The following is a 57,380-nucleotide window of genomic DNA, read 5'->3' on the forward strand; positions in this document are numbered from 1 at the left end:
TTCTTTTCTTTAATACTAGTTTTGGTTCGAGATTCCCTTCTGCCTGTTCTGTGGCGCCCCCTGGGTCACAGGTCAACACAGTAAGAAGCCTCACAACACCAGGTCAAAGTCCAATAGGTTTATTTGGTAGCACAAGCCACTAGCTTTCGGAGCGCTGCTCCTTCATCAGTTGAGAGTGACTCGCCTGATGAAGGAGCAGCGCTCCGAAAGCTCGTGCTACCAAACAAACCCGTCGGACTTTAACCTGGTGTTGAGAGAGTTCTTACTGCGCTTACCCCAGTCCAACGCTGGCATCTCCACATCACAGGTCAAAGAACAATGAACAAAGAACAAAGAAAATTACAGCACAGGAACAGGCCCTTCGGCCCTCCAAGCCTGCACCGACCGTGCTGCCCGACTGAACTAAAACCTCCTACCCTTCCGGTGACTATATCCCTCCATTCCCATCCTATTCATGTATTTGTCAAGACGCCCCTTACAGGTCAATGGGGAAGAAACAGTTGATGTACGAGTGCTGGCTGGAATGCCAGCAAAAGAAGGCAAATTTTTGTAAATAAATGCATGAAACAAGTGATTCCTTACTCCAGCCATGTTGTCTGGTCTTGAGGGTGTTGGCTATGAGGAGAGGTTGGATAAACTCGCATTGTTTTCGCCGGAAAGACAGAGGCTGAAGGGAGACCCCATAGAGGTCTACAAAATTATGAGAGGCATAGACAGGGTGGATAGTCAGAGGCTTTTACCCAGGGTGGAAGGACTACAGGAGGGCACAGGTTTAAGGTGAGAGGGGGAAAATTTAGGGGAGATGTGCGGAGAAAGTTTTTCACACAGAGGGTGCCTGGAACGCGCTGCCTCTGGAGGTGGTGGAAGCAGGCATGTTAGCAAGACGTATCTTGATGGACACATGAATGGGAGGTGAACAAAGGGATAGGAACCGTCTATTGGCAATAAGTAGTGGATCTAAATAAGGATTAGGGATTGGCACAGGCTTGGTGGGCTGAAGGGCCTGTTCCTGTGCTATATCGTTCCTTGTCCCTTGACCTATCTCCTTCCTCCCAAGTGTGACAGCAGCGCAAGAAGGCCTTTACAAAGAGACAGGGCTCTTAAGCAGCCAGGAGATTGGAGTTTGCCCCCACTATCTCTTTCATGGAGGGACACCATCTAGATGATTCCGAAGAGGATTCACTCTCTGAACATTTGCCACCATTGGCACAGCAGCAAGTTTTAAAGTTTAAAGTTTAAGTATTAGTGTCACAAGTCGGCTTACATTAACACTGCAATGAAGTTACTGTGAAAATCCCCTAGTCGCCACACTCCGCCGCCTGTTCGGGTACACTGAGGGAGAATTTAGCACGGCCAATGCACCTAACCACAGTAAGAAGTCTCACAACACCAGGTTAAAGTCCAACAGGTTTTTTTGGTAGCACGAGTTTTCGGAGCGCTGCCCCTTCATCAGGTGAGTGGAGGTTTGGGTTCACAAACAGGGCATATATATATATAGGATGTCCCGAGGCATGGTACATTGGGGGGACCGTGCAGACGCTACGACAACGGATGAATGGACACCGATCGACAATCACCAGGCAAGAGTGTTCTCTTCCTGTTGGGGAGCACTCCAGCGGTCACGGGCATTCAGCCTCTGATCTTCGGGTAAGCGTTCTCCAAGGCGGCGTTCAAGACACACAACGCAGAATCGCTGAGCAAAAACTGATAGCCAAGTTCCGCACACACGAGGACAGCCTAAACTGGGATCTTGGGTTCATGTCACACTATCTGTAACCCCCACGACTTGCCTGGGCTTGCAAAATCCCACTAACTGTCCTGGCTGGAGACAATACACATCTCTTTAACCTGTGCTTAACCCTCTCTCCACTCACATTGTCTGTACCTGTAAAGACTTGATTACCTGTAAAGACTCGCATTCCAATCATTATCTTGTAAATTGAGTCAGTGTCTATATATGCCCTGTTTGTAAATCCAATTCTCCAATCACCCGATGAAGGGGCAGCGCTCCGAAAGCTCGTGCTACCAAATAAAGCTGTTGGATTTTAACCTGGTGTTGTGAGACTACTTACTGTGTTTACCCCAGTCCAACGCCGGCATCTCCACATCATGGCACCTAACCAGCAAGTCTTTCGGACTGTGGGAGGAAACCGGAGCACCCGGAGGAAACCCACGCAGACACGGGGGAGAATGTGCAAACTCCACGCAGACAGTGACCCAAGCCGGGAATCGAACCCGAGTCCCTGGCGCTGTGAAGCAGCAGTGCTAACCGTTGTGCCACCGTGCCGCCCAAAAGTCCAAGTTAGCACAATGGACCTGCTCCGCCATTAAAGTTTCCTGTCCATTCTGATGGGATTGGACTGATCTTAAAGGAACACATGCCAGGCGCACCACAGCAGTAGTAAATGAATGGTGCAATGTATGTTTAAAATAGTGGATCCCTTGACCTGGTACGAGAAGGGCTAAGGGAGGTTGTCCGCTCAGATTAAAGTGGATCAGTTCTTCTGGGGACCGGGGATCAAATCCCGTTATAGCAGATGGTGGAATTTGAGTTCAATAAAAACAATCTGGAATTAAAAGTCTAATGGTGACCATAAAACCACTTTCAATTGTTGTAAAAACCCATCTGATTCACTAATGTTCTTTAGGGAAGGAAATCTGCCATCCTTACCCGGTCTGGCCTACATGTGACTCCAGAGCCACAGCAATGTGGTTGACTCTCAACTGCCCTCTGAAATGGCCTTGCAAACCACTCAGTTCAAGGGCAAATAGGGATGGCCAATAAATGCTGGCCCAGCCAGCGACGCCCATGTCCCATAAATGAATAATCACAGAATCCCTACAGTGCAGAAGGAGGCCATTCGGCCCATCGAGTCTGCACCGACAATGATCCCACCCAGGCCCTATCCCTGTAACCTCATATATTTACCCTGCTAATCCCTCTGACACGAATGGGCAATTTAGCATGGCCAATCCACCCTAACTCGCACATCTTTGGACTGTGGGAGGAAACCCACGCAGACACGGGGAGAATGCGTGCAGACTCCGCACAGACAGTGACCCGAGGCCGGGGATCGAACCCGGGTCCCTGGCGCTGTGAGGCAACAGTGCTAACCCACCGTGCCACCCGGCATGATGCTGACTGATCACCATTTATCTGCTTCGATTTTGCTTTTCTGCAGAAGGCAAGTTCCAGCTTGGGCTGGAAGCCAAGAACCAGGCGTGAGCTGTGCACACAATATTATCCGCTTGTCAGCCTTGATGGGTAAATTGTGCCTTGGTTTGGAATTCCCCCAGTTGGGTGTCGCAACATGCTGCAGCCAGTCCTTCGTTGCGGTTGCCAAGGTCAGCTGCGTTCAGCACTTCCCTTTACAGCTTGGAGTCTGGTGTTATTTTCCCCCCTTTCATTTTAACCATCTGCAATGGGTTTCAGTGTCTGAAACCAGAGACTCAGAACAGGCTGGGTGCCTTTCAACACTCTGTTTATAGCAATTACACCCTGAAACAAACCTGCCAAGAAAGGTACGCTCAGCAACACACCAACTTCAATGGCGGGATTGTCATGGCAAATAGCTGGGCAGAACAGCAGCAATCTATGTCCCCGTGCACTTAAGACAAGCTGTTATAATCAGCAAGGCAATGGGGAAGTTAGGGATTTCAATAAAATATCATAGAATCCTGCAGAAGGAGGCCATTCGGCCCATCGAGTCTGCATCGACCACAATCCCACCTATCCCCATAACCCCATGCATTTACACTAGTCCCCCCGACACTAGGGTCAATTTTAGCACGGCCAATCCACCTAACCCACACACCTTTCGGACTGTGGGAGGAAACGGGAGCACCCGGAGGAAACCCACGCGGACACGGGGAGAGCGTGCAGACTCCGCACAGACAGTGACCCGGGAATCGAACCCGGGTCCCTGGCGCTGTGAGGCAGCAGTGCTAACCACTGTGCCACCCATAAATATTGCAATGATAAAGCCGTTGAGGTTATTTTTTTAAAAACATTTATTCGTGGGACTTGGGCATCGCTGGCTGGGCCAGCATTTATTGCCCATCCCTTGAGAAGGTGGTGGTGAGCTGCCTTCTTGAATCTCTGCAGTCCCTGTGCTGTGGGTTGACCCACAATGCCGTTAGGGAGGGAATTCCAGGATTTTGACCCAGCGACTGCAAAGGAACGGCGATATATTTCCAAGTCAGGATGGTGAGTGGCTTGGAGGGGAACTTGCAGGTGGTGGTGTTCCAATGTATCTGCTGCCCCTGTCCTTCTAGATGGAAGTGGTGGTGGGTTTGGAAGGTGCTGTCTCAGGATCTTTGGTGAATTGCTGCAGTGCATCTTGTAGATGGTACACACTGCTGCTACTGAGCGTCGGTGGTGGAGGGAGTGAATGTTTGTGGATGTGGTGCCAATCAAGCAGGGTTAATTTGTCCTGGATGATTTTAAGCTTCTTGAGTGTTGTTGGAGCTGCACCCATCCAGGCAAGTGGGGAGTGTTCCATCACACTCCTGACTTGTGCCTTGCAGATGATGGACAGGCTTTGGGGACTCAGGAGGTGAGTTACTCACCGCAGTATTCCTAACCTCTGACCTGCTCTTGTCGCCACTGTGTTTATGTGGTGAGTGATGCGCGATAAATCACACGGGAGGCAGGATGTACCCGGGAAATAAAGGCTTTTATTGCCAACAATAACGGAGCTACTATATACAATATACAATCCCAGACTAAAGGGTCACCAGGCAGAGCAGTGACCTTTATACCTCTCCCAGGAGGCGGAGCCAACTGGGGTGTACCATAGGACTATATTAACAGGTAGAACAGCCCAACCCTAACCCCAACAGTAACATATCTACAGACTCATAGTACTGGCCAGACCATGGCTCAGCACTACCTGGTGGGAACCAACAATGGTTCACCACAGTGAGTCCAATTGATTTTCTGGTCAATGGTAACCCCAAGGATGTTGATCAATATAGCTGATCGAGAAAGCTACAACCCTTGTCATGATCTCCAGGAGTCAGCTGTGCTTCAGAATTGGACGTTAGGTATGCCATCTCCTAACTATGTTTGAAGTTGTGGGTTTTAAACAGGAAGGAAAGATGTAGTTTGCACATGTCGATTCAAACTAACACAACACGTTTATTCTGGGATCTCTTGCCTGTCCAGAGTACTAATTGAAGGTAAAACAACAGCCTGTGCAACACCTTAATGACATCACCATCAAATCATGTGATTAGCTCTTAAAGCAATCATGCAACCATTTTAAATAAGATCGGATCTCATACAATGACGAGACAGAGCACAGGAAAGAGATAGAGAATCTGGTGAACTGGTGCGATGACAATAATCTCTCCCTCAATGTCAGTAAAACGAAAGAGATAGTCATTGACTTCAGGAAGCATAGTGGAGAACATGGTCCTGTCTAGATCAATGGTGCTGAAGTGAAAATGGTCGAGAGCTTCAAGTTTCTAGGTGTCCAGATCACCAACAACCTGTCCTGGTCCCCCCATGCCAACACTATAGTTAAGAAAGCCCCACCAACGCCTCTACTTTCTCAGGAGGCTAAGGAAATTTGGCATGTCCGCTACGACTCTCACCAATTTTTACAGATGCACCATGGAAAGTATCCTTTCCGGATGTATCACAGCTTGGTATGGCTCCTGCTCTGCCCAAGACCACAAGTATTTACAAAGGGTCATGAACGAAGCCCAGTCCATCACGCAAACCAGCATCCCATCCTTTGACTCCGTCTACACTTCCCGCTGCCTTGGAAAAGGCAGCCAGCATAATCAAGGACCCCACGCACCTCAGACATACTCTCTTCCACCTTCATCCGTCGGGAAAAAGATACAAAAGTTTGAGAACACATAACAACCGATTCAAGAACATTCTCTTCCCTGCTGCCATCAGACATTTAAATGGACCTACCTTATATTAAGCTAATCTACACCCTTGCTATGACTGTAACACTACAATCTGCACCCTCTCCTTTCCTTCTCCCCAATATACTCTATGAATGGTATGCTTTGTCTGTATAGCGTGCAAGAAACAATACTTTTCACTGTACACTAATACATGTGACAATAGGGGAATTTGCTAATGCAAACCTTGCTTGTGACGAATAAATAAACTTTAAAAAACTTTGATGTGGCAATAATAAATCAAACAAATAAAAAGGAGATCGATTGAGGTTGAACAGAGATGAATAAGAATGCAAGAACAACAACTTATGTTCATATAGCACTTCTAACATTATGAAATTTCCCTAAGTGCTTCATCCGAGCATTATGAAATAAAGGATGACAGAAAGATAGAAAATTCCGGAAACACCCAGCCGATCTGGCAGCATCTGTGGAGAGAGAAACAGAGTTAACGTTCCAAGTTTATTGATCCTTCGACAGAACCGAGATGACCAAAAACTTGGTGAGAGAGGCAGGGTTTTCAGGGATGTCTTAACACAGGAATGTGAGGTGGAGAGACGTACGGAGGGATTTCCAGAACTTGCAACCTGGGCAACGCAAGGCACAGCCACCCATGGTGGAGCGACTCTCATTGGGGATGTACAAGAGGTTAGGGTTCACGGGTCACGCATCACCCTGAGGGCTGTGGTACTGGGGGCGATTGTCGGAATGGAGATGAGGGGAAAGGCCAGAGAGGGGTTCAAAAACTGGGACATAATCGTAGAATCATAGAATCCCTCCAGTTCAGAAGAGGCCATTCGGTCCATCAAGTCTGCACCGACTTTCTGACAGAGTATCTTACCCAGGCCCTTTCCACCACCCTATCCCCGTAACCCTAGATATTTACCATGGTTATCCCATCTATCCTGGACACTAAGGGGCAATTTAGCACGGCCAATCCACCTAACCTGCACATCTTTGAACACTAAGGGGCAATTTAGCATGACCAATCCACCTAACGTACACATCTTTGGACACTAAGGGACAATTTGGCATGGCCAATCCACCTAATCTGTACATCTTTGAACATCAAGGGGCAATTTAGCATGGCCAATCCACCTAACCCACATATCTTTGGACACTAAGGGGTAATTTAGCATGGCCAATCCACCTAACCAACACATCTTTGGACACTAAGGGGCAATTTAGCATGGCCAATCCATCTAACTGACACATCTTTGGATTGTGGGAGGAAACCAGAGCATCCGGAGGAAACCCCTCGCAGACACGGGGAGAACGTGCAAACTCCACACAGACAGTGACCCAAGCCGGGAATTGAACCTGGGTCCCTGGCGCCGTGAGGCCTCTGAGTGTCAAGGGGATTAGCAGGGTAAAAATGTGAGGTTACGGGGGTAGGGCCTGGGTGGGATTGTTGTTGGTGAAGGCTCGATGGGCCGAATGGCCTCCTTCTGCACTGTAGTGATTCTAGGATTCTCCTTCATATTGTGTGTGGGGGAGGAGGGAAGTCCTGAATCGATTAAAAATAATTTCATAACTTGAAGTATTGCTCAAGCTAGTTCAGCCAAAGTGTGAGGCCAGCTGGGAGAGTGAGCGATATGAGTCGCATTCAAAAATAGGATAATGGAGATCGCTTGCGTTCACTTCATGTTGGAAAGGCAGGGATCCAAGCAGAAACCAAGAGCATTTGAAGCCTCTTTGGAACAGGAAGGGGCTGGTGCCAGTGTAGACCATGAGAGCAGGAGGGAAAATCAACCTCAGTTAAATCTTTCATCCTCAGAGAATCAGCATTACTGTTCCTTTGTCGAACATTTACACCCGCTTCTTTCCTCATTTATGGGTACACATGCTGCCCCTCGCAGACAGCTTGTCAGAACTGCAGCTAAACTGGAGTGTCAATAAATATTAATCAAAATGCATCAAATTTGGAGCACATTGGTACACCTTCTGGGAGACATTCCAAAGCAATCTTTTGTCCCCCTCTGTCCTACGAGGGACTAACCTACCTATCTGATAAATCTTCAACCCCTCCAGCTGAGATTGGTTTGTGAGCAAATCCCTATATACATTTCTAGATGTACGGATAAATATGCGTTCATCTAGAACCTGTCATTCCGTTACATGTCCCTTTAGAGTCAATGAAATGCAAAGAAACAAAAAAAACAGTACAGCCTCCATTGTATCCATTTTATTGATGCAGGCTCTTGATTATATAATCCAGGAGAAACACAGTGGCATAAAGCTACAAGAAGCTCAAGGCTCCAATATCAGAGGAAACTCAGTGCTGTAATATAGGAGGAAGATTGGTGCTGTAATATAGGAGGAAGCTTGATGCAGTAACGTAAGATGAAGATTCGTGCTGTAATATAAGGTTAAGCTTGGTCCTGTAATATAGGAGGAAATTCGATGCTTGTTCATATCAGAGTAAGTTTGGTGCTGTAATATAAGATTGAGCTTGGTGCTGTCATATAGGAGGAAGCTTGGCTCTGTAATATAGGAGGAAGCTTGGTGTTGTAATAGTATGAGGAAGCCTGGTGCTGTAATATATGAGGAAGCACAATACAGTAATATGAGAGGAGTCTTGGTGCTGTAATATAAGAATCTTGGTGCTGTAATATTGGAGAGAGCTCAGTGTTGTAACACAAGATGAAGCTCAGTGCTGTAATATAAGATAAAGTTTGATGCTGTAATGTAGAAGAAAACTTGGTGCTGTAATATAGAAGAAAGTTCAGTGCTGAAATATAGAAGGAAGTTCAGTGTCGTAATATAGAAGGAAGCTTGGCGCTGTAAGAATACGAGGAAGCCTGGTGCTGAAATATATGAGGAAGCATTGTACTGTAATACAAGAGCACTCTTGGTACTGCAATATAAAACTCTTGGTGCTGTAATGTAAGCTGAAGCTTCATGCTTCTCATATGAGATTCTTCATCTCATATGAGATGAAGCTTGGTACTAATATAGAAGGAAGTTTGGTGCTGTAATATAGAAGGAAGCTCAGTGCTGTAATATAAGATGAAGCTTGGTGCTGTAGTATAAGATGAAGCTTGGTGCTGTAATATAAGATGAAGCTTGGTGCTGTAATATAAGATGCAGTTTGGTGCTGTAATACAGAAGGAAGCCTGGTGCTGTAATATTGGAGTTATCTGAGTACTGTAATACAAGGTGAAGCTTGATGCTGCAATATAAGATGCAGTTAGGTGCTGTAATGCAGAAGGGGAGCTTGGTGCTTTAATATAGAAGGAAGCTGGGTGCTGTAATATTGGAGTAAGTTCAGTACTGTAATACAAGAAGAAGCTTGGTGCTGTAATATAGAATTCTGTAACAGTATCGCAATCACCTTTGATTTCAATCAATTCCCCACAATTGAACATCCAAAACCCTCGCAGCCTCCCGGAGTCTGCAGATGGAGAGGATCAATTTCCGCACAGTAGGCATTTGGATTTGATTTTATCGACGCCAATCTTCTTCAGTTCGTCCTTAAAGATTGAAATCAAGGCTCTCTCTTGCGTGTGATTGTACATTGCATCCAGGCAGGTCTGGGGAAAGTAGGTCGAATTTTGCCCACTTATCTTCGTGGTACTCTCTGAGAAAGAACATTGAGAGGATAAGGTTCATTGACGCAGCTCCCTGCGGTGGCCTGCTCGTCCCATTGGCTGGATCTCCGAAGGTGGTAAGTCAAAGGTTGCGCGGGGTTAGACGCCAGCTCATCTGAGACCTGTCCTACTTCCAAAGGCAATCAGATATGTGACTGGCTGCAATAGTTTGTCAAATAGGTTTCTTCAGTTTTGATCCATTTCCTAACAGACAAGGTCCTAAAATTCGCAAACTGTCCCATTTTGGCATTAAATGGTCAATCTGACTCACATTGGCCCAGACGCCAGGGGCTGGGGCATTTTCTATGGATCAGAATTGGAGCTTTACTCTACAGCTAATTTTTAACTACAGCTTATCAACCTCAGTCTAAGGTACAAATTACGACTACAAATACCTTTAACATGGGCTGGGGGCTCTTTAGTTCCCTAACCTGAGTGGTTCAATACTCCCTCCCCTGAGGGTCTCCATACACCCTCCCCCCAGGATCTTGACACTCCTCATCTGAGGGTCTCCAAGCTCCCAGCCCAGAGGGCCTCAATACCCGGTCCCCCGAAAGCCTCAATACTCTCTCTCTTCCACTGGCCTCGAACACCACCCCCCCCCCCCCGCCCCGCCCCCCCCAAGGGCCTTGGGGTCTCAATACTTCTCAACTGAGGGCTGCAATACCTGAGGGAATAGCCCTAAGCAACACTCTGGCTGAGACTGCCAGCCTCAGAACACTGGACCAGAGGGACATAGAATCCATAGAATCCACATAGTGCAGAAAGAGGCCATTCGGCCCTTCGAGTCTGCACCAACAGAACACCACACCCAGGCTCTCCCCTCTGCCCTATCCCTGTAACCTCACACATTGATCATGGCCAATCCTCCTAACCTGTCCCTCCTAAAGGGGCAATTTAGCATGGCCAATCCAGCTAACCCGCACATCTTTGGACACTGAGGGGCAATTTAGCACGGCCAATCCACCTAACCCGCACATCTTTGGACACTGAGGGGCAATTTAGCATGGCCAATCCACCTCACCTACATATCCTTAGGACACTAAGGGGCAATTTAGCATGGCCGATCCACCTAACCAGCACATCTTTGGACACTAAGGGGCAATTTAGCATGGCTAATCCACCTAACCTGCACATCTTTGGACTGTGGGAGGAAACCGGAGCACCCGGAGGAAACCCATGCAGACACGGGGAGAACGTGCAGACTCCACGCAGACAGTGACTCAAGTCGGGAATCGAACCCAGGTCTCTGGTGCTGTGAGGCAGCAGTGCTAACCACTGTGCCATCGTGCTGCCTACCAGCGGAGGGGGGATTCTGTTTCCAACCTGGGTCAATTCTCCTCTCTTTATCATGCCTGGAGTGCCGTAAAGATGCCGAACCTAATGCGCTTGCCTGGTCAGCATGGTCCACTGGCAGCCCAGAAACCCCTGACCTCAATCAATCCGACAGCCACCGAGGAGCTGGGTAACTGGCGCCTGCCACCGCGCCCGACATACCTGAACAGACCGCCAACCGCTTGCCTCCAAGGTACTGGGAACTCCATTTATAGCCACTCCCCTCTCCACACGACTCGAATAATCGACTTAATCTCAAGAAAACAAAGTCATAGCCCTGTGCAAGCACAGTAATCAAAGTCAGTGCGGCTTCTACCTCCACGTCGGGAAGAAATACCTTTTGCTGTGTCCACAGAATCCAAAGAATCCCTATCGTACAGAAGGAGGCCATTTGGCCCATTGAGTCTGTACAATCACAATCCCACCCAGGCCCTATCCCCGTAATATTCAGCCTTTGCCAATCCCCTGACACTAAGGGGCACTTTAGCACGGCCAATCAACCTAACCTGCACATCTTTGGACCGTGGGAGGAAACCGGAGCACCTGGAGGAAACCCATACAGACATGGGGAGAACGTACAAACTCCACACAGACAGTAACCCGAGGCTGGAGTCCCTGGCACTGTGAGGCAGCAGTGCTAACCCACTGAGCCACCGTGCCGCCCACTGTCAATCTGAGAAATGGCACAGAATGAATCAACAGTAACAGTGCGCAGTTCTGGTCGCCACACTACTAGAAGGACATGGAAGCTTTGGAGAGGGCGCAAAGAAAGTTCCCCAGGATGTTGCCTGGTCTCGAGGGTGTTGGGTATGAGGGGAGGTTGAATAAACTAGAATTGTTTTCGCTGGAAAGATGGAGGCTGAGGGGAGACCTGATAGAGGTCTACAGAATGATGAGAGGCACAGACAGGGTGGATAGTCAGAGGCTTTTTCCCAGGGTGGAAGTGTCAATTACAAGGGGGCACAGGTTGAAGGTGAGAGGGGGAAAGTTTAAGGGAGATGTGCGCGGGAAGTTTTTCGTGCAGAGAGTGGTGGGTGCCTGGAACGCGCTGCCAGAGGAGGTGGTGGAAGCAGGCACATTAGCAACATTTAAGAGGCATCTGGATGGGTACCTGAATAGGGAGGGAATAGAGGGATATGGACCGAGTAAGGGCAGAAGGTTTTTCTTAGTTTAGTTAGGGCATCATGATCGGCACAGGCTTGGAGGGCCGAAGGGCCTGTTCCTTTTCTTTGCTGTACTTTTCTTTGTTCTTTGTAACTTCATTGCAGTGTCAATGTAACCTCACTTGGGACAATAATACATAGACATTAAATTTGTGACAATAATAAATAGACTTTAAACTTTAACTAAGATTTAACAAGGTCACTCTCCCCGACAATGTTGCCAGCGAAGGGAATTCTCAAAGCTTTCCAATTCCTGGCTGGGAGTCATTCCGTACTTCAGAGCTGGGATCAGTTTATTGGAGATTTTACCAGGAGTTTATTTTAATTAACCCACTGGATGTGAGTATGTCGTGTATGTTCATGAATTTTTTAAAAATTCATTTGTGGGACATGGGCGTCGCTGGCTGGCCAGTATTTATTGCCCATCCCTAGTTGCCCTTGAGAAGGTGGTGGTGAGCTGCCATCTTGAATCGCTGCAGTCCATTGGGTTGACCCACAATGCCGTTAGGGAGGGAATTCCAGGATTTTGACCCAGCGACTGCGAAGGAACGGCGATATATTTCCAAGTCAGGATGGTGAGTGGCTTGGAGGGGAACTTGCAGGTGGTGGTGTTCTTGCAGGTCTGCTGCCCTTGTCCTTCTCGATGGAAGTGGTCGTGGGTTTGGAAGGTGCTGTCTAAGGATCTTTGGTGAATTGCTGCAGTGCATCTTGTAGATGGTACACACTGCTGCTACTGAGCGTCGGTGGTGGAGGGAGTGGATGTTTGTGGATGGGGTGCCAGTCGAGCGGGGCTGCTTTGTCCTGGATGGTGTTGAGCTTCTTGAGTGTTGTTGGAGCTGCACCCATCCAGGCAAGTGGGGAGTATTCCATCACACTCCTGACTTGTGCCTTGTAGATGGTGGACAGGCTTTGGGGAGTCAGGAGGTGAGTTACTCGCCGCAGTATTCCTAACCTCTGACCCGCTCTTGTAGCCACTGTGTTTATGTGGTGAGTCCAGTTGAGTTTCTGGTCAATGGTAACTCCAAGGATGTCGACAGTGGGGATTCAGTGATGGTAACACCATTGAATATTAAGGGGCGGTGGTTAGACTCTCTCTTATTGGTGATGGTCATTGCCTGGCATTTGTGTGGCGTGAATGTTACTTGCCACTGGTCAGCCCAAGCCTGGATATTGTCCAGATCTTGTTGCATTTGAACATGGACTGCTTCAGTATCTGAGGAGTCACGAATGATGCTGAACATTGTGCAATCATTGACGAACATTCCCACTTCTGACCTTATGCCAGAGGGAAGGTCATTGATGAAGCAGCTGAAGATTGTTGGGCCTAGGACACTACCCTGAGGGACTCCTGCAGAGATGTTCTGGAGCTGAGATGACTGACCCTCCACAACCACCACCATCTTCCTATGTACCAGGTATGACTCCAACCAGCGGAGAGTTTGCCCCCTGATACCCATTGATTCCAGTTTTGCTGAGGCTCCTTGATGCGACACTCAGTCAAATTTGGCCTTGATGTCAAGGGCCGTCACTCTCACCTCACCTCTGGAATTCAGCTCTTTTGTTTGAACCAAGGCTGTAATGAGGTCAGGAGCTGAGTGACCCTGGCGAACCCCGAACTGGGCGTCACTGAGCAGGTTATTGCTGAACAGGTGCTGCTTGATAGCACTGTTGCTATGTGTCTGTGTATTGATACGTACGGTGGTATAAAGCACTGGTATACTTTAGTTCTGTGCATTTATGCCTCTATATAATTAAAAAATATATTTTATTTCCCTCGATGTGGGCGTCGCTGTCTGGCCAGCATTTATTGCCCATCCCTAATTGCCCTTGAGAAGGTGGTGGTGAGCTGCCTTGAACCGCAGCAGGCCATGAGGTGTAGGCACCCCCACCGTGCTGTTAGGGAGGGAAAGCCAGGATTTTGACCCAGCGACAGTGAAGGAATGGTGATATATTTCCAAGTCAGGTACATGGATGGGAAAGGTTTAGAGGGATATGGGCCAAATGAAGGCAAATGGGACTGGTTCAGTTTAGGAAACCTGGACGGCATGGACGAGTTGGGCCGAAGGGCCTGTTTCCGTGCTGTATTTTTCTCTCAATGACTGGGATTTTATGGCCTCACTCATCCTGCAACTGTAAAATCTCACCCGACGTCAACGGACCTTCCCAATTTTCCCACCCCTTACCTGCTCCGATTCCCGTGGCGGGAAAATTCCAGCCAATGACGCGAAGTGTGGAGGAGATTTACCAGGAAGCTGCCTGGTTTGGAGGGTAGGTCTTGTGAGGAAAGGTTGAGGGAGCTAGGGCTTTTCTCTTTAGAGCGGAGGAGGTTGAGAGGCGACTTAATAGAGGTTTATAAGATGATGAGGGGGATAGATAGAGTGGACGTTCAGAGACTATTTCCTCGGGTGGATGTAGCTGCTACTAGGGGGCATAACTATAAGGTTCACAGTGGGAGATATAGGAGGGATGTCCGAGGTAGGTTCTTTACTCAGAGAGTGGTTGGGGTGTGGAATGGACTGCCTGCTGTGATAGTGGAGTCGGACACTTTAGGAACTTTCAAGCGGTTATTGGATAGGTGCATGGAGCACACCAGAATGATAGGGAGTGGGATAGCTTGATCTTGGTTTCGGACAAAGCTCGGCACAACATCGAGGGCCGAAGGGCCTGTACTGTGCTGTACTGTTCTATGTTCTATGAAGTCAGACTGGTGAGTGGCTTGGAGGGGAATTCTCTACCACAGAAAGCTTCGTTAGATATGTCCAAGAGGGATGTGGCTCTTGTGGATAAAGGGATCAAAGGGTATGGAATGAAAGCGGGAGTGGGATACTGAGAGTGCAGGATCAACCATGATTATATTGAATGGCAGAGCAGGCTCGAAGGGCCGAATGGCCTCCTCCTGCACCTATTTTCTATGATTCCAGGTTTGAATCTCCAGGTGGTGGTGTTCCCATGTATCTGCTGCCCTTGTCCTTCTAGATGGAAGTGGTCATGGTTTTGGAAGGTGCTGTCGAAGGAGCCTTGCTGAGTTCTTGCGGTGCATCTTTGAGGTATTAAGCTCTGTAACTCACCACCTTCCCTGTATCTCTACTCTTCAATAGTCAACATTGCACCTACTCATCCTCTTGCTGAGAATTCCTCTCATGTTCATGTTTTCTGTACTTGCAGCTTCCAATACATGGAATCCCTACAATACAGAAAGAGGCCTTTCAGCCCATCGAGCCTGCACCGACAACAATCCCACCCAGGCCCTATCCCCATAACCCCACATATTTACTCCACTAATCCCCCTGATATCCCCCTAACACTAAGGAGCAATTTAGCACAGCCAATCAACCTAACCCGTACATCTTTGGACTGTGGGAGGAAACTGGAGCACCCGAAGGAAACCCACGTAGACACGGGGAGAATGTGCAAACTCCGCACAGACAGTGACCCGAGCCGGGAATTGAACCTGGGACCCTGGCGCTGTGAGGCAGCAGTGCTAACCACTGTGCTACCGTGCCGCCCTTTTGTCACTGTTACTCGATCTCAGGCTGCTCAGGGCAAAAATGGAAATCTTATTTCTCACGATTTGATTTGGAACTGAATGTATTATCTCCAAATTTGCAGATGATACAAAGTTGGGTGGGAGGGTGAGCTGTGAGGAGGATGCAGAGATGCTTCAGCGTGATTTGGACAGGCTGAGTGTGTGGGCATCTGCATGGCAGATGCAGTATAATGTGGAAAATGTGAGGTATCCATTTTGGTAGCAATAATCGGAAGGCAGATTATTATTTAGAAACATAGAAACATAGAAAAACTACAGCACAAACAGGCCCTTCGGCCCACAAGTTGTGCCGAACACATCCCTACCTTCGAGACCTACCTATAACCCTCCATCCTATTAAGTCCCATGTACTCATCCAGGAGTCTCTTAAAAGTCCCTATTGAGTTCGCCTCCACCACCACTGACGGCAGGCGATTCCACTCGCCCACCACCCTCTGTGTGAAAGACTTACCCCTAACATCTCCCCTGTACCTACCCCCCAGCACCCTAAACCTGTGTCCTCTCATAGCAGACATTTCCACCCTGGGAAAAAGCCTCTGAGAGTCCACCCGATCTATGCCTCTCAACATCTTATACACCTCTATTAGGTCTCCTCTCATCCTTCGTCTCTCCAAGGAGAAAAGACTGAGCTCCCTCAGCCTATCCTCAGAAGGCATGCCACTCAATCCAGGCAACATCCTTGTAAATCTCCTCTGCACCCTTTCAATCTTTTCCACATCCTTCCTGTAATGAGGCGACCAGAACTGAGCACAGTACTCCAAGTGGGGTCAGACGAGGGTCTTATATAGCTGCATCATTATCCCCGGACTCCGAAACTCAATCCCTCGATTGATAAAGGCCAGCACACCATACGCCTTCTTAACCACCTCCTCCACCTGCGGGGCCGATTTCAGAGTCCGATGGACCCGGACCCCAAGGTCCTTCTGATCCTCTACAGTACTAAGAGTCTTTCCCTTTATATTGTACTCCTTCATCCCATTTGACCTACCAAAATGGACCACGACGCATTTATCTGGGTTGAAGTCCATCTGCCACTTGTCTGCCCAGTCTTGCATCCTATCTGTGTCCCTCTGTAACTTCTGACATCCCTCCAGACTATCCACAACCCCACCAACCTTCGTGTCATCGGCAAACTTACCAACCCATCCCTCTGCTTCCTCATCCAGGTCGTTTATGAAAATGACAAACTGCAAGGGTCCCAGAACAGATCCCTGGGGCACACCACTGGTGACCGACCTCCATTTAGAAAAAGACCCATCTATATCCACTCTCTGCCTCCTTTGGGCAAGCCAGTTCTGGATCCACCGGGCAGCAGCCCCTTGGATCCCATGCCCTCTCACTTTTTTCAGAAGCCTTGCATGGGGGACCTTATCGAACGCGTTGCTAAAATCCATATAAACCACATCTACCGCCTTCCCTTCGTCAATGTGTTTAGTCACATTTTTGAAGAACTCCACCAGGCTCATAAGGCACAATCTGCCTTTGACATAGCCATGCTGAGTATTCTTGAACATACTAAACCTCTCTAAATGCTCATAAATCCTGTCCCTCAGGATCTTCTCCATCAGTTTACCAACCACTGAGGTTAGACTCACCGGTCGGCAATTACCTGGGCTATCCCTATTCCCCTTCTTGAAAATAGGAACCACATCCGCAATCCTCCAATCCTCCGGCACCTCTCCCGTCTCCATCGACGACGCAAAGATCATCGCCAGAGGCTCTGCAATCTCTTCCCTCACCTCCCACAGTAACCTGGGGTACATCCCATCCGGACCCGGCGACTTATCTGTCTTGATGCCATTCAAAGATTCCAGCACAACCTCTTTCTTAAAGTCCACATACTCAATCCTTTCAGTCCACCGCAAGCCCGCAGTACATCCACCCAGGTCTTTCTCCTCTGTGAAAACCGAGGCAAAATACTCATTGAGCACCTCTGCCATTTCTACTGGTTCCGTACAGACTTTCCTGCCTTCACCTTTTATAGGCCCTATTCCTTCACGTCTCATCCTTTTACTCTTCACATATTTATAGAACGCCTTAGGGTTCTCCTTAATCCTACCTGCCAAGGCCTTCTCGTGACCCCTTCTGGCTCTCCTAATTTCCTTCTTTAGTCCCTTCCTACAAGCCGTATATTCTTCTAAATCCCTATCTTCGCCAAGCTCCCTGAGCCTTTTGTACGCTTTCCTTTTCTTCTCGACTAGGTCCTGCACAGCTTTTGTGCACCACGGTTCCTTTAACCGACCAACACCTCCCTGTCTGCTCGGAATGTTGTCCTGTAGAACTCTAGACAGACATTCCTTGAAAAACTGCCACCTCTCTTCAGTACATTTCCCCGAGAATACCTCCTTCCAATTTCCCCTTACTCCATATAAACACTTTCCTAGCTTGCCTGATCCTCTCTTTTTCCAATGCAAGCCTAAAGGAGATGGAGTTATGATCGTTATCCCCAAGATGCTCTCCCACTGAGAGATCTGACACCTGTCCAGGTTCATTGGTCAGTATCAGATCAAGTACAGCCTCTCCTCTTGTAGGCTTGTCCACATGCTGTGTCAGGAAACCCTCCTGAACATACCTAACGAACTCTTCCCCATCCAATCCCCTTACCCGAGAGATATTCCAATCTATGTTTGGGAAATTAAAGTCTCCCATCACAACAACTCTGCTATTACTGCATCTCTCCAGGATCTGTTTCCCTATCTGCTCCTCCACCTCCCTGTTACTATTGGGCGGCCTATAGAAAACCCCCAGCAAAGTGACCGGCCCCTTCGCACTCTGAACTTCCACCCACAGAGACTTGGTGCACAATCCCTCCACAGCATACACCTTCTCTACAGCTGTGACACTATCCCTGATCAGCAGTGCCACTCCACCCCCTCTCTTGCCTCCCTCCCTGTCCTTCCTGGCTGTCCTTGAATGGGTGTAAATTGAGAGAGATGGATACTCAACGAGACCTTGGAGCCCTCGTGCATCAGTCGCTGAAAGTAAGCGCGCAGGTACAGCAGGCAGTAAAGAAGGCAAATGATATGTTGGCCTTGATTGCGAGAGGATTTGAGTATAGGGGTAGAGATGTTTTGCTGCAATTGTATAGGCCGTTGGTGAGGCCACACCTGCAGTATTGTGTGCAGTTTTGGTGTCCTTATCTGAGGAAGGATGTCCTTGCTATAGAGGGAGTACAGCGAAGGTTTGCCAGGCTGATTCCTGGCATGGCAGGTCTGTCATATGAGGAGAGATTAAGTTGGTGGGTATTATATTCACTGGAGTTTAGAAGAATCAGAGTGGACCTCATAGAAACTTATAAAATTCTAACAGGGTTAGACAGGGTAGATTCAGAAAGAATGTTCCCGATGGTCGGGGAGTCCAGAACTAGGAGTCATAGTTTGAGGATAAGGAGTAAACCTTTTAGGACTGAGGTGAGGAGAAATTTCTTCACCCAGAGGGTGGTGAATGTGTGGAATTCACTACCACACTAGAAAGCTCAGAGGAACAGAGAGATCTGTGGGTGCTTGTCCACAGATCCCTAAAGGCAGCAGGGCAGGTTAATAGTGTAGTTAAGAAGACATATGGGACACTTGCCTTCATCAATTGTAGCATAGGTTATAACAGCAGGGAGGTTACGTTGGAGTCGTACAAAACTTTGGTTAGGCCACAGCTGCATTAGTACTGTGTGCAGCTCTGGTCACCTCACTATAGGAAGGATGATGTGGAGATGCCGGTGTTGGACTAGGGTAAGCAGAGTAAGAAGTCTCACAACACCAGGTTAAAGTCCAACAGGTTTATTTGGTTGTTTGAATGCAAGTAGTAGGCGTGTGGGGATGGCCTTGGAGAGATGTTCGTCTTCATCGATGACATGTTGAAGGCTCCGGAGAAGATGTCGACAGCTACGATGAAGACGAACATCTCGCCAAGGCCATCCCCACACGCCTACGACTTGCCTTCAAGCAACCGCACAACCTCAAACAGACCATTGTCTGCAGCGAACTACCCAGCCTTCAGGAGAACAGTGACCACGACACCACACAGCCCTGCCACAGCAACCTCTGCAAGACGTGCCGGATCATCGACACGGATGCCATCATCTCTCGTGAGAACACCATTCACCAGGTACACGGTACATACTCTTGCGACTCGGTCAATGTTGTCTACCTGATACGCTGCAGGAAAGGATGTCCCGAGGCATGGTACATTGGGGAGACCATGCAGACGCTGCGACAACGGATGAATGAACACCACTCGACAATCACCAGGCAAGTGTGTTCCCTTCCTGTCGGGGAACACTTCAGCAGTCACGGGCATTCAGCCTCTGATCTTCGGGTAAGCGTTCTCCGAGGTGGCCTTCACGACACACGACAAAGCAGAGTCGCTGAGCAGAGACTGATAGCCAGGTTCTGCACACATGAGGACGGCCTCAACCAGGATCTTGGGTTCATGTCACACTATCTGTAACCCCCACGACTTGCCTGGGCTTGCAAAATCTCACTAACTGTCCTGGCTTGTGACAATTCACATCTCTTTAACCTGTGATTATCCCTCTCTCCACTCACATTGTCTGTACCTGTAAAGACTTGATTACCTGTTGAGACTCGCATTCCAACCATTATCTTGTAATTGAGTTTGTGTCTATATGTGCCCTGTTTGTGAACCCAACTCCCACTTACCTGATGAAGGAGCAGTGCTCCGAAAACTCGTGTTACCAAATAAGCCTGTTGGAGTTTAACCTGGTGTTGTGAGACTTCTTACTGTAGGAAAGATGTGAGTGCACTAGAGGGGGTGCAGAGGAGGTTCACCAGCATGTGGCCTGGGATGGAGCGTTTGAGCTATAAGGAGAGACTGCTTAGGCTGGGGTTGTTTTCTCGAGAGCGGAGAAGGCTGAGGGGGGACATGACTGAGGTGTGGAAGATTATGAGGGGTTTGGACAGAGTGATTAGGAAGCAGCTGTTCCCCTTGGTTGAGGTGTCAGTAACAAGGGGGGCATCATTTCCAGTGAGGGGCAGGGGATTTAGAAGGGATTTTAGGAAATATCTTTTCACCCAGAGGGTGGTGAGAGTCTGGAATGCGCAGCCTGGGAGGGTGGGAGAGGCGGGAAACCTCACAACCTTAAAAAAGTACCTGCATGAGCGTTTGAAATGTCAAATCATTCAAGGCGAAGGGCCAAGTGCTGGATTAGTGCAAATTTAGTGTAGTTTTGTCAGTGCACACTCGATGGGCTGAAGGACCTCTTCCGTACTGTATGACTATGACTCCCATAAATACTACAGAGCAGGTCAGAGGCCAGGAATCCTGCAGCAAGTGACTCCCAACCTGACTCCCCAGAGCCTGTCCACCATCTACAAGGCACAAGTCAGGAGTGTGATGGAATACTCCCCACTTGCCTGGATGGTGCAGCTCCAACAACACTCAAGAAGCTCGACACCATCCAGGACAAAGCAGCCCCACTTGATTGGCACCCCATCCACAAACATCCACTCCCTCCACCACCGACGCACAGTAGCAGCAGTGTGTACCATCTACAGGAACTCACCAAGGCCCCTGAGACAGCACCTTCCAAACCCACAACCACTACCATCTGGAAGGACAAGGGCAGCGGACACATGGGAACACCAACATCTGCAAGTTCCCTTCCAAGCCACTCACCATCCTGACTTGGAAATATAAGAACATAAGAACATAAGAAATAGGAGCAGGAGTAGGCCATCTAGCCCCTCGAGCCTGCCCCGCCATTCAATAAGATCATGGCTGATCTGAAGTGGATCAGTTCCACTTACCCGCCTGATCCCCATAACCCCTAATTCCCTTACCGATCAGGAATCCATCTATCCGTGACTTAAACATCTTCAACGAGGTAGCCTCCACCACTTCAGTGGGCAGAGAATTCCAGAGATTCACCACCCTCTGAGAGAAGAAGTTCCTCCTCAACTCTGTCCTAAACTGACCCCCCTTTATTTTGAGGCTGTGCCCTCTAGTTCTAGTTTCCTTTCTAAGTGGAAAGAATCTCTTCATCTCTACCCTATCCAGCCCCTTCATTATCTTATAGGCCTCTATAAGATCCCCCCTCAGCCTTCTAAATTCCAACGAGTATAAACCCAATCTGCTCAGTCTCTCCTCATAATCAACACCCCTCATCTCCGGCATCAACCTGGTGAACATTCTCTGCACTCCCTCCAAGGCCAATATATCCTTCCGCAAATAAGGATATATATATATATCGGCCATTCCTTTACTGTCATTGGATCAAAATCCTGGAATTCCCTCCCTAACAGCACGGTGGGTGTACCTACACCTCAGGGACTGCGGCGGTTCAAGGAGGTGGCTCACCACCACCTTCTCAAGGGGCGATTGGGGATGGGGAATAAATGTTGGTCTTGTGACACCAACATCCTAGAAATGGATTTTAAATTGTGGACAATGTGGAGGACTAAACATGAAGGATGGCCTCCTTCTCAAAGAATAGAATCATAGATTCTACAGTGCAGGAGGAGGCCATTTGGCCCGTTGAGCCTGCACCAACAAGAATCCACCCATGTCCTGTCCTATCGCCATAATCCCACATAGTTACCCTCCTAATCCCCTGACGTTAAGTGGTAATTTAGCATGGCCAATCAACCTAACCCACACATCTTTGGAGCGTGGGAGGAAACCGGAACACCCGGAGGAAACCCACGCAGACACGGGGAGAACATGCAAACTCCACACAGACAGTGACCCGGGTCCCTAGCGCTGTGAGGCAGCAGTGCTAACCACTGTGCCACCGTTCTGCCCACGGTGAGTGGCTATTGGGGTTGTGATATCTGTGAAACTGTCACTGGGTCAGCAGAGTAGGGATGGGGGGGTGGTGAGGAAGTTGGAAAGCCTTTGTTGAGAATGGTTAGCGGCGTGGCGCTGTGCGTCCGCGCGGTGAGGCCTCACCTGGTCGCACATCGGCTTGCAATAACGAGTCTTTTCATGGGTCACACATATCAAGCCTCCATTCTTCGGGATCATGGGGAAGCTGCAGTTCCTGGGTTGGATGTTCTGACAGCCTTTGAAAGGGGGAAAAAAAACACGCCTGCGTTAAGGTGAAAATCGTCCGGTCGCTGAAAGAAAGCAACTTGCATTTCCAGCGACTCTTCCGAGAGACCAGCACGCCCCCAGAGCATTTTAGGAAATAATTGTGAAGTGCAGTCACCGTTGTGCTGTAGGAAACACAGCATCCAATTCTTGCACAGCAAGATCCCACAACAGCATTGTCATTATGAACAGATGATCTCTTCGTTTACGGAGGGATATCGATTGGTCCAGAGCTGTGGGAAGAACTCCCCTACTTTCATTCATTTGTGGGACATGGGCATTGCTGGATGGCCAGCATTTATTGCCCATCCCTAGATAGCCAGGGGCAGCCAAGAGTGAACCACATTGCTGTGGCTCTGGAGTCACATGTAGGCCAAACCAGATAAGGATGGCAGATTTCCTTCCCTGAAGGACACTAGTGAACCAGATGGGTTTTTATGACAATCGACATTGGTTTCATGGTCATTAGTAGATTCTTAATTCCAGATATTTTTATTGAATTCAAATTCCACCATCTGCCGTGGTGGGATTCGAACCCAGCTCCCCATTAGCTGGGTTTCTGGATTATAGTCCAGCGATAATACCACTCGGCCATTGCCTCCCTAAGGTGATCGTGCTGATGGGTTGGTTTGGTGTCAGGAACTCCTAAGGATTGCTGGCTGCAGACACTCAAACTTCAACTTGGCATATTTACGGTTGTCAAAAGACTTCCTTCTTCCCATGATGCTTTGCCCTGGACTCTCAGATCACATGATTATATGTCACTTCCTATTATGACACCACAGACTATTACAGTTAACCTTTCTGTGTCCAGCGTATTCCATTATACTACACCTCCCCCACCCCAGCACTTCAGTGTTCTCTGATCTTCCAGGGATCCAAAGGGTGGGATTTGATGGCCTCACTTGTCCCAAAACCATAAAATCCCACCAGAGTTCAAAGGACCTTCCCATGCTCTGCCCCTCGCAGGCTCCGATTCCCGTGGCAGGGCCAGTAAAAGTCCGGCCAAAGGTTCGGTCTCCTCGCCATTCCGAACATTTTAGAGTCTTGTGGGAGCCTCTCCTCGGTAAATACAATTCTTCTTTCTCACTCCCTTTTCTCTCTTTGCTAACGTCCCTCCATTTTGTTTTAGTCATAGAGCATGACAAAAGGCCCTTCAGCCCATTCTGTCTTTGCCAGCCATCAAGCATCTGACTATTAGGGTGGCACGGTGGTTAGCACTGCTGCCTCACAGCACCAAGGACCCGGTTCAATTCCCGGCTTGGGTCACTGTCTGTGCGGAGTCTGCACGTTCTCCCTGTATCTGCGTGGGTTTCCTCCGGGTGCTCCGGTTTCATCTCACAGTCCAAAGATGTGCGGGTTAGGTGGATTGGCCATGATAAATTGCCCCTTAGTGTCAGGGTGGCTAGCTAGGGTAAATGAATGGGGTTATGTGGATAGGACCTGGGTAGGATTGTGGTAGGTGCAGACTCGATGGGCCAAATGGCCTCCTTCTGCACTGTAGGGATTCTATGATTCTATTCTAATCCCATTTTCCAGCATTTGGTCCGTAGCCCTGTATGCTCTGGCCTTTCAAGTGCTCATCTAAATGCTTCTTAAATGTTGTGAGGGTTTCCGCCTTTACCACCCTTTCAGGCAGCGAGTTCCAGATTCCCACCGCCCTCTGGGTGCAAAAGCTTTTCCTCAAATCCCCTCTCAATCTCCTGCCCCTTCCCTTAAATCTGGGCCCGCTGGGTTACTAGTAAAAGGTAAAGTCTCCATAGTCCCAGATGACCAAAGGCTGCCCTCCCCTTTGAGGGGAATCGCTGACTGGTGGTGATTTAACCTGAGGGTCACCACACCTCAGGCAAGGTTGAGAAGATGAGGCCTTCGTGGATAACCTCAGCCGGTACGGGAATTGAACCCGCGCTGTTCACGTCACTCCACATCTCTAACCAGCCAACTGAGCTAAACTGACCTGCTGGTTCTTGCTGGCAGCAATGGTGTGGCAGACAAGACGGGAGAATTCCGGCCAAAGTCATTGTTCTCCCAGTAATGTTTGTGCCCTTACAGCGAGGCGTTGTTAAGTTTTAGATCTGTACACAAGTCTTTGCCTTTTAAAATGCGATGGAGTACAGGAAAGAGATAGAGAATCTGGTGAACTGGTGCAACGACAATAATCTCCCCCTCAATGTCAACAAAACGAAGGAGATAGTCATCGACTTCAGGAAGCATAGTGGAGAACATGCCCCTGTCTACATCAATGGGGACAAAGTGGAAAGGGTCGAGAGCTTCAAGTTTCTAGGTGTCCAGATCACGAACAACCTGTCCTGGTCCCCCCCACGCCGACACTATAGTTAAGAAAGCCCCACCAACACCTCTACTTTCTCAGAAGATGAAGGAAATTTGGCATGTCTGCTACAACTCTCACCAACTTTTACAGATGCACCATAGAAAGCATTCTTTCTGGTTGTATCACAGCTTGGTATGGCTCCTGCTCTGCCCAAGACCGCAAGAAACTACAAAGGGTTGTGAATGTAGCCCAATCCATCGCTCAAACCAGCCTCCCATCCATCAACTCTGTCTACACTTCCCACTGCCTCGGAAAAGCAGCCAGGATAATCAAGGATCCCATACATCCCGGACATTCTCTCTTCCACCTTCTTCATTCGGGAAAAGATGTGCAAGTCTGAGGTCACGTACCAACCAACTGAAGAACAGCTTCTTCCCTGCTGCCATCAGACTTTTGAATGGACCTACCTCTCATTAAGTTGATCTTTCTCTACACCCTAGCTATGACTCTAACACTACATTCTGCACTCTCTCCTTTCCTTCTCTATGAGTGGTATGTTTTGTCTGTATAGTGCGCAAGAAACAATACTTTTCACTGTATCCCAGTATATGTGACAATTATAAATCTAATCAAGTCAACTCAAAAAACTCAGGCCCTCTTCCCAGTAGAGTTGCAGGTCTGAAAAGATGCCGGATGTACTGACCCAGCGAGACAAAGCAGAAAGGTCGACCTTCCTGAACCTCCAGACGGCCCACATTCAGCAGGACAGAGGTGTGAGTGCAAGTGGCAGTGGGTGTGGGAAGGCCTGGTTCCCAGGGATCAGACACTGAGATGAGAGATTGAATCATACCTTTCAGGTGGATGGATCTCAACCGGCCAGCCGCAGCGTTCAACATTCCCAGAATTTCACTTTGTTTCTCCGCCTCTAAGCTCCTCACATCATCCTCGGAACAATTGGCTAGTACCTGAAAACAGAATGGTGAATTACAGATCTGCAGGTATTTGGATGCATCTCCGGTATCTCTCTCTCTTTCCCTATTATTCTCTCTCCCCTTCTCTGTCTCTCTGTCTCACTCTCTCTCCCCTATCTGGTTAAATATCAGAAACGTCATATGGATAGTTGTACAACAGACACTTGGATGAATTCCCCACTTGCTTTATGGGTGCAGCTCCAACAACAATCAACAACCTTGACACCATCCAGGACAAAGCAGCCCCGCTTGATTGGCACCCCATCCACAAACATCCACTCCCTCCACCACCGACGCTGAGTAGCAGCAGTGTGTACCATCTACAAGATGCATTGCAGCAATTCACCAAAGATCCTCAGACAGCACCTTCCAAACCCACCACCACTTCCATCTAGGAGGACAAAGGCAGGAGATACATGGGAACACCACCCACCTGGAGCTTCCCCTCCAAGCCACTCACCATCCTGACTTGGAAATATATCGGCCGTTCCTTCGCAGTCGCTGGGTCAAAATCCTGGAATTCCCTCCCGAACGGCATTGTGGGTCAACCCACAGCACCTGGACTGGAGCAATTCAAGATGGCGGCTCACCACCACCTTCTCAAGGGCAACTAGGGATGGGCAATAAATGCTGGCCAGCCAGCGACGCCCATGTCCCACGAATGAATTAAAAAAGGAAGTGGGCCTCACATCTGGGTGGTGAGTGACTTGGAGGGGAATTTGCAGGTGGAGGTATTCCCAGGTATCAGCTGCCCTTGTCCTTCTAGATGGAAGTGGTGGTGGGTTTGGAAGGTGCTGTCTAAGGATCTTTGGTGAATTGCTGCAGTGCATCTTGTAGATGGTACACATGGCTGCTACTGTTTGTTGGTGGTGAGGGATTGGATGTTTGTAGATGTGGTGCCAATCAAGGGGCTTCTTCATCCTGGATGGTGTCGAGCTTCTTGAGTGCTGTTGGAGCTGCACCCATCCAGGCAAGTGGGGAGTATTCCATCACACTCCTGACGTCAGTCTTGGATGGGCTTTGGAGAGTCAGGAGTTACTCACTGCAGAATTCCTATCTTCTGACCTGCTCCTGCACAGTATTTACATGGCTGGGTCCAGTTCAGTTTCTGGTCAATGGTAACCCCCAGGATGTTGATAGTGGGGGATTCAATCAGGGTAATGACACTGGATGTTGCAGTGAATCCTGCAGGAGGAGATCTCTGAGCATGCAAGCACAGCAGCACACTGGTTAGCACTGCTGCCTCTCAGCGCCAGGGATCCGGGTTCAATTCCCTCCTTGGGTGACTGTGTGGAGCTTAGATGTTCTCCCCGTGTCTGCATGGGTTTCCTCTGGGTGCTATGGTTTCCTTCCACAGTCCAAAGATGTGTAGGTTAGGTGGATTGGCCATGCTAAATTGCCCCTTAGTGTCCAAAGATGTGCAGGTTAGGTGGATTGGCCATGCTAAATTGCCCCTTAGTGTCCAAAAATGTGCAGGTTAGGTGGATTGGCCATGCTAAATTGCCCCTTAGTGTCCAAAGATGTGCAGGTTAGGTGGATTGGCCATGCTAAATTGCCCCTTAGTGTCCAAAGATGTGCAGGTTAGGTGGATTGGCCATGCTAAATTGCCCCTTAGTGTCCAAAGATGTGCAGGTTAGGTGGATTGGCCATGCTAAATTGCCCCTTAGTGTCCAAAGATGTGCAGGTTAGGTGGATTGGCCATGCTAAATTGCCCCTTAGTGACCAAAGATGTACAGGTTAGGTGAATTGGCCATGCTAAATTGCCCCTTAGTGTTTACAGATGTGCAGGTTAGGTGGATTGGCCATGCTAAATTGCCCCTTAGTGTCCAAAGATGTGTAGGTTAGGTGGATTGGCCATGCTAAATTGCCCCTTAGTGTCCAAAGATGTGTAGGTTAGGTGGATTGGCCATGCTAAATTGCCCCTTAGTGTCCAAAGATGTGTAGGTTAGGTGGATTGGCCATGCTAAATTGCCCCTTAGTGTCCAAAGATGTGTAGGTTAGGTGGATTGGCCATGCCAAATTGCCCCTTAGTGTTCAAAGATGTGCAGGTTAGGTGGATTGGCCATGCTAAATTGCCCCTTAGTGTCCAAAGATGTGTAGGTTAGGGGGATTGGCCATGGTAAATTGCCCCTTAGTGTCCATAGATGTGTAGGTTAGAGGGATTGGCCACATTAAATTTCCCCTTAGTGTCAGGGAGTGAATAGCAGGGTAAGTACATGGGGTTATGGGGATAGGGCCTAGGTGGGATTGTGGTTGGTGCAGGCTCGATGGGCCGAATGGCCTCCTTCTGCGCTGTAGGGATTCTATGATCCCAGATGTATTAGAAAGCGGACAGGTTACTGAACAAGTTGTTTTGTCTTAGATCATGCCTTCCCATGTGGGGATGTCGGGGGCTGGATTAAACACGCTCGGCCAATCACCAGTGTCTGTTTAATGATCTGGAGCTGCCAATCCGACCCCCTCACACCCCTAGAACGCAGCTCCCCCTCTGAACAGCATTAGCTGTGGGACTCAGCCAGACAACCTTAACACTTGTGGGGTGGGATGTTCCCATTCCGTCTGCCACGGGAATCTTAACGGGGGGGGGAAACAGGACCATACGAAGGCCCGTTCCCTTGGGCAGGGATTTTCCAGCCTTGGGTCCAGCACACAGGGAAAATCCTTCCCATAGTCTGATCTGGAAAGTATTACCTTTAATTGGCTGGTAATGCTTTGGTAGTTGTCAGCATTAAATAAATCCTGGCAGGTCTCAGGCTCTCCCGTTAACTCTGCAACTGAAGCAAAAAGACAATTGCATTAAAATCTCACACACACGCCATCAATTCCCAAAGGTGTGCAGGTTCGGTGGATTGGCCGTGGTAAATGCGCAGGGTTACGGGGATAGGGTTGGGTGAGGGGTGGGGGGTGGGCCTTTGGTAAGGTGCTCCTTAGGAGGGTCGGAGCAGACCCAATGGGCCGAATGGCCTCCTTCTGCACTGTAGCGAATCTATGATTCTATGGTTCCAATTGGATTACCCTGATTGACAAGATTACGTCGCCAAAGTATTCTAGGCTTTTCTCCTCCTGGGACAGAGCTGACTGGTGGTGGATTTAACCTGAGGGTCGCCACACCTCAGGCGAGGGGCAAGGTTGAGAAGGTGGGGCCTTTGTGAATAACCTCAGCCGGTGCGGGAATTGAACCCACGCTGTTGGCGTCGCTCAGCATCACTAACCAGCCAACTGAGCCAAACCGACCTCCCTTCATCAATCGCAGGCACGTTCTCCCTCTCTAAGTCACACCCCATTCCGACTTGGAACTACGTGTCCCTTTATCATCACTGGATCGGAATCCTGGAACTCCCTCATCGTCCCTCCTCACTTCTCCAACTCGGTGAAATTAGTCCGGCACAAATTGGCCAGAGTTCTCTGCCCGTTCACGTCAGTGGGATTCTCCAGTCCCGCCGGCAGTGCATCCCCGGCAGCGGGGAACACGCGGTTAGGAGGCTGGAGAATCCCGCCCACTGTCTTTCATCAGGCCAGCCCTCTCCAAAGGCCAATTAATTTAGTCCCGGAACCTTGCCTCCAGAGTTTCCTGCCACTCTGACATTTGGTTGGCCGGCCTGTACTCACTGCGTTTGGCTCCCTCTACAAACAGTGATGCAGCATTCGCAATCCTCCAATTCTCCACCGCTCTCTTCGAAGCGGGGATTGAATGATTGTTGCGGGGGGAGCATGGGCTCCGACCTGACTTGCCTCAGTAACCCGGGATCAAGGCCTACTTCGAGGACTTGTGACCTTTGAAGTCTTTATCCATTTCTATCCTGCCCAATATATTTCCAACACCACCTCCTTCAACGATAAAATGGCTGCCTCCTTGTCTCTACTGAAGACAGACACAAAATACTAATTTCGTTCCTCAACAACGCCCGCTAATTCCATGAGGCGGGCACTTTCTTAATCAGATCTACCCTTTACTGACCACCCTATTGCTCTGTATATTTATATGTTCCCTTTTTTGTTAACCTCTAATTTAACCTCATAATCTCTCTACCCCACTGAGTAACATTGGCGCCACACTGATGCCAGGTAATGACCATCACCAATAAGAGACACTCTAACCACTGCCCCTTGACATTCAATGGTGTTCCCATCACTGAATCCCCCACTGTCAACATCCTTGGGGTTACCATTGAGCAGAAACTCAACTGGACTCACCACATAAACACAGTGGCTACAAGAGCAGGTCAGAGGCTAGGAATACTGCGGCGAGTAACTCACCTCCTGACTCCCCAAAGACTGTCCACCATCTACAAGGCACAAGTCAGGAGTGTGATGGAATACTCCCCACTTGCCTGGATGGGTGCAGCTCCAACAACACTCAAGAAGCTTGATACCATCCAGGACAAAGCAGCCGCTTGATTGGCACCCCATCCACAAACATCCACTCCCTCCACCACTGACGCTCAGTAGCAGCAGTGTGTACCATCTACAAGATGCACTGCAGCAATTCACCAAAGATCCCTAGACAGCACCTTCCAAACCCACAACCACTTCCATCTAGAAGGACAAGGGCAGCAGATACATGGGAACACCACCACCTGCAAGTTCCCCTCCAAGCCACTCACCATCCTGACTTGGAAATATATCGGCCGTTCCTTCGCAGTCGCTGGGTCAAAATCCTGGAATTCCCTCCCTAATGGCATTGTGGGTCAACCCACAGCACGTGGACTGCAGCGATTCAAGAAGGCAGCTCACCACCACCTTCTCAAGGGCACCTAGGGATGGGCAATAAATGCTGGCCCAGCCAGCGATGCCCATGTCCCACGAATGAAGAAAGAAAATTCTCTGCTTTCGATCATTCTCGTAGTTTCAGGATCGTTGCTTCTCAGCTGCATTGTGTGATGAGCCACTTACACCTGTCTCATTTCATCCCCTATAGTTATCCAGGAAACATGGGTTTGTGATTCCCATTCTATCCCCCTTGACCTTCATCCCTGCTGTGAGATTCCACGGGCTGAATTTTCAGAACCTTTCACTGAAGGTGGGAATGATGATGGAAGCCGGGATTGGCCAGGGGCTGGAGTTTGGCCCCAAAAATCCCAACATTATGTCCGTTGCAGGACATAGCATCATAGAATCCCAACAGAGCAGAGGAGCCCATTCGGCCCATCAAGTCTGTACCAACTCTCTGACGGAATATTTTACCCAGGCCCACCCCCATTACCGCACATATTTACCCCTTTAATTCCCCCTAACCTGCACATCTTTGGACACCAAGGAGCAATTTAGCATAGCCAATCCACCTAACCTGCACATCTTTGGACTGTGGGAGGAAACCGGAGCACCCGGAGGAAATCCATGCAGACAGAAGGAGAACATGAGTGGCACAGTGGCTAGCACTGCTGCCTCACATCGCCAGGGACCCAGGTTCAATTCCGGCCTTGGGTCACTGTCTGTGCGGAGTTTGCACATTCTCCCCGTGTCTGCGTGGGTTTCCTCCGGGTGCTCCGGTTTCCTCCCACAGTCCAAAGATGTGCGGGTTAGGTTGATTGGCCATGCTAAATTGACCTTAGTGTCAGGGGGTTAGCAGGATAAATGTGTGGGGGTTATGGGAATAGGGTCTGGGTGGGATTGTGGTCGGTGCAGACTCGATGGGCCAAATGGCCTCCTTCTGTAATGTAGGGATTTTATGATTCTATAATGTAACGTGCAAACTCCACACAGACAGTCACCCAAGGCCAGAATCGATCCTGGGACCCTGGTGCTGTGAGGCAGCAGTGCCACTGTGCCACCGTGCTGCCCAGACATTTTAGACAAGATGGATTTGGGGCCTGGGAAAACGCATCCCCCTCCCCCATACCGAGCCTTCTCTAGGACACCCCCATCCTCCCTCAAACATTAGACATACACCAGCGATTTGGAAGGCCAGAAGCCAAAGGCTATTAAAATCCTGGGATATCTTTCGCCAAAGATCCCTTTGATGCGGAAAGGACAGCAGTTTTCCATTTTTATAACCTCAGAACATTCCCAAAGTGTTTTACAGCCATCGGGGAACTGTTGAAAGTGTCGTCTGTCACCGGGAACAGGGAGAGGGAAATAGGAATTTCAAGGGAAGTGAACAGAATGGAAATTCCAATACACTCCCCACCCAGATAGAAAAAAACAGCAAAAACGGGGAAATGAGAATGTGGTCTGAACTCATTGCTCCTCCTGGGAATTCACTCTATCCTTCTATCTTGGGCAATCCTCTCTCCTGTTCTCTCCCAAGAACATTTATATTCTTTTTCAAGTGGCTATCAAACCATAGAAGGTATTCTTTCTGGTTGTATCACAGCTTGGTTTGGCTCCTGCTCTGCCCAAGACTACAAGGAACTACAAATGGCCGTGAATGTGGCCCAATCCATCACTTAAACCAGCCTCCCATCCATTGACTCTGTCTACACTTCCCGCTGCCTCGGAAAAGCAGCCAGCATAATCAAGGACCCCACACACCCCGGACATACTCTCTTCCACTTTCTTCCATCGGGAAAAAGATATAAAAATCTGAGATCATGTACCAACAGCTTCTTCCCTGCTGCTGTCAGACTTTTGAATGGACCTATCTTGCATTAAGTTGATTTTTCTCTACACCCGAGCTATGACTGTAACACTACATTCTGCACCCTCTCCTTTCCTTCTCTATGAACGGTATGCTTTGTCTGCATAGCGCGCAAGAAACAATACTGGAGACTTATACATGTGACTAATCCATAAATCAAACCGAACTCCATTTATTTTGAGATTATACTTTGATACATAAAAAGCTTTGGACCTCTGCACGTCGAAGATTGAAAATCCTGCACTGGCTCATCTTTATGCCAAGGTTTTATTTTGCTCCATTTGGCCCTGTGTCCTGGATCTGCTGTTACACAGCACCGTCTGCAAAGGCTGGGCTTAGACGCACTTACCTGGGAGCAGAATGCAGATCGCGGCGATCAGAGCAAACACCATTTGCAGCTTATGATCCATGTGTGTCTGCTTCAGTTCTGCTCGCTGGCAATCAGCTCAATCTGCCCCGAGACTTCGGAAAGGGGGAAAGGAGCAGTGGAGATTGTGCTTGGTGAAGAGACAGTTAATCATTAAACCAATTCAGAAACCTCCCAATCCGCCTGATCGTCTGATTCTTGGGAAATGCATTTGGGAATGCCGGCAAGCACTCTCAAGCCGGTCCTTAATTTCCAGGGCGACGTTTTCACTCCTGAATGATCACACGATCCCCGCACATAACTCATTCTGAAACGTGTGGGTGGCTGCAATGTTTATTAATGAAGGACAAAGGCCTGTAGCGGCGGGGGGGGGGGGGAAAGCTCCAAGGATTCTTTCCCCTCTCACCTTCAACCTCTAGTTTTGGACTCCCCTTTCTCCTATCCTGGGGAAAAGACCTTGGCTTATCTCTGCCCCTTATGATTTTATCGACCTCTGTAAGGTCACCCCTCATCCTCCTACACTCCAGGGAAAAAAGTCCCAGCCTATCCTGCCTCTCTTTAAAATTCAAACCTTCCAGTCCTGGTAACATCCTTGTAAATCTTTTTTCCACCCTTTCCAGTTTAATAACATCCTTCCTATAGGAGGAGGACCAGAATTATACACAGTGCTCCAATTGTGGCCTCACCAACATCTTGTACAGTTGTAACACAATGTTCCAGCTCCTGTACTCAATGTTCTGACCGATGAAGCCAACTGTGCCAAACGCCTTCTTCACCACCCTGTCTATCTGTGACGCCACTTTCAAGGAACTGTGTACCTGCACTCCCCAGGTCTCTTTGTTTAACAACACTCCCCGAGGCGCTACCATTAACTCTGTAACTCCCGCCCTGGTTTGTCTTACCAAAATGCAACACCACGCATTTATCTGAATTAAACTCCATCTGCTATACTGCGGCCCACTGGCCCAGCTGATTAAGATCCCATTGTAATCTTGGATAACCTTCTTTACTACACCACTAATTTTGGTGCCATCCGCAAACTTACTAAACATGCCTACTATATTCTCATCCAGATCATCGCTATAAATTGCAAACAACAGTGGACCCAACACTGATCCCCGCGGCACACCGCTGGCCACAGGTCTCCAGTCTGAAAAACAACCTTCTGTCACCGCTCTCAACAGTCCTTTGCTTTTCCAAATGCATGTAGGTCCTGTCTCTCAGAATCACCTCCGACAACTTTCCCACCACTGACGTTAGGCTCACCGGGTCTGTAGTTCCCTGGCTTTTCCCTGCACCTTTCTTAAATAACAGTGCAACATTTGCCTCCCTCCAGTCTTCTGGCAACTCACCCGTGGCTGTCGATGATACATAATCTCCGCTAGGGGCCCCGCAGCCTCTTCCGTCGCTTCCCACAATGCCTTGGGCTACACTTGGTCAGGTCCCAGGGTTTATTCTCCCCTTCACACTCAATGGCTCTGCTATCACTAACTGCAATATCTCACTATAGATCAGAAACTTAACTGGACCAACCACATAAAAACTGTGGCTCCAAGAGCAGGTTGGAGGCTGGCAATTCTATAGTGGTTAACTCTCCTTCTGACTCCCCAAAGCCTGTCCACCATCTACAAGGCACAAGTCAGGAGTGTGATGGAAGACTTCCCACTTGCCTGGATGGGTGCAGCTCCAACAACACTTGAGATGTTTGACACCATCCAAGACAAAGCAGCCCCACTTGATTGGCCCCCCGTCCACAAACATCCACTCCCTCCACCACCAATGCACAGTGGCAACGGTGCGTACCATCTAGAAAATGCACTGAAGCGAGTCGCCAAGGCTCCTTCAATCGCGCTTTCCAAACCCATGACCCATGATCACCTAGCAAGACAAGGACAGCAGAGATATGGGAACGCCACCACCTGCATGTTTTCCTGCAAGCCACACACCATCCTGACTTGGAAATATATCGGCTGCTCCTTCACTGTCCAGAACTCCCGCTCCGACAGCACTGTGGGTGTACCTACACCTCATGGACTGCAGCAGTTCAAGAAGTGGAGTTTGTGTCTATATATGCCCTGTTTGTGAACACAACTCCCACTCACCTGATGAAGGGGTAGCGCTCCGAAAGCTTGTGGCTTGTGCTACCAAATAAACCTGTTGGACTTTAACCTGGTGTTGTGAGACTTCTTGCAGTTCAAGAAGGCAGCTCACCACCACATTCTCAAGGGCAACTAGGGATGGGCAACCAGTGTGGAGCTTGAAGTACAATTCCAAAAAGAACCATTGGCGCATACGATTCACAAGGATGACACTAGAACTCAGAGTTTAAAACTATCAGGAAAAGGACACAGAATGGGAGTCTTCTCTCTGCAAAAGAAAAGGGTGAGGGATCACCTAATAAATGTCTTTAAGACCATGAAAAGTTTTGGCAGGTAGGACAGGAGAGGAGGTTTTCCACATGTCGGAGAGGTCACTAAAGGTCATCAATATAAGATGGTGACAAATAAACCCAGCAGAGAATTCAGGAGAAGCGTCTTTATCCCGAGATTGGTTAGAATGTGGGACTCATTTCTAGTGGGAGTAGTTGAGGCAAAAAGCATTTATGGGGAATTCATGGTAAATGTGTAGGGTCACGGGGTCAAGGCGGGAGAGATGGCCTGGGTGAGAAACTCTGCTGGAGAGTCGGTGCAGATTCGATGGGCCAAATGGCCTCTTCTGCACTGTGGGGATTCTATCGCTGGAATCGGAGTGGGCGAGGGGTGGACAATATAAAGGTCCGTTAACCTCGGGTGGGATTTTATGGTTTCGGGACAAGCGAGGCGTAAACTCCCATCCAATAACTCTATGACACCAGGCAGCTTCCCTGTAAACAGGTAGGCTGAGATCCCTCATTCCAGTAACCTCAGCTCACGTCTCCTTCACCTCTGACTCATCCAGTTCCCAAACCTGGAATGTACAAATCTCTTCCTCTGTGTCAATTGTTCTGGCACCTCATGTATTTGCTTAACCTTGGCCAATTTCCTCCCACCATTCATTGACTGTTCCTGTTCTAGGGTTGCCAACTCTCCAGGGTTGGCCTGGAGTCTCCAGCAATTGAAGATCAGTCTCCAGGCCACTGCTGTTGGCACCCTGAGGAAACCCACGCAGACACGGGGAGAACGTGCAGAGTCCACACAGACAGTGACCCGAGCCGGGAATCGAACCCGGGTCCCTGGCGTCGTGGGGCAGCAGTGCCAACCACTGTGCCACCGTGGCTAACAGAGATTTGTAATATCACGGTGCGCCTTATTGGAGCGGTGAAATAAAGACTAGTTGCTGAATTGGAGAAAGGTCGTCAGTTTTAAATGGGAGAATGAAGAGAGAGATTCGGAGGAGTTTCTCCACACAGAGAACTTTGACTGTTCCAAGAGATGTAATCTAAGGCAGAGACAGTCACATCATTCACGGCAGAGACAGATCCAGGGGAATGGAGTTCGGTCTGGACCGCTCCAGTACAGAGACCATAAGACCATAAGACATAGGAGCGGAAGTAAGGCCATTCGGCCCATCGAGTCCACTCCACCATTCAATCATGGTTGATTTCAACTCCATTTACCCGCTCTCTCCCCATAGCCCTTAATTCCTCGAGAAATCAAGAATTTATCAATTTCTGTCTTGAAGACGCTCAACGTCTCGGCCTCCACAGCCCTCTGTGGCAATGAATTCCACAGACCCACCACTCTCTGGCTGAAGAAATTTCTCCTCCTCTCTGTTCTAAAGTGACTCCCTTTTATTCTAAGGCTGTGCCCCCGCGTCCTAGTCTCCCCTGTTAATGGAAACAACTTCCCTACGTCCATCCTATCTAAGCCGTTCATTATCTTGTAAGTTTCTATCAGATCTCCCCTCAACCTCCTAAACTCCAATGAATATAATCCCACGATCCTCAGACGTTCATCGTATGTCAGGCCTACCATTCCTGGGATCATCCGTGTGAATCTCCGCTGGACCCGCTCCAGTGCCAGTATGTCCTTCCTGAGGTGTGGGGCCCAAAATTGCTCACAGTACTCCAAATGGGGCCTAACCAGTGCTTTATAAAGCCTCAGAAGTACATCCCTGCTTTTGTATTCCAAGCCTCTTGAGATAAATGACAACATTACATTTGCTTTCTTAATTACGGACTCAACCTGCAAGTTTACCTTTAGAGAATCCTGGAACTCCCAAGTCCCTTTGCACTTTAGCATTATGAATTTTGTCACCGTTTAGAAAATAGTCCATGCCCCTATTCTTTTTTCCAAAGTGTACGACCTCGCACTTGCCCACGTTGAATTTCATCAGCCACTTCTTGGACCACTCTCCTAAACTGTCTAAATCTTTCTGCAGACTGACAGGAAAGGGTTAATCAGGCTAAGTAATCTTCAACATGTGGCAATGTTAGCTTTCAGCTTGTTTAGGTGGGACAATGGTTCCATTCTGAGATGACCAAACACCAAACCTTTGAACTGCGAATGGCCTTTCCAACTCTGGCATGGTGTAAACACATGTTCAATCACAGAATTGTGCAGAAGGAGGCCATTCAGCCCATCAGGTCTGTACCGGCTCGTTAAGTGAGCATCATGACAGCGGCACAGTGGGTAGAACCACTGCCTCACAGCGCCAGGGACCCCGGTTCCATTCCGGCCTCGGGGTGACTGTCTGTGTGGAGTCTGTACGTTTTCCCCGTGTCTGCGTGGATTTCCTCCGAGTATGTCCCGGGTGCGTGGGATCCATGATTATGCTGGCTGCTTACCCGAGGCAGTGGGAAGTGTAGACGGAGTCAATGGATGGGAGGCTGGTTTTGTGTGATGCACCGGAATGTCCTGAGGTTGTAAATAGTGCTATCTAAATGCAACTATCATTTTTATTGGTGACCTGCAGGGGAAAAGCCATAAATCTGGCCAAGACATGGTCAGCTCTGGGTAACTTATGAACTACTTGCTGAGGAACACGTAACTCAGAAAGTGAGAGGAGAACTGAGCTGGGAACGGAGCCCCCAACCATCAAGTGAGGCTGTGAATACCTCAGAATGAGTATGCACATAAGTGTGTGTGTGTGTCTCAGTGTGAGTGTGTGTCTCAGTGTGAGTGTGTATCTCAGTGTGTGTCTCAGTGTGAGTGTGTATCTCAGTGTGTGTCCCAGTGTGAGTGTGTATCTCAGTGTGTGTCTCAGTGTGAGTGTGTGTCTCAGTGTGTGTCTCAGTGTGTGTGTGTGTCTCAGTGTGAGTGTGTATCTCAGTGTGAGTGTGTATCTCAGTGTGTGTCTCAGTGTGAGTGTGTGTCTCAGTGTGTGTGTATCTCAGTGTCAGTGTGTGTCTCAGTGTGTGTCTCAGTGTGAGTGTGTGTCTCAGTGTGAGTGTGTATCTCAGTGTGTGTCTCAGTGTGAGTGTGTGTCTCAGTGTGTGTCTCAGTGTGAGTGTGTCTCAGTGTGAGTGTGTATCTCAGTGTGAGTGTGTATGTCAGTGTGTGTCTCAGTGTGAGTGTGTGTCTCAGTGTGTGTGTATCTCAGTGTCAGTGTGTGTCTCAGTGTGTGTCTCAGTGTGAGTGTGTGTCTCAGTGTGAGTGTGTATCTCAGTGTGTGTCTCAGTGTGAGTGTGTGTCTCAGTGTGTGTGTATCTCAGTGTGAGTGTGTGTCTCAGTGTGTGTGTGTGTCTCAGTGTGAGTGTGTATCTCAGTGTGTGTCTCAGTGTGAGTGTGTGTCTCAGTGTGTGTGTATCTCAGTGTGAGTGTGTGTCTCAGTGTGAGTGTGTGTCTCAGTGTGTGTCTCAGTGTGAGTGTGTCTCAGTGTGTGTGTATCTCAGTGTGAGTGTGTGTCTCAGTGTGTGTGTGTCTCAGTGTGTGTCTCAGTGTGAGTGTGTCTCAGTGTGAGTGTGTCTCAGTGTGAGTGTGTCTCTCAGTGTGAGTGTGTATCTCAGTGTCAGTGTGTGTCTCAGTGTGAGTGTGTCTCAGTGTGAGTGTGTCTCTCAGTGTGAGTGTGTATCTCAGTGTCAGTGTGTGTCTCAGTGTGAGTGTGTCTCAGTGTGAGTGTGTATCTCAGTGTGAGTGTGTATCTCAGTGTCAGTGTGTGTCTCAGTGTGAGTGTGTATCTCAGTGTCAGTGTGTGTCTCAGTGTGAGTGTGTCTCAGTGTGAATGTGTGTCTCAGTGTGTGTGTATCTCAGTGTGAGTGTGTGTCTCAGTGTGAGTGTGTATCTCAGTGTCAGTGTGTGTCTCAGTGTGAGTGTGTATCTCAGTGTCAGTGTGTGTCTCAGTGTGAGTGTGTCTCAGTGTGAGTGTGTCTCTCAGTGTGAGTGTGTATCTCAGTGTGTGTCTCAGTGTGAGTGTGTGTCTCAGTGTGAGTGTGTGTCTCAGTGTGTGTCTCAGTGTGAGTGTGTGTCTCAGTGTGAGTGTGTATCTCAGTGTCAGTGTGTGTCTCAGTGTGAGTGTGTGTCTCAGTGTGTATCTCAGTGTGAGTGTGTGTCTCAGTGTGAGTGTGTATCTCAGTGTCAGTGTGTGTCTCAGTGTGAGTGTGTCTCAGTGTGAGTGTGTATCTCAGTGTCAGTGTGTGTCTCAGTGTGAGTGTGTATCTCAGTGTCAGTGTGTGTCTCAGTGTGAGTGTGTCTCAGTGTGAGTGTGTATCTCAGTGTGAGTGTGTATCTCAGTGTCAGTGTGTATCTCAGTGTGAGTGTGTATCTCAGTGTGAGTGTGTGTCTCAGTGTGAGTGTGTCTCAGTGTGAGTGTGTATCTCAGTGTGAGTGTGTGTCTCAGTGTGAGTGTGTATCTCAGTGTCAGTGTGTGTCTCAGTGTGAATGTGTATCTCAGTGTCAGTGTGTGTCTCAGTGTGAGTGTGTCTCAGTGTGAGTGTGTGTCTCAGTGTGAGTGTGTATCTCAGTGTGTGTCTCAGTGTGAGTGTGTGTCTCAGTGTGAGTGTGTATCTCAGTGTGAGTGTGTGTCTCAGTGTGTGTGTCTCAGTGTGAGTGTGTGTCTCAGTGTCAGTGTGTGTCTCAGTGTGAGTGTGTCTCAGTGTGAGTGTGTATCTCAGTGTGAGTGTGTATCTCAGTGTGTGTCTCAGTGTGAGTGTGTATCTCAGTGTGAGTGTGTATCTCAGTGTGTGTCTCAGTGTGAGTGTGTGTCTCAGTGTGTGTCTCAGTGTGAGTGTGTGTCTCAGTGTGAGTGTGTATCTCAGTGTGAGTGTGTGTCTCAGTGTGAGTGTGTGTCTCAGTGTGTGTGTGTCTCAGTGTGAGTGTGTGTCTCAGTGTGAGTGTGTCCCAGTGTGAGTGTGTGTCTCAGTGTGAGTGTGTGTCTCAGTGTGAGTGTGTCTCAGTGTGAGTGTGTGTCTCAGTGTGAGTGTGTGTCTCAGTGTGAGTGTGTCTCAGTGTGAGTGTGTATCTCAGTGTGAGTGTGTATCTCAGTGTGTGTCTCAGTGTGAGTGTGTGTCTCAGTGTGAGTGTGTCTCAGTGTGTGTGTGTATCTCAGTGTGTGTCTCAGTGTGAGTGTGTGTCTCAGTGTGAGTGTGTATCTCAGTGTGTGTCTCAGTGTGAGTGTGTGTCTCAGTGTGTGTCTCAGTGTGAGTGTGTCTCAGTGTGAGTGTGTATCTCAGTGTGAGTGTGTATCTCAGTGTGTGTCTCAGTGTGAGTGTGTGTCTCAGTGTGTGTGTATCTCAGTGTCAGTGTGTGTCTCAGTGTGTGTCTCAGTGTGTGTCTCAGTGTGTGTCTCAGTGTGAGTGTGTGTCTCAGTGTGTGTCTCAGTGTGAGTGTGTCTCAGTGTGAGTGTGTATCTCAGTGTGAGTGTGTATCTCAGTGTGTGTCTCAGTGTGAGTGTGTGTCTCAGTGTGTGTGTATCTCAGTGTCAGTGTGTGTCTCAGTGTGTGTCTCAGTGTGAGTGTGTGTCTCAGTGTGAGTGTGTATCTCAGTGTGTGTCTCAGTGTGAGTGTGTGTCTCAGTGTGTGTGTATCTCAGTGTGAGTGTGTGTCTCAGTGTGTGTGTGTGTCTCAGTGTGAGTGTGTATCTCAGTGTGTGTCTCAGTGTGAGTGTGTGTCTCAGTGTGTGTGTATCTCAGTGTGAGTGTGTGTCTCAGTGTGAGTGTGTCTCAGTGTGTGTATCTCAGTGTGAGTGTGTGTCTCAGTGTGAGTGTGTGTCTCAGTGTGTGTCTCAGTGTGAGTGTGTATCTCAGTGTCAGTGTGTATCTCAGTGTGAGTGTGTCTCAGTGTGAGTGTGTCTCAGTGTGAGTGTGTCTCTCAGTGTGAGTGTGTATCTCAGTGTCAGTGTGTGTCTCAGTGTGAGTGTGTCTCAGTGTGAGTGTGTCTCAGTGTGAGTGTGTATCTCAGTGTCAGTGTGTGTCTCAGTGTGAGTGTGTCTCAGTGTGAGTGTGTATCTCAGTGTGAGTGTGTATCTCAGTGTCAGTGTGTGTCTCAGTGTGAGTGTGTCTCAGTGTGAATGTGTGTCTCAGTGTGTGTGTGTCTCAGTGTGAGTGTGTATCTCAGTGTCAGTGTGTGTCTCAGTGTGAGTATGTATCTCAGTGTCAGTGTGTGTCTCAGTGTGAGTGTGTCTCAGTGTGTGTGTCTCTCAGTGTGAGTGTGTATCTCAGTGTGTGTCTCAGTGTGAGTGTGTGTCTCAGTGTGAGTATGTGTCTCAGTGTGTGTCTCAGTGTGAGTGTGTGTCTCAGTGTGAGTGTGTATCTCAGTGTGAGTGTGTATCTCAGTGTGAGTGTGTGTCTCAGTGTGTGTCTCAGTGTGAGTGTGTGTCTCAGTGTGAGTGTGTATCTCAGTGTCAGTGTGTGTCTCAGTGTGAGTGTGTCTCAGTGTGAGTGTGTATCTCAGTGTCAGTGTGTGTCTCAGTGTGAGTGTGTATCTCAGTGTCAGTGTGTGTCTCAGTGTGAGTGTGTCTCAGTGTGAGTGTGTATCTCAGTGTGAGTGTGTATCTCAGTGTCAGTGTGTGTCTCAGTGTGAGTGTGTATCTCAGTGTGAGTGTGTGTCTCAGTGTGAGTGTGTATCTCAGTGTCAGTGTGTGTCTCAGTGTGAGTGTGTCTCAGTGTGAGTGTGTATCTCTGTGTGAGTGTGTGTCTCAGTGTGAGTGTGTATCTCAGTGTCAGTGTGTGTCTCAGTGTGAGTGTGTATCTCAGTGTCAGTGTGTGTCTCAGTGTGAGTGTGTCTCAGTGTGAGTGTGTGTCTCAGTGTGAGTGTGTATCTCAGTGTGTGTCTCAGTGTGAGTGTGTCTCAGTGTGAGTGTGTGTCTCAGTGTGAGTGTGTATCTCAGTGTGTGTCTCAGTGTGAGTGTGTGTCTCAGTGTGAGTGTGTATCTCAGTGTGAGTGTGTGTCTCAGTGTGTGTGTCTCAGTGTGAGTGTGTGTCTCAGTGTGAGTGTGTGTCTCAGTGTGAGTGTGCCTCAGTGTGAGTGTGTATCTCAGTGTGTGTGTATCTCAGTGTGTGTCTCAGTGTGAGTGTGTATCTCAGTGTGAGTGTGTATCTCAGTGTGTGTCTCAGTGTGAGTGTGTGTCTCAGTGTGTGTCTCAGTGTGAGTGTGTGTCTCAGTGTGTGTCTCAGTGTGAGTGTGTATCTCAGTGTGAGTGTGTATCTCAGTGTGAGTGTGTGTCTCAGTGTGAGTGTGTGTCTCAGTGTGTGTCTCAGTGTGAGTGTGTGTCTCAGTGTGAGTGTGTATCTCAGTGTCAGTGTGTGTCTCAGTGTGAGTGTGTCTCAGTGTGAGTGTGTATCTCAGTGTCAGTGTGTGTCTCAGTGTGAGTGTGTATCTCAGTGTCAGTGTGTGTCTCAGTGTGAGTGTGTCTCAGTGTGAGTGTGTATCTCAGTGTGAGTGTGTATCTCAGTGTCAGTGTGTGTCTCAGTGTGAGTGTGTATCTCAGTGTGAGTGTGTGTCTCAGTGTGAGTGTGTATCTCAGTGTCAGTGTGTGTCTCAGTGTGAGTGTGTCTCAGTGTGAGTGTATATCTCAGTGTGAGTGTGTGTCTCAGTGTGAGTGTGTATCTCAGTGTCAGTGTGTGTCTCAGTGTGAGTGTGTGTCTCAGTGTGTGTGTATCTCAGTGTGAGTGTGTGTCTCAGTGTGAGTGTGTATCTCAGTGTGAGTGTGTGTCTCAGTGTGAGTGTGTATCTCAGTGTCAGTGTGTGTCTCAGTGTGAGTGTGTCTCAGTGTGAGTGTGTATCTCAGTGTGAGTGTGTGTCTCAGTGTGAGTGTGTATCTCAGTGTGAGTGTGTGTCTCAGTGTGAGTGTGTGTTTCAGTGTGAGTGTGTCTCAGTGTGAGTGTGTGTCTCAGTGTGAGTGTGTGTTTCAGTGTGAGTGTGTCTCAGTGTGAGTGTGTGTCTCAGTGTGAGTGTGTATCTCAGTGTCAGTGTGTGTCTCAGTGTGAGTGTGTCTCAGTGTGAGTGTGTATCTCAGTGTCAGTGTGTGTCTCAGTGTGAGTGTGTATCTCAGTGTCAGTGTGTGTCTCAGTGTGAGTGTGTCTCAGTGTGAGTGTGTATCTCAGTGTGAGTGTGTATCTCAGTGTCAGTGTGTGTCTCAGTGTGAGTGTGTATCTCAGTGTGAGTGTGTGTCTCAGTGTGAGTGTGTATCTCAGTGTCAGTGTGTGTCTCAGTGTGAGTGTGTCTCAGTGTGAGTGTGTATCTCAGTGTGAGTGTGTGTCTCAGTGTGAGTGTGTATCTCAGTGTCAGTGTGTGTCTCAGTGTGAGTGTGTGTCTCAGTGTGTGTGTATCTCAGTGTGAGTGTGTGTCTCAGTGTGAGTGTGTATCTCAGTGTGAGTGTGTGTCTCAGTGTGAGTGTGTATCTCAGTGTCAGTGTGTGTCTCAGTGTGAGTGTGTCTCAGTGTGAGTGTGTATCTCAGTGTGAGTGTGTGTCTCAGTGTGAGTGTGTATCTCAGTGTGAGTGTGTGTCTCAGTGTGAGTGTGTGTTTCAGTGTGAGTGTGTCTCAGTGTGAGTGTGTGTCTCAGTGTGAGTGTGTGTTTCAGTGTGAGTGTGTCTCAGTGTGAGTGTGTGTCTCAGTGTGAGTGTGTGTCTCAGTGTGAGTGTGTGTCTCAGTGTGAGTGTGTGTTTCAGTGTGAGTGTGTCTCAGTGTGAGTGTGTGTCTCAGTGTGAGTGTGTGTCTCAGTGTGAGTGTGTGTCTCAGTGTGTGTGTATCTCAGTGTGAGTGTGTGTCTCAGTGTGAGTGTCTCAGTGTGAGTGTGTGTCTCAGTGTGTGTGTATCTCAGTGTGAGTGTGTGTCTCAGTGTGAGTGTGTGTCTCAGTGTGAGTGTGTGTCTCAGTGTGAGTGTCTCAGTGTGAGTGTGTGTCTCAGTGTGAGTGTGTGTCTCAGTGTGAGTGTCTCAGTGTGAGTGTGTCTCAGTGTGAGTGTGTGTCTCAGTGTGAGTGTGTGTTTCAGTGTGAGGGTGTCTCAGTGTGAGTGTGTGTTTCAGTGTGAGTGTGTCTCAGTGTGAGTGTGTGTCTCAGTGTGAGTGTGTGTCTCAGTGTGAGTGTGTGTTTCAGTGTGAGTGTGTCTCAGTGTGAGTGTGTGTCTCAGTGTGAGTGTGTGTTTCAGTGTGAGTGTGTCTCAGTGTGAGTGTGTGTTTCAGTGTGAGTGTGTCTCAGTGTGAGTGTGTGTTTCAGTGTGAGTGTGTGTTTCAGTGTGAGTGTGTCTCAGTGTGAGTGTGTGTCTCAGTGTGAGTGTGTGTCTCAGTGTGAGTGTGTGTTTCAGTGTGAGTGTGTCTCAGTGTGAGTGTGTGTCTCAGTGTGAGTGTGTGTCTCAGTGTGAGTGTGTGTTTCAGTGTGAGTGTGTGTCTCAGTGTGAGTGTGTGTCTCAGTGTGAGTATGTGTCTCAGTGTGTGTGTCTCAGTGTGAGTGTGTGTTTCAGTGTGAGTGTGTCTCAGTGTGAGTGTGTGTCTCAGTGTGAGTGTGTGTCTCAGTGTGAGTGTGTGTCTCAGTGTGTGTCTCAGTGTGAGTGTGTCTCAGTGTGAGTGTGTGTCTCAGTGTGAGTGTGTGTCTCAGTGTGTGTCTCAGTGTGAGTGTGTGTCTCAGTGTGAGTGTGTATCTCAGTGTGAGTGTGTGTCTCAGTGTGAGTGTGTGTCTCAGTGTGAGTGTGTCTCAGTGTGAGTGTGTGTCTCAGTGTGAGTGTGTCTCAGTGTGAGTGTGTGTCTCAGTGTGAGTGTGTGTCTCAGTGTGAGTGTGTCTCAGTGTGAGTGTGTGTCTCAGTGTGTGTGTCTCAGTGTGAGTGTGTGTTTCAGTGTGAGTGTGTCTCAGTGTGAGTGTGTGTCTCAGTGTGAGTGTGTCTCAGTGTGAGTGTGTGTCTCAGTGTGAGTGTGTGTCTCAGTGTGTGTGTCTCAGTGTGAGTGTGTGTTTCAGTGTGAGTGTGTCTCAGTGTGAGTGTGTGTCTCAGTGTGAGTGTGTGTCTCAGTGTGAGTGTGTGTCTCAGTGTGAGTGTGTATCTCAGTGTGAGTATGTGTCTCAGTGTGAGTGTGTATCTCAGTGTGAGTGTGTGTCTCAGTGTGAGTGTGTGTTTCAGTGTGAGTGTGTCTCAGTGTGAGTGTGTGTCTCAGTGTGAGTGTGTGTTTCAGTGTGAGTGTGTCTCAGTGTGAGTGTGTGTCTCAGTGTGAGTGTGTGTCTCAGTGTGAGTGTGTGTCTCAGTGTGAGTGTGTGTCTCAGTGTGAGTGTGTGTTTCAGTGTGTGTGTCTCAGTGTGAGTGTGTGTTTCAGTGTGAGTGTGTCTCAGTGTGAGTGTGTGTCTCAGTGTGAGTGTGTGTCTCAGTGTGAGTGTGTGTCTCAGTGTGAGTGTGTGTCTCAGTGTGAGTGTGTATCTCAGTGTGAGTGTGTGTTTCAGTGTGAGTGTGTCTCAGTGTGAGTGTGTGTCTCAGTGTGAGTGTGTCTCAGTGTGAGTGTGTGTCTCAGTGTGAGTGTGTGTCTCAGTGTGAGTGTGTATCTCAGTGTGAGTGTGTGTTTCAGTGTGAGTGTGTCTCAGTGTGAGTGTGTGTCTCAGTGTGAGTGTGTCTCAGTGTGAGTGTGTGTCTCAGTGTGAGTGTGTCTCAGTGTGAGTGTGTGTCTCAGTGTGAGTGTGTGTCTCAGTGTGAGTGTGTGTCTCAGTGTGAGTGTGTATCTCAGTGTGAGTGTGTGTTTCAGTGTGAGTGTGTCTCAGTGTGAGTGTGTGTCTCAGTGTGAGTGTGTCTCAGTGTGAGTGTGTGTCTCAGTGTGAGTGTGTCTCAGTGTGAGTGTGTGTCTCAGTGTGAGTGTGTGTTTCAGTGTGAGTGTGTCTCAGTGTGAGTGTGTGTCTCAGTGTGAGTGTGTGTCTCAGTGTGAGTGTGTGTTTCAGTGTGAGTGTGTCTCAGTGTGAGTGTGTGTTTCAGTGTGAGTGTGTCTCAGTGTGAGTGTGTGTTTCAGTGTGAGTGTGTCTCAGTGTGAGTGTGTGTCTCAGTGTGAGTGTGTGTCTCAGTGTGAGTGTGTCTCAGTGTGAGTGTGTGTCTCAGTGTGAGTGTGTGTCTCAGTGTGAGTGTGTCTCAGTGTGAGTGTGTGTCTCAGTGTGAGTGTGTGTCTCAGTGTGAGTGTGTCTCAGTGTGAGTGTGTGTCTCAGTGTGAGTGTGTGTCTCAGTGTGAGTGTGTGTCTCAGTGTGAGTGTGTCTCAGTGTGAGTGTGTGTCTCAGTGTGAGTGTGTCTCAGTGTGAGTGTGTGTCTCAGTGTGAGTGTGTGTCTCAGTGTGAGTGTGTTTCAGTGTGAGTGTGTCTCAGTGTGAGTGTGTGTCTCAGTGTGAGTGTGTGTCTCAGTGTGAGTGTGTCTCAGTGTGAGTGTGTCTCAGTGTGAGTGTGTGTCTCAGTATGAGTGTGTGTCTCAGTGTGAGTGTGTGTCTCAGTGTGAGTGTGTGTCTCAGTGTGAGTGTGTCTCAGTGTGAGTGTGTCTCAGTGTGAGTGTGTGTCTCAGTGTGAGTGTGTGTCTCAGTGTGAGTGTGTGTCTCAGTGTGAGTGTGTCTCAGTGTGAGTGTGTCTCAGTGTGAGTGTGTGTCTCAGTGTGAGTGTGTGTCTCAGTGTGAGTGTGTGTCTCAGTGTGAGTGTGTCTCAGTGTGAGTGTGTGTCTCAGTGTGAGTGTGTGTCTCAGTGTGAGTGTGTCTCAGTGTGAGTGTGTGTCTCAGTGTGAGTGTGTGTCTCAGTGTGAGTGTGTGTCTCAGTGTGAGTGTGTCTCAGTGTGAGTGTGTCTCAGTGTGAGTGTGTCTCAGTGTGAGTGTGTCTCAGTGTGAGTGTGTGTCTCAGTGTGTGTGTCTCAGTGTGAGTGTGTCTCAGTGTGAGTGTGTCTCAGTGTGAGTGTGTGTCTCAGTGTGTGTGTCTCAGTGTGAGTGTGTGTCTCAGTGTGAGTGTGTCTCAGTGTGAGTGTGTGTCTCAGTGTGAGTGTGTCTCAGTGTGAGTGTGTGTCTCAGTGTGAGTGTGTGTCTCAGTGTGTGTGTCTCAGTGTGAGTGTGTGTCTCAGTGTGAGTGTGTCTCAGTGTGAGTGTGTATCTCAGTGTGAGTGTGTCTCAGTGTGAGTGTGTGTCTCAGTGTGAGTGTGTCTCAGTGTGAGTGTGTGTCTCAGTGTGAGTGTGTGTCTCAGTGTGAGTGTGTCTCAGTGTGAGTGTGTATCTCAGTGTGAGTGTGTCTCAGTGTGAGTGTGTATCTCAGTGTGAGTGTGTCTCAGTGTGAGTGTGTGTCTCAGTGTGAGTGTGTGTCTCAGTGTGAGTGTGTCTCAGTGTGAGTGTGTCTCAGTGTGAGTGTGTCTCAGTGTGAGTGTGTCTCAGTGTGAGTGTGTCTCAGTGTGAGTGTGTCTCAGTGTGAGTGTGTGTCTCAGTGTGAGTGTGTGTCTCAGTGTGAGTGTGTGTCTCAGTGTGAGTGTGTATCTCAGTGTGAGTGTGTGTCTCAGTGTGAGTGTGTATCTCAGTGTGAGTGTGTGTCTCAGTGTGAGTGTGTCTCAGTGTGAGTGTGTGTCTCAGTGTGAGTGTGTTTCAGTGTGAGTGTGTCTCAGTGTGTGTGTCTCAGTGTGAGTGTGTCTCAGTGTGAGTGTGTCTCAGTGTGAGTGTGTGTCTCAGTGTGAGTGTGTGTCTCAGTGTGAGTGTGTGTCTCAGTGTGAGTGTGTCTCAGTGTGAGTGTGTGTCTCAGTGTGAGTGTGTGTCTCAGTGTGAGTGTGTCTCAGTGTGAGTGTGTGTCTCAGTGTGAGTGTGTGTCTCAGTGTGAGTGTGTGTCTCAGTGTGAGTGTGTGTCTCAGTGTGAGTGTGTCTCAGTGTGAGTGTGTCTCAGTGTGAGTGTGTGTCTCAGTGTGAGTGTGTCTCAGTGTGAGTGTGTGTCTCAGTGTGAGTGTGTCTCAGTGTGAGTGTGTGTCTCAGTGTGAGTGTGTCTCAGTGTGAGTGTGTGTCTCAGTGTGAGTGTGTCTCAGTGTGAGTGTGTGTCTCAGTGTGAGTGTGTCTCAGTGTGAGTGTGTGTCTCAGTGTGAGTGTGTCTCAGTGTGAGTGTGTCTCAGTGTGAGTGTGTCTCAGTGTGAGTGTGTGTCTCAGTGTGAGTGTGTCTCAGTGTGAGTGTGTGTCTCAGTGTGAGTGTGTGTCTCAGTGTGAGTGTGTCTCAGTGTGAGTGTGTCTCAGTGTGAGTGTGTGTCTCAGTGTGAGTGTGTCTCAGTGTGAGTGTGTCTCAGTGTGAGTGTGTGTCTCAGTGTGAGTGTGTCTCAGTGTGAGTGTGTGTCTCAGTGTGAGTGTGTGTCTCAGTGTGAGTGTGTGTCTCAGTGTGAGTGTGTGTCTCAGTGTGAGTGTGTGTCTCAGTGTGAGTGTGTCTCAGTGTGAGTGTGTGTCTCAGTGTGAGTGTGTCTCAGTGTGAGTGTGTCTCAGTGTGAGTGTGTGTCTCAGTGTGAGTGTGTCTCAGTGTGAGTGTGTGTCTCAGTGTGAGTGTGTGTCTCAGTGTGAGTGTGTGTCTCAGTGTGAGTGTGTGTCTCAGTGTGAGTGTGTGTCTCAGTGTGAGTGTGTCTCAGTGTGAGTGTGTGTCTCAGTGTGAGTGTGTCTCAGTGTGAGTGTGTGTCTCAGTGTGAGTGTGTGTCTCAGTGTGAGTGTGTGTCTCAGTGTGAGTGTGTGTCTCAGTGTGAGTGTGTGTCTCAGTGTGAGTGTGTGTCTCAGTGTGAGTGTGTCTCAGTGTGAGTGTGTGTCTCAGTGTGAGTGTGTCTCAGTGTGAGTGTGTCTCAGTGTGAGTGTGTGTCTCAGTGTGAGTGTGTGTCTCAGTGTGAGTGTGTGTCTCAGTGTGAGTGTGTCTCAGTGTGAGTGTGTCTCAGTGTGAGTGTGTGTCTCAGTGTGAGTGTGTGTCTCAGTGTGAGTGTGTCTCAGTGTGAGTGTGTCTCAGTGTGAGTGTGTGTCTCAGTGTGAGTGTGTCTCAGTGTGAGTGTGTATCTCAGTGTGAGTGTGTGTCTCAGTGTGAGTGTGTGTCTCAGTGTGAGTGTATCTCAGTGTGAGTGTGTCTCAGTGTGAGTGTGTGTCTCAGTGTGAGTGTGTGTCTCAGTGTGAGTGTGTGTCTCAGTGTGAGTGTGTATCTCAGTGTGAGTGTGTGTCTCAGTGTGAGTGTGTGTCTCAGTGTGAGTGTGTGTCTCAGTGTGAGTGTGTCTCAGTGTGAGTGTGTCTCAGTGTGAGTGTGTGTCTCAGTGTGAGTGTGTCTCAGTGTGAGTGTGTCTCAGTGTGAGTGTGTGTCTCAGTGTGAGTGTGTGTCTCAGTGTGAGTGTGTGTCTCAGTGTGAGTGTGTGTCTCAGTGTGAGTGTGTCTCAGTGTGAGTGTGTGTCTCAGTGTGAGTGTGTCTCAGTGTGAGTGTGTCTCAGTGTGAGTGTGTGTCTCAGTGTGAGTGTGTTTCAGTGTGAGTGTGTCTCAGTGTGAGTGTGTGTCTCAGTGTGAGTGTGTATCTCAGTGTGAGTGTGTCTCAGTGTGAGTGTGTCTCAGTGTGAGTGTGTGTCTCAGTGTGAGTGTGTCTCAGTGTGAGTGTGTCTCAGTGTGAGTGTGTGTCTCAGTGTGAGTGTGTCTCAGTGTGAGTGTGTCTCAGTGTGAGTGTGTGTCTCAGTGTGAGTGTGTGTCTCAGTGTGAGTGTGTCTCAGTGTGAGTGTGTGTCTCAGTGTGAGTGTGTGTCTCAGTGTGAGTGTGTGTCTCAGTGTGAGTGTGTCTCAGTGTGAGTGTGTGTCTCTGATTGGATTTCGGCATTGCTGGCAAGACCAACATTTTTTACCCACTTTTCATTTTCCTTGAACTTATTGTCTCGCTGAACCTTTTCATAGCTTTCAAATCCATAGAATCCCTACAGTGCTGTAGGAGGCCATTCGACCCATCGAGTCTGCACCGACCATAATCCCACCCAGGCCCTCTTCATGTAACCCCTCATATTTACCCTGCTCGTCCCCCTGACACTACGAGGCAATTTAGGATGTCCAATCAACCTAACCCGCACATCTTTAGAGTGTGGGAGGAAACCGGAGCACCCGGAGGAAACCCACGCAGAGACGGGGAGAATGTGCAAACTCCACACAGTGACCCGAGGCCAGAGTTGAACCCGGGTCGCTGGCGCTGTGAGGCAGCAGTGCTGACCACTGTGCCACCGTGCCGCCCAGGAATTTAATTTCACAGGGCAGTCAAGAGTCGACTGCATTAGTTAGCTCTTTCAAAGAGCCAGCACAGGACAGATGGGTTGAATGGCCTCCTGTATGGTTTTGTGAATCTGTGACCTTTTGGGTTGGCTATCATGCTGCTGATACAATAATCACCATGATCATCGTGCGATGAGACCACAGATGGTGGAGTTGATGGTGGAGTTGAACTGGATGTGTTTGTTTCCTGTTCCCGCGGTGTCTATGTTCTCTGCTGATGCAGTCAAACTTTGAGTGGAAATATTTGCTTCTTTCTTTCCAGTCAGTTCGCTAAGACGGGTTGAATGGAGCTTGAGCCTCCCACACACTCACCAATCAGCCTGAATCAATGCCTACAATCTAACCAATTATTTCAAATGCTCCCAGAAACATTTAAATCTCCCGTTGCAGCGATTCATCAAAAGAGGATTCCAATCAAAGGGAGAGACTTAAAGAAGGAATCAAGTTAGGTCAATTCAGTTGCAGTTGGTTTTATTGTACAATGCTTACAGCATGATGTCAACTTACAGAAGAAAAGAAATGACAAGTTCCAATCAAGCCAAAGATCCCAATTGCCAGAAACATCTCAGGGGCGGCACGGTGACACAACGGTTAGCACTGCTGCCCCACAGCGCTAGGGACCAGGGTTCGATTCCCGGCTCGGGTCGCTGGCTGTGTGGAGTCTGCACATTCTCCCCATGTCTGCGTGGGCTTCCTCAGGATGCTCCGGTTTCCTCCCACCGTCCAAAGATGTGCGGGTTAGGTGGATTGGCCATTATAAATTGCCACTTAGCGTCGGGGGACTAGCAGGGTAAACATGTAGGGTTATGGGAATAGGGCCTGGTTGGGATTGTGGTCGGTGCAGACTCGATGGGCTGAATGGCCTCCTTCTGCACTGTCGGGATTCTATGATAATTCTTCTATGATCTCAAATGGTCTCAGCTGTTTGGTTCTCTCTGTACACAGCAACAGCTAGAAAAGGTCGTGAATGTAGCCAAATCCATCACTCAAACCAACCTCCCATCCATTGACACTGTCTACACTTCCCGCTGCCTCGGAAAAGCAGCCAGCATAATTAAGGACCCCACGCATCCCGGATATTCTCTCTTCCACCTTCTTCCGTCAGGAAAAAGATACAAAAGTCTGAGGTCACGTGCCAACTGACTCAAGAACAGCTTCTTCCCTGCTGCTGTCAGACTTTTGAATGGACTTACCTCGCATTAAGTTGATCTTTCTCTACACCCCTAGCTATGACTGTAACACTACATTCTGCACCCTCTCCTTTCCTTCTCTATGAACAGTATGCTTTGTCTGTACAGCGCGCAAGAAACAATACTTTTCACTGTATGTTAATACATGTGACAATAATAAATCAACTCAAAAATACCCAAAATGTCTCTCTGGGGCCACCCTCCATTCCAACACCGTGTGTTAAAATACAAGTCTTAGCGATTGTCGCTCTGTCACCGCTAAGGAGGGTCTCAACTGGACCCTCGAAACATCTCGACTCTTGCTGTGGTCGAAGTGATTTGGCGAAGGCCTCACTGGGGGGAGGGGAGGGTGGGTGGAGGGGTGGGGAAGGGGGGGGAGGGTGGGTGTAGGGGTGGGGAGGTGGGCGGGGGGGGGGGAGAGGATGTGGTGGTGGTCTAACCCCAGTCGGGGCTTTAAATCTGCACTGTTTGACACCTGCACCAGAAATCTACTGCTCCGTCCGCCGCAGAATCGGAGCGGGTGAGGGGCGGACAACGGAAATGTCTGTTGACCTGAGGCGGGATTTTCCAGTCTCACTCGAGCAAGGATGTAAAATCCCGCCCCTGGGTTAGTTTGTGCCAAACTCTCAGATGTTGACTGAATTCATTCTGGAAACAGAAGGGCCTCTGTCAAACCATGCTTGGTTAATTCAGTGATCGTATCAATGTTTCCACATCGAAGACATTGAAGTGGACAATTGCCGAAGTGGCCACTACTAAACAGGTCTGAATTGCCGATAGCCTCAATAATCTCGATCCAATTTAGGGCGCACATTAATATTTGCCGGTTTATATGGCTGCAGCCACTTTATGTCCGTCTCACCTGATTTATCAATACAACTGGGTAAGGTGGCGTTTTGCAAAGCCCATTGTGGTCGAGCAGGGAGGGTGACTATCGCGGGATGGAGGGAACACTACACGCAGGCCGGGACTTGACGTTTGCAAATTGGGACTGCCGCATGCTTGAAACCCAGCGCGATGACGTCTGGTCACAAACCTCGAGGTCAACACCCTGGCTTCCCATAATGCAGCAAGAAGTCTCACAACACCAGGTTAAAGTCCAACAGGTTTATTTGGTAGCAAATACCATAAGCTTTCGGAGCGCAGCTCCTTCGTCAGATGGAGTGGAAATGTGCTCTCAAACAGTGCACAAAATCAAGTTACAGAATACTGATTAGAATGCGAATCCCTACAACCAGCCAGATCTTAAAGGTACAGACAATGTGGGTGGAGGGAGCATTAAACACAGGTTAAAGAGATGTGTGAAGAGATCAGACGAAGGAGCAGCGCTCCGAAAGCTTATGGTATTTGCTACCAAATAAACCTGTTGGACTTTAACCTGGTGTTGTGAGACTTCTTACTGTGTTCACCCCAGTCCAACGCCGGCATCTCCACATCATGGTTCCCATAATGCAGCAGGTGAGTGGGTGCCAAAATCAAGAGCCATTTTGAAAAAAAGATTATTGAGCTTATTAAGCAGCCAGTTGACCCGAATATCACACTGTCCACTCCATAATGGCGAGTGAGAGTGGGGAGTCTGCTTTCTCACCCTCTGGGGTGAAAAGGTGAGAAGGATGTGGAGGAGGGGTATATCTTTTGGGGGATGTCCTGGGTGCATTGCGGGCAACCCTGTCCCACCCCAAGGTGGTACCCACCGCTTTGTGACTCCAAGCTTGGCCCCTCCAGAGGCTGTCCCCCTACAACTCCTTCCCCTTAAGTCTTCAGTCTGTACCTGCCCAAAAATCCCAGGCTTCCCTGAGACCGAGTCCTCTAGACTCTTCATCGCGGGTTACGTAGTCCCAGCAATGGCCCCTGCTGAGTTCGGGTGCCAGGGTGACCAACGTTAGGGCAATAAATGAAAAGAATGGGCGAGTTGTCTAATGAGGAACGGTTGGACAGACTAAGCTTGTAATTTGGTTGAGTTTTTTGAAGGGGTAACCAAGAAGGTCGATGAGGGCAGTGCAGTTGATGTTGTCTACATGGACTTTAGCAAAGCCTTTGACAGGGTACTGTATGGTAGGTTGCTGCATAAGGTTAAATCTCATGGGATCCAGGGTGAGGTAGCCAATTGGATACAAAATTGGCTTGATGACAGAAGCCAGAGGGTGGTTGTAGAGGGTTGTTTTTCAAACTGAAGGCCTGTGACCAGCGGTGTGCCTCAGGGATCAGTGCTGGGTCCACTGTTATTTGTCATTTATATGAATGAGTTGGATGAGAATATAGGAGGCATGGTTAGTCAGTTTGCAGTTGACACCAAGATTGGTGGCAAAGTGGACAGTGAAGAAGGTTACCTCGGATTGCAATGGGGTCTTGATCAATTGGGCCAGTGGGCTGATGAATGGCAGATGGAGTTTAATTTAGATAGGTGCAAGGTGATGCATTTTGGCAGATCAAACCAGGGCAGGACTTACTCAGTTAATGGTAGGGCATTGGGGAGAGTTATAGAGCAGAGAGATCTAGGGGTACAGGTTCATAGCTCCTTGAAAGTGGAGTCACAGGTGGACAGAGTGGTGAAGAAGGCATTCAGCATGCTTGGTTTCATTGGTCAGAACACTGAATGCAGGAGTTGGGACGTCTTGTTGAAGTTGTACAAGACAGTAATAAGGCCATGCTTGGAATACTGTGGATAGTTCTGGTCACCCTATTATAGAAAGGATATTATTAAACTAGAAAGAGTGCAGAAAAGGTTTACTAGGATGCTACCGGGACTTGGTGGTTTGAGTTATAAGGAGAGGCTGAATAGACTGGGACTTTTTTCCCTGGAGCGTAGGAGACTTAGGGGTGATCTTACAGAGGTCTATAAGATAGTGAGGGGCAGAGATCAGCTAGACAGTCAATATCTTTTCCCAAAGGTAGAGGGGTCTAAAACTAGAGGGCATAGGTTTAAGGTGAGGAAGGAGAGATACAAAAGAGGGGCAATTTTTTCACTCAGAGGGTGGTGAGTGTCTGGAATGAGGTAGTAGCAGAGGTGGGTACAATTTTGTCTTTTAAAAAGCGTTTAGACGGTTACATGGGTAAGATGGGTATAGAGGGAAATGGGCCAAACACGGGCAATTGGGACTGGCTTAGTGGTAAAAGAAGGGGTGGCATGGACAAGTTGGGCCGAAGGGTCTGTTTCCATGCTGTAAACCTCTATGATTCTATCTGCTGGTGTTTAGAAGAATAAGAGGCAACTTTTAGATCCTGAGGGGATATTGACAGGGTGGGTGTGGAGAGGGTGCTTCCTCTGGTGGGAGAATCTAGAACTTAGGTTCACTGATTAAAAATAAGGGGTGGCTCATTTAGGACAGAAATGAGGAGAAACCTTTTCTCCCAGAGGGTTTTGAGCCTCTGGAACTCTCTTCCTCAAAGGCAGTGTGAGCAGAGTCTATGAATATTTTTAATGCAGGTTTTGATAGATTCTGGATTAACGAGGGGGTGAAAGGTTATCGGGGGAGTGGGCAGGAATGTGGGGTTGAGGTAACAATCAGATCAGTCATGGTCTTATTGAATGGGGGAGCAGGGTCGAAGGGCCGAGTGGCCTACTCCTGCTCCTTATCCGTATGTTCGTATGGACATTTTGGTTCGGGAAGTGGTGGTGGAGGGGGTTGGCGATGCTGGAGCAGCCATGAGGATGGGGTCAGGGTCTGTGAGAGCAGGGCTCTGGGAGTCAGAGGGGTGACAAGCGGGGGGTGTGGTGCAGGATGAGGAGTCACCCACAGGTCCATCCTCAATCTCAAACCACGTATCTTTAACACATGCAGAAGCGAAGGCTGAAATTTCCCGCCCTGCCCGCCGTGCTGGGTACGATGTTCACGAGAATGATCCCAGGAATGAAAGGCTTGATGTATGAGGAATGGTTGAGGACTCTGGGTCTGTACTCGGTGGAGTTTAGAAGGATGAGGGGGGGATCTTATTGAAACTTACAGGATACCGAAAAGCCTGGATAGAGTGGACATGGGGAAGATGTTTCCATTACTAGGAGAGACTAGAATCCGAGGGCACAGCCTCAGAGTAAAGGGACGACCCTTTAGAACCGAGATGAGGAGGAATTTCTTCAGCCAGAGGGTGGTGAATCTGTGGAACTCTTTGCCGCAGAAGGCTGTGGAGGCCGGGTCATTGAGTGTCTTTAAGACTGAGATCCCGCCAAAGGGATAAAAGGTTATGGGGAAAAGGCGGGAGAATGGGAATGAGAAACTTATCGGCCATGATCGAATGGCGGAGCAGACTCGATGGGCCGAATGGCCTAATTCTGCTCCTGTATCTTATGGTCTTATGTTTGCTCATGGGAGCTGGGACCAATCAATGGGTTGGGTTAAGACTGTCGGGTGATCTTTCGATAGACATTCCAGTCCTCAATCAGAATATTTTGCTCTCTGCAGGATTCCAATTATTCAGCTCTGAAGAAGAGTCATGTGGACTCCAAACGCTAATTCTGTTTATCTCCCTCCGACAGATGCTGCCAGACCTGCTGAGGATTCCCACTATTTTCTGTTTTAATTGCGATTATTGATCCGAGTCTCTCGTTGGTTCTATTTTCCCAACACAGACTGATTGAAATCCGACCATAATCCAATGACACATTCCTGAAAGCTCCCTCTGGTGTTCGCACAATTAACAGGACATTCAGCTGTTAACTGACACTACTCTCTGAATTAAACCGAGGAAAACTAGTCACGGTGGCATGGTGGTTAGCACTGCTGCTTCACAGCGCCAGGGACTCCGGTTCAATACCGGCCTCGAGTCACTGTCTGTGTGGAGTTTGCACGTTCTCCCCGTGTCTGCGTGGGTTTCCTCCAGGTATTCTGGTTTCCTCCCACAATCCAAAAGACATGCATGTTAAGCTAATTGGCCACGCTAAATTGCCCCTTAGTGTCCAAAGATGCGCAGTTTAGATAGATTGGCCATGCTAAATTCCCCCTTAACCTCCAAAGATGTGTAGGTTAGGTGGATTGGCCATGCTAAATTCCCCCTTAATCTCCAAAGATGTGTAGGTTAGGTGGATTGGCCATGCTAAATTGCCCCTTAGTGTCCAAAGATGTGCAGTTTAGGTGGATTGGCCATGCTAAATTGCCCCTTAGTGTCCAAAGATGCGCAGTTTAGATAGATTGGCCATGCTAAATTCCCCCTTAATCTCCAAAAATGTGTAGGTTAGGTGGATTGGCCATGCTAAATTGCCCCTTAGTGTCCAAAGATGTGCAGTTTAGGTGGATTGGCCATGCTAAATTGCTCCTTAGCGTCCAAAGACGTATAGGTTGGGGGGAAAAGCAGGGTAAATATGTGGGGTTACGGGGATAGGGCAAGGGTAGTGGGCCTGAGTAAGATGCTCTGTCAGAGAGTTGGTGCAGAATCGATGGGCCGATTGGCTTCCTTCTGCACCGTTGTGATTCTGTGTGTAGAAGGATTTCAGCACCGGATGGACTGACAGAGGGAAAAATGCAGCATCCCCCCAGAGCTGAAGTAGAGGTTACTGCTGTGGGGTCGAGAGGGGTCAGGAGGTAATCTTCAGGTCAAAATGAACACTGAGGTTGACCAGAAAGAAACCATAAAGGGAGGAGAAATGGAGAGCACAAAACAAAGGCAACTATCTGAAACTCGTCGTGGAATTTAACAGCGTCTATTAGACATGGTGGAGGCCTGGTGGCGCAGTGGGTTAGTGTCCCTGCCTCTGAGCCAGAAGCTCCGGGTTCGAGTCCCACTCCCGGACTTTACCAGGGTCGAAGGGCCGAGTAAGGTTTACCAGGCTGATTCCGGGGATGGCGGGGGACTGATGTATGAGGAGAGATTGACGAGGTTAGGATTGTTTTCTCTGGATGAGGAG

The 57,380-nt window shown here is 48.8% G+C and overlaps 1 protein-coding gene across 1 annotated transcript; it reads right to left on the bottom strand.

Annotated features, from left to right (window-relative positions):
- Positions 1–9,045: 9,045 nt before the first annotated feature.
- On the bottom strand, positions 9,046–32,909 carry LOC144480340 (uncharacterized). The gene is made up of 6 exons (XM_078199712.1): positions 32,771–32,909; positions 28,536–28,618; positions 25,724–25,838; positions 22,461–22,573; positions 11,010–11,124; positions 9,046–9,502 (listed from the first exon to the last, which is right to left on the bottom strand). The coding sequence occupies exons 1-6, from the start codon at positions 32,829–32,831 to the stop codon at positions 9,333–9,335; spliced, it is 657 nt and encodes a 218-aa protein (XP_078055838.1). The 5' UTR covers positions 32,832–32,909; the 3' UTR covers positions 9,046–9,332.
- Between the last annotated feature and the right edge of the window lie 24,471 nt (positions 32,910–57,380).

Source organism: Mustelus asterias, chromosome 28, assembly GCF_964213995.1.
Source record: "Mustelus asterias chromosome 28, sMusAst1.hap1.1, whole genome shotgun sequence".
NCBI classification, from domain to species: domain Eukaryota; kingdom Metazoa; phylum Chordata; class Chondrichthyes; order Carcharhiniformes; family Triakidae; genus Mustelus; species Mustelus asterias.

Bases quoted from the DNA above. Each gene is read 5' to 3' on its own strand.
- LOC144480340 (XM_078199712.1), bottom strand. From the start codon at position 32,831: ATGGATCATAAGCTGCAAATGGTGTTTGCTCTGATCGCCGCGATCTGC. The intron at 28,619-32,770 runs GTAAGTGCGTCT...TTTTTGCTTCAG, and splicing joins GATCTGCATTCTGCTCCCAG to TTGCAGAGTTAACGGGAGAG. The intron at 9,503-11,009 runs GTATGTCGGGCG...GTTCTTTCTCAG, and splicing joins GCGGTTGGCGGTCTGTTCAG to AGAGTACCACGAAGATAAGT.